The sequence below is a fragment of the Ipomoea nil genome, unplaced genomic scaffold (genome assembly GCF_001879475.1).
Source record: "Ipomoea nil cultivar Tokyo-kokei standard unplaced genomic scaffold, Asagao_1.1 scaffold0298, whole genome shotgun sequence".
NCBI lineage: Eukaryota > Viridiplantae > Streptophyta > Magnoliopsida > Solanales > Convolvulaceae > Ipomoea > Ipomoea nil.
In genome coordinates, this window is record NW_017616726.1 from 1,636,006 (window position 1) to 1,708,094 (window position 72,089).

Consider the following 72,089-nt stretch of genomic DNA (forward strand, 5'->3'; position numbering starts at 1 on the left):
GGATCCCTTGTGCACATTGAAGGTTAAGATCTGATCGGTGAGTCGATTGCGTGACTCGCAACAAATAAAAGGTGATTTTGTTGGGGGTTTTAATTTGTCAAGAGTTGGGCCTCAACAACAAGAGAGAGATGAATAAAAAATTAAAAAATAAAAAATAAAAAGGAGGGTGAGAACATTCATACATGATACATGTACATTTGTATATCATGCGAGTTTTTTTTTTTTTCCCCTCCTTAAAAATCATGCCATGTTTCAAACTAAATCATGCCAAAAATCAAATTAACATAAATACCTTCACTCCCTATCTTCTCTCTTTTCATCTCCACACATGCAGGTTTTTTCAAACACATCTCAATGGGAAGCTCCAATAAATAATGATGCTTTAATTAATTACAGTACAATTGTTTTATTTTATTTTGAATTTTGTTATATGCACTGCCATTTTAATTGTAAAATTAGGTCTATGGGTTCTAAAACCAATGACATTTTGCCAAAAGTCTAACATTATTTAGGCAGATGTGTAGGCTCTGTTTGGCAAATCTAGCTGAAAAGCTATAAGCTAGGAGCTGCAGATGTGTAGGCTCTGTTTGGCAAACCTAGCTAAAAAGCTATAAGCTAGGAGTTGAAAGCTGAAAAGCTATAAGCTCGGAGCTGAAAACTGAAGAGCTGTTATGCTAGCTGTTATGATTGAAAGTATTTGGTAAAATTAGTTTTTTAATAAGCTGATAAATGTAAAAAGACTAAAAATGATATTTTCATAAAATTTAAATTAGTTTGTTTACATATTAAAATTTAACATTTTGTCTTTAAAAACAAATTAACATTTTGAAATAAAACTATTAGCATAATCATGATCTAGTATCTCATAATGAAGTAGCAATATTGTTGCAAATCTCATAATAATAATAATAATAATAATAATAATAATAATAATAATAATAATAATAATAATAATAATAATAATAATAATAATAATAATAATAATAATAATAATAATAATAATAATAATAATAATAATAATAATAATAATAATAATAATAATAATAATAATAATTACAGTGGAAGTTGTGGATAAAGGAGGAGAGAAAAGTGGTTTAATTGGGAATGGTAATTATGTAATTTCTTTAAAATAATAAGGATAAAGATGGAAAAAAAGTTAGGAAGCTACGTCTCCGTCGCGAGCCACACTCCGCGAGACCTGGTCTGCCCGAGCGTCAAATACATCACCTCATCAAAGATGGAGGAGATGAGAAGGGAGAGAATGGAGGCATCCTGCTCCAGCCACGCCTCATACGCTGGATTTGCCGTCACGGATGCAGCGTCGTCCGAAGTCTCACTGGCGGGAACTTCCAGAACCGACGACGGACATGGGCGCGAACCGTCGATGAATCCAAGTAGGTGTTGTCCACGTAAAAACAGGATGATTTGGGTGCGCCAGTACAGATAATTGCGGTGAGTTAGTTTGAGTGACACAAAATGATGTGCACTCGGTAAAGAATTCGGAGGATTTGGGGAGGAGACGGAGGTGGTGGTGATCGTTCTCTCGGAGCTTTGCGACATTGTCGAAGGAGGAGGAGAGAGAATTGGATCCTAGGATTCCTATTGGCTAACTGATACCAGATGAGAGTGGAAACGATTAACTCAACTGAATAACAGAACAGAGATTACAAATATAATCTTAAGAGAGAAAACTAACTATCAGGCTAAAGACTAGATCTCTCACTAAGTTACAACAACAATATATAAAACCATATAATAAAAGACATAATAAATATATGGACTAACAGCTAGGAGCTTATTTTGAAACGCTACCTAAGGTAGCGTTCCAAATAAGCTCTTATTTTAAGCTAGGAGCTTATTTTGGAAACATTACCAAACAGAGCTTAGCTTATTAGTAGCTTAAAATAAGCTATAAGTTACTAAATAAGCTCGGCCAAACAGAGCCTAGTATTTTTCTTAGCAAAAAATGCTCTTAATTAGAATATGCATATTTTGTCATCAATTATATATATATATATATATATATATATATATATATATATATATATATATATATATATATATATATATATATATAATTAATTAATTAATTAATTAATTAATTTCAAGGGAGGTTCCTTGTCTTTGATGACAATTTCAAATTTAGTTCTACACTATCGTTTTTGTCCTTTAACAATCCGGACTATCATATTTTAGACATATTTGGTCCATCTGATTACTTTTCCATGGAAACCCCATTTTAGAATAAGGTATTTTCGTCTCTTCAAAATTTTTAAATAATTTAATTCCAGCAGAAGCCCATTGTCTTTGGTAGCATTTTCAAATTTAGTCTCGGATAATCGATTTTGTCATTTAGTACCCCAAACTATCATATGTTAGACAGTTTTGTCTTTCTAATGACTTTTTTTTTTTTTTTTTGCTGAAACTTTATCCTAGCTTGGAAAGGGTATTTTTCGATGTAAGAACAAAATTAAATAATCAAAACCAGGCCAAATAATTATGAAACTTTGACTCTAAGAAAACATGAAAAGAAATTCAAGGGTGTGGGGTGGGGTGGGGGCTTAATTAATAGTTTTGCCATATTAATTTGTTAAAATATTGTGACGCATATTCATTGGAAAGGAATCCTCCAAAATGATGGGGCAAACATGCATACCACTCACACAAAGGGGGTTGGTGGGAGAAGGGGCATTGCTGTGGTTGTTGGGCTATTCTGGTTGAGTTGCGTAGTTGGTTGGTGCACGAGGACGAGGAAAGCCATAAATGAAAAGGTGTTTTACAATATGCATATTCCCACATTTTTTTTAGCGATTAATTCCCTCGTTAAATTGTAGAAACTCTTTTAGATGAGACAATTAGCTTATAAATTTAAGACTCTTCCAAATATTCTCACATTTTACTCCCCTGTTTCTAATCCCTAAGGTAACAAACAATGATTGGTTATTTTCATCATGCTGGTCCACAGAAAATTAAAATATCTACATACATTAAGAACATATGAAGAAGTAAAAGTTAAAAGTATAAAATGAGAGTTCATCAAATATTTTAAAATAAAAAATGCACATTCTCAAATCTCATCATATATTTATATATAAATAAACGAGACATAGCATTTTATTGCTACCACTAAAAACCAACTCAATCATGATGGGTTAGAAATGGAAAAAAAAGGCACCATGGAATATGACCAAATAAACAATGCCTTCTTCAAATCTAATACACCTAAACCAAATCAATTTCTTGGATCCACCGCAAATTCCATCCCCTTGCAATTGGGATGTACGCCCAACGCCTTCAAAATGTTATCTTTTTTGTTTCTTTCTTTCTTTTAGAATAATCATTGAGATACACTGCACAACTATTTATGCATAACCATTATATAAATAGTTGTGCAATATATATATATATATATATATATATATATATATATATATATACTGGATCATATGCAGACAAATTTTCCTGTGTGGATATGCGGTCATGCACCATTAGTTATGCATAAATACATCACAACATGTTCAGAAATGTACAAATGCACCACAAAAATATACTACACCCTGGGACGTGCGGTCATACACCAAGAGGTATGCATAAATGCATCACGTGTTCAGAAATGCATTAGGGTGAAATGCACAAATGCACCACCCTGGTTCATTTCTAAATACATGGTGGTGCATGAGTGCATGACAGCACGTCCGCACAGGAACGTGGGAGAGAAATTACATCTGTAAATATTCAATGGATCTGATCAAATTTTACGTATATATAAAAAAAAAAAAAAAAAAAAAAAAAAAGACGCGGTGACATTTTCTTAATTATCATCAATTCCAATATGCAAACTTTATTAATACTTCAATATGTAATCTTTAACAACTAAATATGCAACCCTGGTAATTCTATAAAATCAATAAATAAATAAAAAGGTAAATTTTAAATCTAAACCATAAATGTTAGACCTTAAGCAATAAAAAGTGAACCACTAGATCAAATAAAATAAAAAAACTCAGTCATAAACTCTAAAATTGACCAAATAAAATTGAACTAAGACTATGTGATCTAATGGTACCTGAGTTGGATTTTCATTTGGAAGATTGTGAGTTCGAGCCTTAGTGGAGGCGTTATTGGTTCTTTGTGTTTTAGTAGGTTGAGAAAGTAAATGAACATATACTACAATGTAATAGAGCCAGTAATATTAAAAAAAAAAAAAAAAACTCTAAAATTGTAATGCACTTTCGCATTTTTGCAAGTGCGAACTTTTAATTATAAATATGCAAAATGTTAACACTAAATGTGCAAAATGTTAATACTAAATGTGATAACCTAGAAAAGTCTAAAAATTGCATATTTTAGTGTTCACATTTGCATAGTAAATTTGATAGTAATTACGAAAATGATAATAAATATGCAAAATGTTAACACTAAATGTGCAAAATGTTAACACTAAATGTGATAACCTAGAAAAGTCTAAAAATTGCATATTTTAGTGTTCACATTTGCATAGTAAATTTAAATAGTAATTACGAAAATGTCACTACACTTTTTTTAAATGGTTGCGTCCAATTTTTTCAGATGTAAGGTTGTGATTGGTTCTTAGTTTTCTCCTAAAAACTTGTTCTTATATGATCATATATATATATATATATATATATATATATATATATATATATATATATATATATATATATATATATATATATATATATATATATATATAGGTAATGTTCTAGTGAGACGGTATCTTCCTATGACACTGTGAGACACAACATGAATAAACACAGGGTGTATTTGGTTCACACATGGGGATTGTAATCGAAATGTGTATCAAATACTTGGCAATGGTAATGGGTTTTAGTGAATGTATTTTGCATGTTTGGTAGTAGGGTGGAATGGAATGATTATCAATGATGTTGTTTCATTATGTATGATCCTATAATGGGAATAAAGATTTTAAAAATACAAGAACACAAAATCAAGACAATTGATTCTAATATAAAGACATCCAAAACTCTAATATGAACAAAAAAAAAAAAAAACAAAACAAAAACAAAAATCTAAAAGCACAAATCAAAGGGGACGAGAAAGAATATTGGAATTAAGGGGGATGATAACCTTATTTTATTTGGGTATGGATTTTTCAATTAAGGTGGTATTTGAAACCCATAGTAGTGTTCTAAAAACTTATCAACCAAATAATACCAATCACTTTGATACACATTCCTTAGAGCTAAACCTGTCAACCAAACACATCCACAATCTACTATAGAAATGCACACACACTAAATTGTGTGCACTCATGTATGGCAAATTGCACACACTCATCTCTCTAGTAGACTGCGTACATTCATGTTGTGTCTCACAATCTCACGGGAAGATATCTCAGATATTTGGAAAATTCTCTTGTAAGACAGGTTGAGTTAGGAAAATTTGGATCTTATGATATATGGACTTAGTAATATTATTTCATGCAAATTGACTATTTCAATTTTTTTATAAATTAAAGTATTAATTTATGTGTTAAAGTATTATATACAAGGGTTAGAGTATTTATTACATATGCAATTCTACTAGTAATGACACTTTATTTCTTGCAAATTGTCTATTATAGTTTTCATCTAAAATATTACATCTTTTGCTATAAAGTATTATATTTAAATTTTAAAGTATTAATTATATTTGTAATTCTCCTATGTTCTTACTTTATCAACAATTCTTTGCTATAAACTACTACATTTATGATATAAAGTATTGATTATATTTGTAATTTTATTATAATCCATTTTTATTGGATTAAATACGTTAGTCCCACCGCTCCTATGCATGCATGTAACGCTTAAGATACATGAGATGGTTTCACAGGAGACCAACCCTATAAATTTAAATACGTTAGTCCCACTGCTCCTTCTCTGAAAAGAATTATTCTTTTTTGGAATAAGGTTTAAATTGGCCACTGAACGTAACATGAAAGTGCAATTTGGCCAATGAACAGAAAATAAAAGTTCAATTAGCCATTGAACACTTCAAATGTACGCAATTTTGCATGATATCAGGTTACCAATCATTTTATCAGGGTGCCTGTGGTGAGTTGACATTTTAAAATAATTTTTAATAATAAACTTAAAAAAAAAAACACTGGGGTGGTCGCCGGCCACCCCCTTCCCCACTACTCCATCGTCTCCGGCGGAGAGTAAGGAAGGGGGGAAGGGAGGTGGCGTGAGACAGTTCATTTGTCTCACGGCACCCCCTCCTTTGTCTCCGCCGGAGTTGAAGGGGGAAGGGGGTAAGGGAGTGGCCGGCGGTCACCCCGACGTTATTTTATTTTATTTTTTAAGTTTATTATTAAAAATTGTTTAAAATGCCAACTCACCTTCCACCTAAGCAGATAACATAGATGGTAACCTGCTATCCGGTGAAATTACATACATTTGGAGTGTTTATTGGCCTAATTGTATTTTTTTTTTTGTTCAGTGACCTAATTACATTTTCAAGTTACGTTCAGTGGCCAATTTGAACCTTATTCATTCTTTTTATCAAGTAAAATAACTCATTTCTAAAATTCAAATGTGGTAACTAATGACACAATCAGTTTAATAGACTCCCTCATTGAAAATAACTATTTTCCTATTCAACATATTGACCTGTTTGGTAAAATAGTTAACTTATTAGTTAATTTTAACTTATTTGACCACTATTAATTGTTTGACTTGGTTAAAAAATTAATATAAATGTTTGGTTAATTAGATTTTTGTAACTCTAAAATGTTAAAAAAACTCTAAAATTGAAATCCTAATTGTAATGCACTTTCGCATTTTTGCAAGTGCAAACTTTTAATAATAAATATGCAAAATGTTAATACTAAATGTGATAACCTAGAAAAGTCTAAAAATTGCATATTTTAGTGTTCACATTTGCATAGTAAATATGATAGTAATTACGAAAATGTCACTACATTTTTTTTAAAATTTGATCGGTTGCGTCCAATTTTTCCAGATGTAAGGTTGTGATTGGTTCTTAGTTTTCTCCTGAAAACTTGTTCTTATATGATCCCCTCTCTCTCTCTCTCTCTCTCTCTCTATATATATATATATATATATATATATATATATATATATATAGGTAAATGTTCTAGTGAGACAGAATCTTCTTATGGCACTGTGAGACACAACATGAATAAACACAGGGTGTATTTGGTTCACACATGTGGATTGTAATCGAAATGTGTATCAAATACTTGGCAATGGTAATGGGTTTTAGTGAATGTATTTTGCATGTTTGGTAGTAGGGTGGAATGGAATGATTATCAATGATGTTGTTTCATTATGTATGATCCTATAATGGGAATAAAGATTTTAAAAATACAAGAACACAAAATCAAGACAATTGATTCTAATATAAAGACATCCAAAACACTAATATGAACAAAAAAAAAAAAAACAAAAAAAAAATCTAAAAGCGCAAATCAAAGTGGACGAGAAAGAATAAGGGAATTAAGGGGGATGATAACCTTGTTTTATTTGGGTATGGATTTTTCAATTAAGGTGGTATTTGAAACCCATAGTAGTGTTCTAAAAACCTATCAACCAAATAATACCAATCACTTTGATACACATTCCTTAGAGCTAAACTTGTCAACCAAACACATCCACAATCTACTATAGAAATGCACACACACTAGATTGTGTGCACTCATGTCTGGCAAATTGCACACACTCAGCTCTCTAGTAGACTGCGTACATTCATGTTGTGTCTCACAATCTCACGGGAAGATATCTCATATATATGGAAAATTCTCTTGTGAGACAGGTTGAGTTAGGAAAATTTGGATCTTATGATATATGGACTTAGTAATATTATTTCATGCAAATTGACTATTTAAATTTTTTTATAAATTAAAGTATTAATTTATGTAATAAAGTATTGTATACAAGGGTTAGAGTATTTATTACATATGCAATTCTACTATTAATGACACTTTATTTCTTACAAATTGTCTATTATAGTTTTCATCTAAAATATTACATCTTTTGCTATAAAGTATTATATTTAAAGTTTAAAGTATTAATTATATTTGTAATTCTCCTATGTTCTTACTTTATCAACAATTCTTTGCTATAAACTACTACATTTATGATATAAAGTATTGATTATATTTGTAATTTTCTTATAATCCATTTTTATTGGATTAAATAAATTAGTCCCACCGCTCCTATGCATGCATGTAACGCTTAAGATACATGAGATGGTTTCACAGGAGACCAACCCTATAAATTTAAATACGTTAGTCCCACTGCTCCTTCTCTAAAAAGAATTAATCTTTTTAGGAATAAGGTTTAAATTGGCCACTGAACGTAACAGGAAAGTGCAATTAGGCCAATGAACAGAAAATAAAAGTTCAATTAGCCATTGAACACCTCAAATGTATGCAATTTTGCATGATATCAGGTTACCAATCATTTTATCAGGGTGCCTATGGTGAGTTGACATTTTAAAATAATTTTTAATAATAAACTAAAAAAAGCAACACTGTGATGGTCGCCGGCCACCCCCTTCCCCCCTCCTCCATCGTCTCCGGCGGAGAGTAAGGAAGGGAGGTGGCGTGAGACAGTTCATTTGTCTCACGCCACCCCCTCCTTTGTCTCCGCCGGAGTCAAAGGGGGAAGGGGGTAAGGGAGTGGCCGGTGGTCACCCCGACGTTATTTTGTTTTATTTTTTAAGTTTATTATTAAAAATTGTTTAAAATGTCAACTCACCTTCCACCTAAGCAGATAACATAGATGGTAAGCTGCTATCCGGTGAAATTGCATACATTTGGAGTGTTTATTGGCCTAATTGTATTTTTTTTTTGTTCAGTGACCTAATTACATTTTCAAGTTACGTTCAGTGGCCAATTTGAACCTTATTCATTCTTTTTATCAAGTAAAATAACTCATTTCTAAAATTCAAATGTGGTAACTAATGACACAATCAGTTTAATAGACTCCCTCATTGAAAATAACTATTTTCCTATTCAACATATTGACCTGTTTGGTAAAATAGTTAACTTATTAGTTAATTTTAACTTATTTGACCACTATTAATTGTTTGACTTGGTTAAAAAAATAATATAAATGTTTGGTTAATTAGTTTTTTGTAACTCTAAAATGTTAAAATTTAAGTTGAGCAACTTTTTCAATTAGCTTTTTTAAAAAAAAAAATTATACCAAACAGTTATCAGCTAACAACTAATTTACCAAACACATTTCTACAATTAGCTAATGTTATCAACTAGTTATACCATCTAGTTTATTATAATAATTCAATCTATAATGTCTACAAATATTATTATCATTAATGAATATAAGAAAATATATGGTATATGCATGTGCATGGTAACAATAACGGAAGTTATAACGGTATGGGTATTTTTGTCCAAAAAATTATATAGTACAATTCTACAAGCAGTACAAAATGATTTAGCATTAAAAACATGGACATGATGGATATAAATTTGATTGAGACTCATTATGTTTTTAGATTTTTCCTATTTTTAATGTAAGGACAAAACTAAGTAGAATTATTAAAATTTAAAAATAGAAAAAATAAAATATAAAAGGAAAAATGCACAAAAAGTCATAATGTACAAAAATTAAAGTACATTATGACATTTTGTGCATTTTTCTCTTTATGTTTTTATTTTCCAATTAAGAAGAAGAAAAGGAATAGAAAAAAAAAAAAAAAAAACAAAAAAAAAGGGGAGGGGGGTTTGTTGGGAATGCAAGGGTTCGTGCGGAGGAAGGTGGGAGGAGTATTTGGTCATTGGAGCAAGCTAAAGAAAAAGTTAGATGGAACACATGGGTAATGACATGTGATTTAAAAATAAAAATAAAAAATTGGTTATAAAAACTTTTTTTATTGTTTTATTGACAAGTGTAAAGTGATCTCTTCACAACCGCACAAGTAGGGACGGAGCCAAGCGGGACAGGGGGTCAGCTTCCCCCCTCACCCCAACCCATTCCATATATAATTTTTGTATGTATAAATGTATATATAATATATGTGTTAGTATTAGTAAAATAAAGCTATTAAATATTAACAATAGTTTATTTAGATGAGTTGGTTGAGCACATGTTGAGTTATGATAAAGGATAGGGTTTTGAATCTTGGCATTGACATATTTTTTTTATAGTTGGCTTCAACGGTTTTTTTTTACTCATTCCCATGTTGAGTTATGATAAAGGATAGGGTTTAAAAAAATTTTGAATCCTTCCCTACTTCTTCGCCACCCTCAACCGAATTTCTAGCTCCGTCCCTGCGCACAAGGCATAGTTAATAAGCCAGCCCGCCTCAGTATTGCTCACTGTCACTCATGTTCTTTATCAACCATACATGTCGTACGATCAAAAGCATGCGATCCAAACTGAAAATTTGTTTTAGTTTTTTTTTTTTTAAACAAAATTTGGTTTAGTTGATTCTTTATGTATTAAGTCATCAATAATACTTGTGGTTTTTTATGCTTTTTGTAGTGCCACATATGAATGGAAGGTAGAGAGAAAAAGGAAAAAAAATAAAAAAAATAAAAAAGAGAAAAAATGAATGAAAATAAAATTGTCAAGGAAAATTTTAAAAAGAAAACAATAATTTACGCACGCGATATTTTTACAAATGAAAATAAAATTGCGCCAAACATGCACTAGGCGAGAATATCCTTCATTTTTATAATTTATGGAATCCACAAAAAATCCACATTTGTAATTTTTTTTTTTCCTTCTCTCTCATCTCCTCTCTCTCTCTCTCCTCCAACTATGCTAAATGGCTGAAAAAAATCATGTTTGTTGAGCTATTGAATTACTGTGATTTATATCTTTCCAAATGTTCATTCAGGTAAGGGTGTGGGTCCCTTGAAGTCGGGGATTCAACCTTTTGGGGGAAGAAGCTGAAAATTTCATTAAAAGAAATCATAAACGGGATGCTCTTAGTAAAGCTCCACACAATAATATAATAATGTCTTACATAGTGCGTCAAAAGGGGATGACAATTTATCAAGTGAGTAGAGTACAATTATCATATTTGAAGGTCACACGTTCGAATTTTGCCAACGCTCTCTTTGTTTGAGCTTGTCACATAATGTGTTTACATAGTTTGCGAGCTATTATAGAGAAGAAGAAGAAGAAGAAGAAGAAGAAGAAGAAGAAGAAGCCCGCATGGGTAGCTCAACTGGTCATATAAGTAAAACTTTGAAAGAATGACCAGGGATTGAGTCTCACCAGTCGCAATAGCCTCTATGGTTTATGTTCAGTTATAAGTCGCAATAGCCTCTATGGTTTATGTTCAGTTATAAGTCACCATGATTTACATCCTCCCAAATGCTCTGTTGGGGTGTGGGGACCCTTAGGGTTGGGGCTCAACCTTTCGAAGAATAATAATAATAATAATTTCACACATGCTCTGTGTAAAAATAATAATAGAAGTGTGTTTAATTTTTCAAATATATATTATGAAAAGTTGTATGATATTGATACTATATTTAAAAATGCATTATTTAAAACGCATAAAGTGATGACATATATTCATAATTTTTCCTAAATCATGTAAATAGTTAAACATGTATAACTTTTTGTAATAGTGATATAATGCGTAAAATTTCACATAAACTATTTGTAATTTTGTCAAAAAATTCTAGAATGTGTTTCTTTTGGTCTAATGGTACCCGGGTTGGACTTTCATTGGGAAGGTTGTGAGTTCGAGACTCCACGGCGTTAGTGAATCTTTGTGTTTCATAGGTTGACAAAGTATATGAACACATACTATAATGTAATAGAGCTAGTAGCATTAAAAAAAAAAAAATAGAGTTTTTTTTTTAGTACAACTATTATAAATATAAATTAAATAGCTAGGATTTTCATGTTTGGTTAAAAAAAATTTCCCTCTAAAATCTCCCTCTCAAATCTAATCGTGGGGCGAACGTGGTGGTGGGGTGCGGCGGTTCTACGGCGGTTGCTGGGGCTGCCGAGATGCGGTTTTAGGTGTGGAAGGGGTTTAAAGATGATCTCATGTCTTCTTCTCGTTCCTGTACACTGCTAGAAATTATAGAATTTCCGATCACCTGAAAATGATCTTAGGGGGGTGTATTCAATCATGACTTTTGTAGAGTTTTAAAGACTTTTAAAATGATAGACTTTAATAAATTTTGATTGACTTTCATAGAGTCGTTCAAAACTTTTTAAAACTTTATAAGACTCTATAAAAGTTTATATAAAAAATATTCATAAACTTTTATCAACTTTTTATTTTAAAAAGTCTACAAAAGTCATTGAAATTCTAAATTGAATACATCCTTACAAACTCTCAATGATTTTGATTCTTATCATTTATAATTTTCTTACAAACCATTTATAATATATCATAAAATTTTCTTATTATATAGTTCTTCACCCACATCAACATTCTCAACATTATTATTTTTATCCATAGTATGTTGAGACTTATATGCTAATTACTTATATATATTATTAATAAACATCAAAAAAAAAAATTATTTCATTAGAAATTCATAACAATATTGAATAATAAAATTTATAATAAAAGAATTGATCAAATAAAATATTTAAAAATATAATCACAAGTTGCATTAAATAAAAAATAAAAATCTAATATTTATAATATATATATATATATATATATATATATATATATATATATATATATATATATATATATATATATATATATATATATATATATATATATATATATATATATTACAACAAGTTACTACGAATAGCGAAGTACTATTCGCAACAACAATTTGGGGTTGCAAACAGTAACATCTTATTGTTGTTCGCAGTCTCAAATTGCTATTGCAAATAATAGTTCTTTGCGTGATGCCTAGCAATATATATATATATATATATATATATATATATATATATATATATATATATATATATATTATACGTATATAAACATAAAAAGAATAAAAATTAAAATATATAAGTATTTGTATGAATATTATTAAACATATGCTAAAATTTGATGATGAAAATTTTGCTTTATTCATGTATTTAAGGAGAATTAGAGAAAGTTAGGGATAAAAAAATTTATAGAAAAAATAAAAATCAATATAAACAAGCAATAATGAAGTAAAAATAATATTATTTCAAATTTTTAGAGGAAGATTATAAAGTTTAGGGGAGAGGGAAAAATTGGTATAGTTTATGTATGAGGAAAATATAGGATAATGAAGAAAAAAATAATTTTATTAAATTTAGATAAGTTTATAAAGTTTAAATTGGGAGAAAAAAAGAGTTTAAATAGAGAGAGAAAACATTCAAAGTTGTTAGAAAGAAAATTTTGAAATCTGGGGGTTGATGGTTGGATTTCAACTATTTATATTTGAGAAGAAAAAGTCTACAAAAGTCTTAAAATTAAAAGTCTACAAAAGTTCATAACTTTTAGAATATCACGTGACTTTTAAAGACTCTCTAAAAGTCTTAATCGAATACCACACGACTTTTAAAGACTTTTTTAAAAATCTTGATTGAATACCGCTTGACTTTTAAAGACTCTCTAAAAGTTTGAATTGAATACCCCTAAACTTTTAAAGTTCGTAAAAGTCTTTAAAACTCTATGAAAGTCATGACTGAATACACCCCCCTTAAATCAAGTCGAAAGCCTTATTCCGATCACTTTTGGTATCCAGAAAAACCTTTGTTGCTATTTCTGACCACTTTTTGCTTTCGACTTGATATAAGATCACTTTCAGGTGGTCAGAAATTCCATAATTTCCAGCAGTGGTGGTGTGTTTAGTCTCTACATTTGATCTGTTTATTCCCTGTTTTCTTTTATGTGTGGAGTGCTAGTGGTATGGCGTCGTCATCTCGACCGATTGGGGAGGTTTGCGCGTCCTTGATGGTTGAGGAGGAGGCGGTTGGAGGGGTGGAGTTTGGAGAGGATGAAGTGGTGGGATAAGGGCAGAATTTAGAGTTCGCGGCGGTGGAGAAGTTGCTGTCGGACCGGCCGTTCAAATTTACAGTTGTGCGTGACACTCTGGCGGGGGTGTGGCGGCCAGGCAAAGGAGTTACTATCAAGGAGTTACAGAACAACCTATACTTGTTTCAGTTCTACCATGAAGTGGATCTACGGCGGGGTGTTGGAAGGGGGGCCGTGGGCATTTGAGCAAAACTTGCTACTGCTTAAAAGGGTGGCACAGATTCAGTGACCTATGGCAGTTGAACTGAACACTGCAAAATTCTGGATTCAGGTGCATAACCTGCCCTTGGGCTTCATGAGTGAGAGAGTGGTGAAGGCGGTGGGTAACCACGTTGGTTGCTTTGTGCAGGCCGATCAGAACAACTTTGTTGTGTAATGGAAGGTGTTCATGAGAGTGAGGGTGGAAGTGGATGTCGGAAAACCATTTAAGCGAAAGATGAGATTAAAGAAGAAAGGTGGCGAGTGGTTCTGGGTAGATTTCAAATACGAACGGTTACCCATGTTTTGTTTTATCTCTGGAATTCTGGGCCATTCGGAACACTTCTGCGGCTACCACTTTGAGAACAGAGGGGTAGTGGAGGAGAAGGTCTACGGATCGTGGCTCCGGGCATAGGGGAGGCGGTCGCCGGCGGTGTACGGTCAGCGTTGGCTTGTTAATTGTGGCCCACAAAACCAGGATCCCGGGGCAGTTAACAGCGCAAATGTCGGAGGCGTTTTTGCGCACGTAAATTCAGATGTGTACATGGTGAACGCGAACGTGGAGATGTTTAAGGATATCTAAGGTGACATAGAGAATGGAGCAAGGGGTGGTTATCTTAGAGCAAAAAAGGCGCAGAGTGGAGGGGAATGGTGAGGATGACAAGGGATCGATTGGTCTGGTAGTAGTGGGGGGACAAACCTCTGTTCTAAACAACGTGCATGAGGCGGGTGCTGCTATGCAGGCCCGCCAGAATCAATGAGTATCATAGCATGGAATTGTTGGGGGCTTGGCAACCCGTCGGCAATTCGAGTGTAGTTAGATATAATCCAACGGAAGAGGCCAAAGGTGGTGTTTCTTTGTGAAACACTGTGTGGGGCATAATAGGGTAGAGGAGGTGCGAAGGCAGCTAGGCTTTGAAGGGTGTCTAGGGGTGGACAGTGTGGGGCGTGGTGGGGCTGTCGTGTTGCTGTGGAAGACTGGGGTAGAGGTGGAGGTGTTGGGGTACTCGTTGAATTTCATTGACGCAAGGATGCGCTACGAGGGTGGAGGTGAGTGGTGGCGATTCACGGGTTTCTACGGATTTACGGACAGAGCTCGGCGTAGGGATTCTTGGGATATGTTATGTTATCTCTCTAATCTTCACTCGATGCCTTGGGTAGTAATGGGGGATTTTAACGATCTCCTAAGTATAGAGGAGAAGAAGGGGAGGGTACCTCATCTAGAGTGGTTAGCGAGGGGTTTTAGGGTGGCGGTAGTCGAAAGCGGTCTAGAGGACTTCGGGTTTGACGGATACCAGTTCACATGGGAGCAGGGTAGGGGAACGGTGGCGTGGGTAGAGGAGAAACTGGATGTAACACCCACTTTTCTTAAACTTAATTACAATTCTAAAACCAAAATCAAGATAAACTAAGCAACGGATAAACAACTTAAATAATAAACTAGTGGGAATGCCACCGCCACAACCACCTCTCCACGGTGATTGCACATGCTAAGGATGGAACTAAATCATTAAGTCAAACTAACATTTAAAATACTCAATTTAAAGTCATAAGGGTTAAAACACCCCGGTATCTATCACCAAACATAAACATCATAAGTGTACATTCCATCAAATGAACATCATAATAATAATAAGAGTTTAGACTACTACATCTACTAAGCTAGTCTAACTCGATCATATCTCAAACGCTGGGCCCACTTGAAAGGGGTTTTGCAAAACAACACATAGACAAGTAGGAAAACACCCGTTAGCACGAAGCTAAGTATAACCACACTCAACCCTGTAAAGTACTACAGTATATACTTTGGAAAAACATTTGTTCACAAACTCTAATCAAGCAATCTCAACACTTAGACAACTTTAAGATACATTACAGACTTTCTATATGCTTGCAACCTATAATATCAACAGGCATGCTTCATATATAAATAACTCATCAACATAAATACTCCAACACATATTTCTCCTAACAAAACTCACCATAACGAACTCATGTCATCAAGTAATTGCATGTTATCAATCAGTACGAAATTATCTTCATGCTTTCAAGTTCTAATCCTGTAAACTAGATATACATCAAACATCAATATGCAACTAAGGCAATCTTAGTCAATATACAATTTCGGGTAATCATTCTCAATATGCAATCTAGTGCAAACATTCTCGATATGCAATCTCGTGCAATACTATACTCAAATGCAATCTCGTGCAAACATTCTCATGATGCAAATATATGCAATAAGATATGTATACTTATACACTCGTTTGTAAAAAGAATACTTTTCTGTGGAGATTTCTTAGAGTCACAATGACTCGCTTTCTTTCTCTTGAATCTCTTGACTCGATTTCTTTCTTGCTCAAACTTTCTCATACTTCTCGTTTCTCTTCTGGTGCGAGGCAGGTACTCCGTCGCAGCGAAGCCCTAGCGTACGATGCAATATCGTGCATCCGCCACTTCCGTAACTACGGAACCTCTAACTCGTGGGGGGTAGGTTTTCACGAATCGTGAATGGACCTAACCGGCTCGGCAATCTAACCGGCCACATACTTAACTCGCCCACAGAACCAATCTCGTGATTCCAATACTCATACTCTGTGGAATCAAGTATCGTACTTTTAGTGTGCACACCCCCTAACCAGGATTCCAAGCCTGGCGGGCAGTCTCCAACCTCGTAACGTGGGAATACACCGCGTTACATGATAAATCTGTCGGATCGCAATGTTCGTTACTTTCTCTTTTACTCCGAAAGGACATAGTCCCAACGGGTCCTCCAAAACCTCACTGATATAGATAATATATATATATATATATATATATATATATATATATATATATATATATATATATATATATATATATATATATATATATCATGCACCAAACTTATGCATGTCCAACTCAACAACTTCTCAAGATAAATACTTTTCACATGCTCATGAGTTTTGATAAATAATACTTAGGCTCATGTTGGCCACTTATGCACTTTTAAAACATGATATGCTTGGGATGCAATTTACTGTACAACATACTTCCATTCTATAAATTACTGTGAACTCTCAAAGGACACATAATCATGCTCGAAATTAATAATCTGAAAAATAATAGCAAATAATTCTCATGCATCTGGAACTCAGATTTCTCAATTTAAACTCATTCCCCTAGATAAAAACATTTAAGACTAACATGCTCTGTAGACTTCAAAACTTGGAATTTGACAATAATCTCTATGAATCATAACATACACCTAAGGCATGTTTTTCTAACAAATCTTAACAAATATTGATCATATTCCATTATCTAACACTAAGACTAACATGACGGCCCCAAGGTACAAAGCCAAGAGGGCCCTTGACACCCAGTCCGAAACGACACGTAGCTGAGCCACAAGTGCCCGACCACTGCACAGACAAAACCAACGGAGCTTGCGGCAAGGCTAGAGGAGCCCCGCTGCCTGGGACCGCCTTGGCAACGGCCTAGGGCCACGGCTCTAACCTGGAGCCGTACCCTAGGGCCGCTCCTCCACGGGAATTGCCAATGGTCCCTGCCTAGGTCCGTTGGCTAGTCCCGTGTCTCATCTGGTGCATACTATTTTGTGCACCAGAGAGTTTCTCCTTCACATGTGAGACAATATCAGGCAACCAAACACACTCAAATCATCAACAACACATCATAGACAAGTAATAGATCACTTAATAGCTCAAACACTTCAAAAATCTAGCATTTTTACTCATTTCTACCTATAAAACAAGGCTTCACAGAGCCAAAACTTAAAAGTGGGAGTCCATGGGGTTATACCTTAGCTTCCTCTTCTTCTTGTGTGGATCCCTTCTCCTTTCTCCTTCAGAGATTACTAACACCCCCCCCCCCCCCCTCCCCCCACCTATTTTCCTCAATTAAACATACATGCATACTAAGCTTAAGGCAACTCAAAGATGGGAGGCAGAGAATGAACAAAGTCTGTGAAATGAAATGAAATGGATGGAGGAATGAATGGCAAAACACTTACTGTGATTTCTTCTAAGGCTTGGAATGGATCAGGAGAAACAAGGAGAATATATTCTATTTATATGGGTTCAAAACCCTAGGTAGGAGGTCAATGATTGGTGGATGACAAAAGAGGAATTTGGCTTGCTTTCTACTAAGATCAGACAAAGTAATAGGATGCTTGTGGTCCACTTTGTAACATGGACCATAGACTAGAAAGGAGAATTTAAAATAGTTTGGGGTCCAAAATACATTTTTCAAAAATACTTTCTAGACAACCACTTAATTTAGATTTCTCCCAGTTTCACTCAGATTGACTTTCGGATCAGAAACTGGGTACGCAATGTACCCGAGAATTTAGGATTTTAATAAAGTGGCGTACATACTTTTTATCCACATCATTGAAGTTATTGATTTTATTAATTTTCATTTGTTGTTGAGACAATTTTTTTGGGAGTTTGTCAATGGCAATTGCTACAATTGCTGTCAATCGCGGGTGATAATAAATAATTCGAAATATATGGTTACAATATATATTGTTATAATGATATAGTAAAAATTAACTTACAAATTTCTGTAGAAGTTTTCATAAAGATAAATTTTGTTCGCTAAAAAAATAATATTATAATATTTGTAAAGTAATGTATAATTATACTGTTATAAAAATATATACAAAAATATTAATACCATAATGACCTAAATAAATCTAATAATGCAAAATAATAATTGTAATATTGAGTTTTGTTCTAAATAATCAAAAGAAGATTAATTAAACGGAAAAAGGAAAAAAAAAAAAACTTAACCTAAATTTGTTATTTTTTTTAAAAAAAATGCAAGAAAATGATTTTCAAAGTTCATGATTTATAATCTTTGATTTTCAACTTTGAATGCTTTGTATTTCGTCGGGCTAATTATTTGAACAAAGTTTATGTTAAATTTTATATTGTATTTATTTTTATAATTTTAACATATACGTAGTATATGTTTAACATTTAAGCCAACTCTGATTGGGATGGGGTTCAAACATAAGACCTTTCTTATAGAAACTAATGAGTAAGTTAAGAATAATAAATAGTTGGTCGGAGTGTGGGGGGTTCTTAGGGTTGGGGATTCAGCCTTTGGGGTAAGAATAATAAATAGTTAACGGAATATTCCGTTACTAAAGTTTATACTAACGGAATCCATGGTTATTTAAGGGAAGAAAATAATATAATAGGGGGTAAATAAGGAAAATCATAAAAAAATTACTAAAATTTAAATAATATGAACCATTTATTTGATGAAACAATTACACCAACATTTTTTTTGTTCCAGTTAAGGGCCTAACATTATTGGCTCTTATTAGATTTGTAGATAATATAATTACATAAATCATATTATATATTAAATTTTTCAAGATAATTGCAGACAAACGAGTTATATATTATTAAACTGATTGAGTTATACTTTTGCACTAATTTTATAAACAAATAAATATACACTTTCAAATATTAAAATTGTTTATAGTTTCATATTTAGTTTTATTATCTAAAAATATAATAAATAAAATTTATCCGTACATCGCACGGGTAACTTACTAGTTCATCATAAAAGCTGATGAGTAATATTAGATTTACTCATTATTTTTTTTTTTAATTTGAAAAATTTTCACTCTTAGCCCCCTGACTATTATACATGAATCACATTTGGTCTTTGAATATTAATATTTTTTAATTATGTGCATGACTATTTAATTTGAATCACATTTAGTCCTACCGTTCAAATTTTTTGGCCAAATGCTCCTTCCGGAAGGAGTACTTCTAGAAGGAACACTACATTTGTTCCTTCCGTAAGGAGCACTTTTGGAAGAGCACTGCATTTGCATCTTCCGGAAGGAGCACTTCTGGAAGAGCACTGCATTTGCTTCTTCCGGAAGGATCATTTTCGGCAATAGTTTGCTAGAAAATTGAACAATAGGATCAAATGTGAAACAAATTATATAGTCATGCACTTAATTAGAAAATTTTAATAATCAATGATCAAATGTTATTCATGTATAACAGTCAGGAGACCAAAAGTGAAATTTTATTCTTTTAATTTTACACGTTGCTACTGTACTATACACCAATTAATTTCTTTTTAAAAAATGGCCAAATTTTATATTTCTATTTTTTTCCTCAACTAATAAAATATTAAAATGAATATATGACTAGCATAATATTACTCAAGAGCACTCTAAACTTTTATTTTTTTCTAGTTACGTACTAAAATAATTAAATTTAAGTGAAGGGGCGAATAGTATATTGTAGTATAGGTTTCCTATACCTGTCAAGATAAAAATGTAATACTTATACTGGAAAATGTAATATTTCATATTAATTAAGAATAAAGTGCACGTTTGTTATTTATAAGAGAAAATATAATATTTTTGAAGAAAAATGTAATACATGTTATTCTTGATTAGTATTACATTTTTCAATACAAGTATTTATTAAGCAGTTAGAGTTTTGGGTCCTATGAGCCTAGTCTTTGGCTTCTCCCCTATCTTTGTGCTAGTCTAATGTATATATAGGTACAATGTACTGCTCTCATTTAATACATTTTTCCAGAGATATTATATCATCAATTTGGTATCAGTTTAAGCCCTGTTGATCCTATGACCTCTAATGATAACCCGCCACATGTTTCCGATGATAACCTGCCACATGCTTCCAATGTCTCGCCGGTCACAGCCACGGATCGGGCACTCACCACTGTGCCCACACCGAACTCAGCTTCTCAAACCAGTCACCCTTCCAATATGTTGCACCAAGCCCACCACTACGCCTCAATTAAGCTGACCGCCACGAACTACTTGTTCTGGAGAGCGCAGCTTGTGCCATTTTTACGTGGCCAGAACCTGTATGGTTTTGTTGACGGCACCACCGCATGTCCGTCGGAGCTCATGGCTGCGTTTTCCTCTTATGCCCCTTCGGTTACCAACCCTTCATATGCTCAATGGATTCAACAAGATCAATCCATTCTGAGCATGCTAATCTCCTCTCTTGCTAAAGAGGTTCTTTACTTAGCCATCGGGCCCTCGACGTCGCGTTCGGTGTGGGTGGCCATAGAAACTGCACTGGGTTTCTCATCCCGAGCGCGGTCGCTAAGTCATCTAACACAACTTCAGAATCTCCGCCAAGGTGAGTCGTCTCCGTCCGAATATCTAGGACGCACCCAGGTGTTAGTCAAGTAACTCACACAAGCTGGTCGACCGGTCTCCCTTAATGAACAAAATCTCCATGTGCTCAGGGGTCTAGGGCCGGAGTACCGCGGCCTAGTTGCCTCCTTGACAACGAAAAGCACCCCGTTGACGATTCCAGAGGTGGCTGACCTTCTGGCCACCTACCAGTACCTTTTCCCCGAGGAAGCCTAATCATCGGTTCCTTCATCCCCGTCCGCGTTCTTTGCTCAGTAGCCACCTGCCGCCCACCCTTTTGAGTTCAATCGTGGTCGTGGCCGCAATCATCGGGGACAACGAGGAAGAGGGCAGCGTAGTCATGGCGGTATACGCTGCCAGATTTGTGACATCCCCAAGCACACGGCATTGACGTGCTATCGGAGATTCATTGATGTCGTCGGCAATCGTCCTCCCCAACTGTCTAGAAATCGACTTCATGCCCAACATGCGAATATCGCTTATCATCAGGAAGATCTCAACTCTGCCCCGTTTACCAATGTATATCTTCTGGACACGGGGGCGAATGCACATGCCACACCAAATCCAGACGTTTTAAATGATACAGAACCATACACAGGCACAGAACACTTAAGGGTTGGTGATAGCTCAGGTCTGTCTATTCTCAATATAAGTTCGGTATCAATTCCTACCCCATTACGGTCACTGTCTCTAAACCATATATTGCATGTCCCAAAGTTACGTGCGTCATTATTATCCGTTCAAAAATTCACACAGGATAATAACGTTTATTTTGAATTTCATCCGTCTTATTTTATTGTGAAGGACCGAGTCACCCGTCAAGCGCTTCTTAAAGGTCCCAGCGTAGGAGGGATGTATTAACTAAGTACGTCATCTCTGGTGGCTCTAGTATCAACAAAAACGTCACCTCAAGTCTGGCATAACACCTGGGGCACCCGCATAATCGGGTTATGCGTCAGGTTTTATCTGGATGTCCAGTCAATAGCCCGTTGAATTCCATGAATAATGTTTGTACCACGTGTCAAATGGAAAAGTCCACACGCTTTCCCCTATCACAAGTTAATCATTCGACTAAATCTGTTATGGAATTAATTTATACCGACATTTTGGGACCTTCATCGGTCACGTCAATTGACAGTTTTAAATACTTTGTTTTATTTGTCGATGAATTTTCTAGGTACATTTGGTTCTACCCAATGACAAATAAAATTGAAATTTATTCAATTTTTACTCGTTTTCCTTCCCTAGTTGAAAAATACTTCTCCTGTCCCATTAAAAGCATCCAATCAGACATGGGGAGTGAATTCCGCAAGTTACACTCGGTGTTCACAGCCGCAGGAATTTTACACAGACAATCGTGTCCACACACACATGAACAAAATGGCCTGGTTGAAGGCAGGCATCGTCATGTCGTGGAGACGAGCTTGATTCTGTTAGCCCACAGTCATGTTCCACATAAATACTAGTCATTTGCGTTTGAGTCGGCAATCTATTTAATTAATCGAATGCCAAGGTCAGTCTTACAAAATCAAAGTCCCTACTCATGTCTGTTCCAAAAGTTACCGAATTAAAATTTGCTACGTGTGTTTGGTTGTGAATGTGTCCCTTGTCTGCGCCGCTATAACAAACATAAAATGGAGTTTCGTTCTGTGTCGTGTGTGTTCTTGGGTTACCCCGACTCTTTCAGTGGTTACAGGTGCCTTGATAGGAATTCTAGACGAGTCTATATTGCCCATCACGTCAGGTTCAACGAGGATGTATTTCCTTACAAGTTGGCAACAGAACAATCCAGGCGGTCCTCGAAGTGTATTTCCTCTCTCCCGTGGGCATGTGCTCAGATTCTCCAACCTGTCGTCGACCGTGACACACCTCCGCCGCCCACCGGTGTCCTCTTGACTGCACCTCCGCCGGCTGTAATTCCCCCTGCCAGAAGCACTACTGCGCCGATACAGCCCACGCAGACATCGTCGAGTGAAGCAGCAACCTCCTCCTACCGACAGTCCTCTTCCTCGACCGCCACAACTAGGATCAAAAGGAAGCGGCCCCCAACTCGGAAACATAACATGCAGCTTCGAACAACGACAAACCAGCAAAGGCGTCCTCCCCGCTCCATGATCACCTCGGTGGATGACGATGAACCAACATGCCATTCTCAAGCAGTTAAGAGCCCGCATTGGCGTACCGCTATGGATGCGTAGTTCAATGCACTTCTGCAAAACCAGACATGGACTTTAGTTCCTTTTAATGATTCAATGAATGTAATAGGTAGCAAATGGGTGTATGGTATAAAGCGTAAATCGGATGGCTCCATCGAGAGGTATAAAGCCCGCTTGGTTGCCAAAGGGTTCAACCAAGTTCCGGGTTTCGACTATTCGGAAACTTATAGCCCGGTTGTCAAACCAGCGACTATTCGGCTATTGTTAACCTTTGTCATTTCAAATAAGTGGACCATGAAGCAACTAGATGTCCATAATGTGTTCCTAAACGGGCACATTACGGAGGATATCTACATGCGGCAGCCCCTTGGCTATGCCAATCTGAGCTACCCCAACCACGTCTGCAAACTTCTATGGTTGTTATATGGCCTCAAGCAGGTACCCCGTGCTTGGTTTAGAAGTCTGCATGACTTTTTGGTTCGTGTTGGGTTTCGCCCGTCGAAAATGGACGTCTCTCTGTTCATTTATGATCCTAGTCAAATCCGCATCTACATTTTAGTATACGCGGACGACATTCTTTTGCTTGGTAATGATGCCACACAGGTGGAATCCGTAATGACGCAGCTCTCTTCAACGTTCAAAATCTGAGATCTTAGACTACCTCGATTCTTCCTCGGCATTGAAGCTCTGTACACAACTGATGTTGTGTTGTTGTCCCAACGGCGTTATATGACAAAGCTTCTTCGCAAAGCAGGGATGGACTCCTGTAAACCACTTGCCACACCGATAACCTCGGCTACATCAACGCCCTCTGAAGACTCATCACCTATAGAATATCCTACACTTTATCGCCAACTAGGTGCCTCCCTAATGTACCTGCTTCTCACTCGACTAGACTTGTCGTTCGCGGTCAATCGACTGTGCCAGTTCATGCATAGCCCCAAGCAAGACAACTGGACTGTGCTAAAACGCGTCTTGAGGAATGTCAAAGGGTCACTACATCTAGGCCTTCGTCTCACTAGTTCAGCATCTCCTGTGGTTCACGCCTTTGCAGACTCCGATTGGGCTGGCGGTTCACTGGATAGAATATCTACTGCTGGGTACGCGGTGTACATTAGTCCCAACTTGGTTTCTTGGTGCTCCAGGAAACAACGAACGGTTACCCGCTCGTCAACCGAGGTTGAGTATAAAGCACTTGCTGATGTATCAACAAAGGTGGTCTGGATTCAGTCTCTTCTTCGTGATCTTGCCTTGGACTGCCTCACTACCCCGGTACTCTGGTGTGACAACCTTAGTGCCTGTAAGATATATTAAATATAATATGTATATTAAATATAATATAATATATCTATAATATATATTAAATATAATATATCTATATATTATATTTATATATATTGAGAAGAGAGAGAGAGGAATAAGAATGAATGTGCTTTTACTTGATGATATAAAATGCTTGAATAACAAAGCTATTTATACTAAATGATAATTAACTAACAAAGTCTAACAAAGCTAAAGATTAGGAAATCATGTAATCACTAATCCACGTACTGCTAATCCATAACCCACATAGTATGGATTCAACTCCACGTACTGATGGATACTAACAAACTAACTTAATACTTGGTTTAAAAATTACTAATAATAATAATAATAATAATAATAATATTATTATTATTATTATTATTATTATTATTATTATAACAGTGCCACCTATCTTTGTTCAAATCCCGTTTTTCACGCCCAGACTAAGCATGTGGAAGTAGACTACCACTTTGTCCGTGACAAGGTTGCGTCTGGGGCTCTCAAAGTGAACTTTTTTTCTACTAATGACCAGCTTGCGGATATCTGCACCAAATCCCTATCTGCCTCACGGTTTAATGACCTCCGTTTCAAGCTCGGCGTTGTCCCTTGTCCGCCTTTCGCTTAAGGGGGGTGTATTAGGCAGTTAGAGTTTTGGGTCCTGTGAGCCTAGTCTATGGCTTCTCCCCCAACTTTATGCTAGTCTGAATGTATATATAGGTACAATGTACTGCTCTCATTTAATACATTTTTCCAGAGATATTATTTCATCAATCGTATTACATTTTAATATTGATTATTTGATTTGACTCGCTTCACAGATAATTTCTATACTGTAGATTCATAATTTCTATACTATAGATTCATAAAATCTATACTGTAGATTCATAATTTCTAAACTGTAGATTCATAATTTAAATACAGTAGATTCATAATTTCTATACAGTAGATTCATAATTTTTGTACTGCAGATTCATAATATCTGTACTGTAGATTCATAATTTATGTACTGTAGATTCATAATTTCTAAACTGTATAGTTATCAAATTATGAACATATAGTTTTGTGATTTGTGAATACAAAGTTCGACAATTGGACATATGAACATCGAAAATTTTGAACATATAGCTCTATAATTATGAATATATATTTATATAAGAGTAAAAGACATTTTTGGTCCTAGAATTATAGTGGCATGGACAATTTTAGTCCTCCATAAAAAAATCAGACAATTCGTGGACACTCTCATTATAACGAAGACAATTTTAGTCCTCCGTCTGCATTCCCGTTAGATGGCTGTTTGAGAGGAGGGTATTTATATCATTTCATGCTATTGCTCCTCTTTATTCCGTCTCTTATGTCTTTATTCTGTCCACGGCGGCCACGATATCAGAGAGCTAAACGCCTTAATCCCAGAGCGCCTTGTATTCATCAACCGGAGCTATGCCGGTGGCCACACCGGTGGTGTAGCTGAGAAACGCCGGAACTATCCCTCTTCTTCTTCGATTCTGTTTTGCTGCAGAAGCTCCCCCGTCGGGTTTGGGTTCGCGGAAGCACTGAAGTCGGGTTTGGGTTCGACTCTGTTTTGCTGCAGAAGACTCTCTTCTTCTTCGACTCCGATCGCCAATCTGAACAGAGGGGATTGATCTGGACACCGTCTCAACACCAGCCACGACCTCCGATCGCTCATGCAGAGGCTCCATTGACGACAGAGCGACCAAAACATCGGAAGAAGCAGTGGGCCTCCGATCAAACCCCCGATTATTGGCGATCGATCTCAGCCCTTCCTTGACTTCAATCCCATCACCCAATTGATGATCCGCCGATGTGATTGTCGGCCGGGAGGCGAGAGACGGAGAACTGGGATTTCCACGATTCGTCGCACTAGTCCGAATTTCAGAGGGTCGATTCCGATTATCATCTGACCCCTCTCCATGATTGACAGAGCGTGCGTGAATGTGGAGGAATGTGAAATTGATGCATCTAAATCTTTGATTGAAAGAATTTGGGTGGGAATTGTGGGTTAGGAAGGTGAATCTGGAGGGTTTTGGTAGCAGATTGAATTTGAGAAACTGCCAGTGTTCATTATGGTAGGTTTGGACATTCTTTGAATGGTTGTTGGAGAAGGGATTCGCCTGAGATTGGGAAGGGCCGTAGGGTGGTGAGAATGAAGGGTCGCCGACGGCGAAGTTTTTTGGCATTGTTTCCTTTTGATCCAGAGATGAACACCGCCGAGATGTTTCCGGCGTGGAGGATCTTATGCAGCAAATAATATGCATTGTTTGTCACCTTCTAAAAAACGGCATCGTTTATGTCATAGGATCAAAAGAATAGTTAAATTGACACAAATATCCCTCATTTAGACGGTCAACTAATCAGATAATAGACAGAGGACCAAAATTTTCCTCGTCACAATAAGAGTGTCCACAAATTGTCTGATTTTTTTATGGAGGACTAAAATTGTCCATGCCACTATAAGTGTAGGATCAAAAATGTCTTTTACTCTTTATAAAATTATAAACATATAGCTCTATCACATGTTCACAAACCTAATACTGTAGATTCATAATTTTTATACTGTAGATTCATAATTTTTATACAGTAGATTCATAATTTCTAAATTGTGCGATTGCGAAGAAAGAAACGCCATTAACAGCACGTGAAAAGCAAAAAAAACAAAAAAAAAATTAATTAGAACAACGTCATTTTCAACAAAAACGACGCCATTGTGGAACTCCATAGCATAATTTGCCACAAAAAAGTCACTGTAACTTTAATTTTTTTTCCTATAAAATAAATTTAAGTGAAGGGCCGGGGCGAATAGTATAGTGTAGTATAGTTTTCGTATGGAGTGGGTGTAGGTTAGCAAAGATTCAAAGGTGTTCTCACGTGCAACACAACAACCACTACACACCAACTTCACACTTCCCCCTTCCATAAATATATGGCCAATGAAGAGCAGAAGCCACACCACAATTAAGCACCTATGTTAGCTACCTACCTAAACCTCTAGCTGTATCAAGAAAGAGAAGGTGAAATACTATTCTTCTTCTTCTTCTTCTTGCTTGTTTGATAATTAATTTGTATCATTACTTTCTTTATCGGAGATTAATTTTGACATTTTTGCTGTTTCATATTGGCAGATCGAGACAATATATATATATATATATATATATATGAGAAATTGTTGATGAAGCTAAGTAGGTAGATCCTCCGGTGAGTGGCTTCCGTGCTATGCTTGTGAAGTGAGCAGTCTTTTTGCTGTCCACCTTTCTTTCGTTGTCTGTTCGACCTTGGAAACTACACTGTGTTCCGAAGATTAAAACCCTATACTACTACTTCCTAATCTAATTACATGCAACCATCTTATAAATTACCCACTTCTGATCTCTTTCTTTCTCCAATTTCTATTTCGTTTAATTTATATGCTTAATAAATTCTATATACATACATTATACATTTATACATACAGTAACTATCTTGGCTTTAATTAGTTAATTGTGAAGGACTGGTAGTTGGTACCAAACACTCTACTTTTATCGTATCATCATCATATCATACAACTTTAATTCGTAACTTGAAACCTGATATATTTTTTGGGGTGACGAGGGAAACCCCCTTTGGCCATCACCTTAATTGGATAAACCCAGTCTTATACACTAGCCGGCAAAAGACTAAAAGAGGTAAATCAACTTAGGTAGCTTATAGTTAATAGGTTCGAACCAAGAAGACTAAGATTTGAACTTGTGACCTTGCGGTTACAAGTTTGTATCCTTACCGATCTTGGCTAGAGTTACCAAGAAACTTGATATTTTTGATTCATGGGTCTCTTTATGCTTTATGCACCACAAAAAAATAATAATAATAATAAAAATAAAAATGGTTCCATTGTTGCCGGAGGGAGGGTCCAAATTTTGGTTGCATTGCCCTCAATCATTTAGGTGATAATATCATATCATATCATTTAGGGAATATATATATATATATATATATATATATATATATATATATATATATATATATTGTTGTGTTTACTACATAACATATATTCCATGGTCATCTATCTGTGGAAGAATAATTTATTTATTAGATAATGGGGCCCTTAGGGTTGGGGTTCAGCCTTTTGGAAGAATTTATTTATTGGATAATGGAGGATGGGTATTGAAATTGTAAAATTACAACAAATTTATAGGAATTGATTGCAAAATACTCCGTATATAAGAGTATAATATAGTATAGTGAGCATATAAAGTGTTAGTGCAAAAAGGGGAACATGATTTCAAGGTCGAATTGACGACGAATGTGAGGTATAACAAGCAAGGACTGCTAATTTGCCAAGCTTTGCATGGAAACCGACACCTATGTATCAACGTAATATATTCAAATGATGCCGCACAGATATGATCCAACATATATATGTTGAATGCCTACAATTCAACAAGGTAATTCGATCTTCCCTTATTTTTCATATTATATATATATCGCCTTCATGTATTCCCATCCATTCTGCTTCTCATAAATATATCTTACCATGTGTGTGATTTTGGTTCAAATCGTTACATATAATTATTGTATATTACGGAGTATTATAATATTTGGTGACTTTAAAATGAATCAACATTGTAATTCTAATGTTTATTAAGTGTAAATACTATATTTGACTTTACATACACAAGTGTACTACTTCAACAGAAAATGTTTCTCAATCGTATTGTTGTTATGAATACAAAGGGATATACACTTATTATTATTGTTGTTGTTGTTTTTGTTGTTGTTGTTTTGTGACGAGAAAAACTCATAGTCACTATCCGAGATTTCAAGAATGTGCATATGGATAAATGTCATTCATGTGTAATAATTCGAAAAATACACAAAAAATGTAAATCGCAAAACTAAGAAAATCATATATGACGGTTTCGATTAAAAATGTATTTGACAAAAATTAAAAATAGTGTTCACGTATTTTATTCATGGATCCATCATGCTATATGGAACAGAATCTTTTTTACTAAATAAATTTTTTTTTATTTGATTTAATTTTAGATAATTAATAGATAATAAAAATGACCAATTTAATTTATATGTAAATGTGTAATTAATGAATATGAAATAATTGTGACATATATTACTCATTTACTATATACGGAGTAAAATATTTAGTGAGATTGGTCAGACGATTAACTTGGTGACCACAAAGTTATAAGTTTATGTCTTCAATGAAAGCGGTCTATTGGCATTTTTAGTTTGAATCGGTCAGTTAAGGGTAACGTAGGCTGGTTTAATTTATCTCTTTGTAATTCTTTATCACCAAGATACAAGCGATTTACTTAATGCATACCCTCAAGTAATGATTGTGGGTTTCATCATCACTCAAAACTTTAAAAAAAAAAAAAAAAATAGTGAAAATTTTTTAGAGCATTTTCCTTAATTTGTTCTGTTTCCCATCATCAATCAAGGTTTTTCTATGATACTCATTTGTCATTACATGCACCAATTAAGGGGGAAATGATTACCGACATGAGTTGATAGTATTGTCGAATCAAATAACATTGGCATGGCTGTGAACGAATAATGATTTGATTTAAATTGATTTAATTTGGGCAAAGTAACAGATTAGTTGGATCCCAAAATTGTGGTTTTTTAGACTGATGAATTGAAGTTCGGAAAAGGAAGCCAGTCAAGAATTGAAGGGTTGACATTTATGTAATTTGGGTAGTCTTTTGTTTGAATTCATATTCTTTTTATATTTTTTTGTTCTAAGAACTTTTTTTTTTTTTTTTTTTCAGTGTAAAACATAAGTCAAGTTGCTGAATACAAATGAAGTTTCTCGATTTTACTTTCTTGTATTCTTGTAGACGAAATGATCGATATAATAATCTAGTATCTACTATCTATTTACTATACTGATAAGAGCCAAAAGATCTACTATACTAATAAGAGGCAAAAGAAATTAGGTCTATAATGGGTAGAAAAAATGTCCGTAAAATTATTAAATCAAATGAATGGTTCAGATTGTTCAGATTTTAATTTTTCTTTTAAATTTCTAAATTTATCCTTAATTATATTATCTACTATCTACTATACTAATAATAGTCAAAAGAAGTTACGCCTATAATGGGTAGAAAAAATGTTCGTCAAATTATTAAATTAAATGAATTGTTCAGTTCATATTTTAATTTTTTTTCTTGAGATTTTTAAATTTATCTTTAATTATATTATCTACTATCTACTATACTATATATCTACCATACTAATAAGAGCCCAATAGAGTTAGGCCTATAATGGGTAGAAAAAATGGCGGTCAAATTTTTAATCAAATGAATGGCTCAAATTGATCCGATTTTAATTTTTCTTAAGATTTCCTAATTTATCCTTAATTAATATGATTATCCGTTAACTTTTTCGTTAAATATTATCTTTTCCGTTAATTTCTGTTAGTTCACTGTTAACTTACTCATTGATTTCAATAAGAAAGGTCTTAGGTTTGAACCTCATCCCAATCAAAGTTGGCATAATTAGTACTCTATTTTACTCTTATTAAATTAAATAATAATTTATTAGTTACAACAAAAAATAATACATATGCATTTCTTTAATTTAAAATTATGTGTCTACAATGTCTTTATTCAAAAAAAAAATTATTCATTATCAATAAATTAAATAAGAGAAATAATTTCATTAGTTATATTGTCTTTATTTTTCTCCAATATAAAAATTCTTTACATTCAAATTCACCAATTGATTATATTCGCTACATTGTCCCTACAATGTCTTTATTAAAAAAAAATCATTATAAATAAATTAATTAAGAGAAATAATTTTATTAGTTATATTGTCTTTATTTTTCTCCAATGTAAAAATTCTTTACATTCAAATTCATCAATTGATTATATTCACAATATTGTCTATTATCTTTTTTGTGCACTAATTTTTTTAATTAAATATCAAAGTTATAATACAAAATAATGATATATATTTATTTACCAAGTATTTTATTAATACCATGAAAAAATTAAAAAATTATAATTAATAAAGTCAATCATATTAACTACTTGAGGGATTTGTTGACAAAGATAGTATTCAAATCACACAACAAATTGAAGTGAGAACTATCTCGCAATGCCCTTGTTTGACAAGCAGCAGTTAGGATTAGTGTTAGCGGATTTAACCAGCGAATTATATCTACGGTTGGTAAAAAGATATTTGAAAAAATTAGTTGTTTAGATTAACATGTAAAATGACCTAAGGATATACATAATAATAATAATAATAATAATAATAATAATAATAATAATAATAATAATTGTTTAAAAAAATTTATATATATATATATATATATATATATATATATATATATATATATATATATATATATATATATATATATATATATATATATATATATATATATATATATAAAATTAAGCCAATCATATTAACTACTTGGAAGATTTATCGAGAAAAAGAATATTCAAATCACACAACAAATTGTTGTGGGAAACTACCTCGCAATGTCCTTGTTTGGCAATCAGCAGTTAGCTCTTCAATATTAGTATATATTTAATATTTTATGCTCTAATTTTTATTCGCTCTCCCTTATGTCCCGTATTTGGTTTTAACCATGCCTATACAATTATTTTATTACAATTTTAATCAATCTTGACTATATTATCTTGCATTTGTAAACTTAGAATTACATATTTAAATACGTAAATTCAACATTCAATTATCTATGCATGAGCAATTCCAATTTAATCTTGCCTTGATATACTTTAAAGTAATTATTTAAACAAAAAAAAATTTGGCATTATCTCAATCGCGCAATGCGCGTAAAATACTAATATACTAATAAGAGCCAAAAGAAGAAAGGTCTTAAATTCTAATCCCAATCAAATTAAAGTTGTCATAATTAGTACCCTATTTTACTCTTATTAAATTAAATATAATTTAGTAGCTACAACAAAAAATAATACATATGCATTTCATTAATTTAGAATTATGTGTCTACAATGCCTTTATTCAAAAAATATTATTCATTATTAATAAATTAAATAAGAGAAATAATTTCATTAGTTATATTGCCTTTATTTTTCTCCAATATAAAAATTATTTACATTCAAATTCATCAATTGATTATATTCACTACATTGTCCCTACAATGTTTTTATTTAAAAAAATTATTTATTATCAATAAATTATTTAAGAAAAATAATTTCATTAGTTATATGTCTTTATTTTTCTCCAATATAAAAATTCTTTGCGTTCAAATTCATCAATTGATTATATTCACTACATATCTTTTTTTACACTATTTTTTTAATTAAACATCAATGTTATAATACAAAATAATGCTATATATTTATCTACCAAGTATTTTATTAATACCATGAAAAAATAAAAAATATATATATATATAATTAAGTCAATCATATTAACTACTTTAGGGATTTGTTAACAAAGAGAGTATTCAAATCACACAACAAATTGAAGTGGAAACTATCTCGCAATGTCCTTGTTTGGCAATCAGCAGTTAGCGGTTAGCGTAGCGGATTGTGCTAACAGTTATTAACGGGTTTGACCAGCAATTATATCGGCAGTTGGTAAAAAGATATTTGAAAAAATTAGCTATTTAGATTAACATGTAAAATGACCTAAATGGTATAATAATAATGTTTCTATATAATAAAGCCATAACTTCTTGGTCAATCAAATTTTGCTATTTTACCGCCCAAGCAATTTAGATTTAATTTTTTTTATTTTATTTAGGGATGAAGTTACGGTTCTTGCAATGCAGTATAAATAATATGGCTTGAGGATTTGGGTTTCCAAAGCATTGGTTTTATAAAATAAGTTGGTAGAAGTTAAACAATTTAGATGAGATTGTAATCATTACTAATTTTTTGAATTCCTTTTGGTTATCGGTTGAAAGTAATTGTTATTTTAGGAATAAGGGTCAAATAGGTCATCGAACTGCACACGATAATGCAATTAGGTCACTGAACCTAAAAACCCAACAATTAGGTCCCTAAACTAATCAATTTCAAACAATTCTTCCAATTTGAAGATTTCCAACAGGTCAACAGGTCATCCTTCCAATTTAATTATTTTTTAAAAAAAAATTTAAAAAATTAATTATTTAAAAAAAAAAAAAAACTGGACTCTGGCCGGAGACGACGGTCTCCGGCCGGTTTCTTCGTCTCCAGCTATGGAGACGAAGAAACCTACTTCGTCTCCATGGCTGGAGATAAAGAGTTTCTTCGTCTCCGGCCATGGAGACGAAGAGTTTCTTTGTCTCCAGCCTGGAGACGAAGAAACCGGCTGGAGTCCTGTTTTTTTTTTTTTTTTTTAATTTAAATAATTAATTTTTAAATTTAATTTGTACAGTGTCAAAGAAGGATCTAACTATTTCAACTGGTAGGTTGTATTGGTTCATTCAAATTTCCATTAAGTGTTACCTAAATATTAAGAAAGATCTAGAGAGACTAGGGACTGACCCTATTCTCTCGTCTATCTGTCTGTACTCACTGTCTCACTCTCTCTTGTCATCACCGTCTCACTGTCAAAATCTCTACTCTCAATCTTCGTCGCTAGGTTCTCTCTCTATTACAATCAGTAATTATAGAGTTCCTGACTTCCTACTACTAATCTGGAAATTGTACTACCGTAAAGCTAATCTATATGGTCAGACGAAGAACGGTAAGTAATTTTCTTTTTTCAATTCGAAATCAACGCTTTAATTCTTTGAATCTGTGAGTGTTTATAAATGCAATTGTGATTCAGTCCTTCGTCTTTATGCTTTCCTATGTTTTTTCAATACAGGGGATCAATAATTGGTAGGCTGATATTTGAACTTGGACCAAACTATTTCAACCGGTAGGCTGCATTGGTTCATTCAATTTTTCATTAAGTGTTACCTAAATATTAGCTTAGCAAAGAAAGCACTTTGGGCATTCTATTTTGATTATATAACTGATGCAATTATTCTTTAAAAATGTGAGTAGACTGCTGATAATTAGAAAATAATTTATCTAATCTACTTCTTTCAAGTCCTTAATGTTATAGAGAACAATATAAAAGAAAAAAAATAACAAAACCTTTAGAAAAGTAGATTCATTCAAAAACATAACATTGTTGCACTAAAAAGTCCATAAGAGTACCAAATGTTAGAAATTTTTCAAACTTTTCAAAAAAAAAAAAAAAAAAAAAAAAAAAACAACCACACAGCAGTAGCATAATGTGAAAAAAGTAAACACCATTACAACATGAATTCCATAGTCATTTCTTTTCTTGTTTAAGTATCACAACCTTAGCCTTCATGAAGTCTTGACTGGATGAGAACTGATCCAACAGATATCTCTTTGTAGAACCTGGTTCAATTTGTTGAGGTGTCTCATAACTTGTAACCCTTAGAGATGGTGCCACACCTGGACTGGTGGCTTCATCTCCAGGTTCAGTACACTATATGTGAAAAATAATGAATTAACTGAATAAGTGTGCACTTTTAGAACTTTGAAAGACAATATATTAAATGAATGCAAGCTCGTTCTGTTGTGATGTTTCTGCTTTGTATGACATTACCTGCAGAGAGAATCAAGTCTTATCAGAGCTCACCCTATCAAAACCCTGTTTATCAAGAAGCCTATCAGATTAGTCCTCTATTTGTGCTCACCCTACTATCAAACAGCTTATCAGAGTAAACCTATCAGAAGCCTATCAAAGCTCAGTGCTATCATATTAGTCCTTTGCTCGTGCTCACCCTATCAAGAAGCCTATCAGAGCTCACCCTATCAAAACCCTATCTATCAAGAAGCCTATCAAATTAGTCCTCTACTCGTGCTCACCAACTATCAAGAAGCTTATCAGACCAAACCTATCAGAGCTCACCCACCCTATCAAGAAGCCTATCAGAGCTCAATGCTCACCCTATCTATCAAGAAGCCTATCAGATTAGTCCTCTTCTCGTGCTCACCCTATCAAGAAGGGTCTATCAAATTAATCCTCTGCTCGTGCTCAGAAGCTTATCAGAGCAAACTTATCAGAGCTCACCCTATCAAGAAGCCTATCAAAGTTCAGTGTTCACCCTATCTATCAAGAAGCCTATCAGATTAGTCCTCTTCTCGTGCTCACCCTATCAAGAAGGGTCTATCAAATTAATCCTCTGCTCGTGCTCAGAAGCTTATCAGAGCAAACCTATCAGAACTCCCCCTGTCAAGAAGCCTATTAGAGCTCAGTGCTCACCATATCTATCAAGAAGCCTATCAGATTAGTCCTTTGCTCAGTGCTCACCCTATCAAGAAGCCTATCAGATTAATCCTCTACTTAGTGCTCACCCTATCAGATCCCTATCAAGAAGCCTATCACATTACCCTATCAAGAAGCCTATTAGATTAGTCCTCTGCTCAAGCCTCATCCTATCAATAAGCCCATCAGATTAATCCTTTGCCCAGTGCTCACCCTATCAGATCCCTATCAAGAAGGGTATCAGATTACCCTATCAAAATGCTGATTAAAATATGATGACATGCTCAAAACATAGTCTATATTTGTCTGCTAATAGTTTGCTATGTATGTCATAAACAACAATTTTCAGAGGTTGTGGTTGTGTTATACTGTGTGAATATTCGGAAAAGGTTCAGCTATTTTACTATGTGTAAGTTATTCACCCTATGTAGTTTGTTGTTAGATATCTAATACACTAACTCTTTTCCTAAGGTTTGAAGTGTTATGGAGGAGGAACAAGGGAAAATCTCGCGCGCGCCGCTGCCCGCCCGGTTCGCACGCGCGTCGCGGTGTGGTGTGGTCAAAATTTTGCTCACGCATTATATTTTAACCCCTATTTTTATGGCTATTTTGACCCCCTTGTCCGCACACTACTCACGTTAAAAGAACGTGTTGTAGTGATCCCTCATGCTCTCCTGGTTTGTAGCACTTCTGTATGGTTGGAAAGGAAAAAGCGGTTGTAGCTCTCAGTATATAACACGCCTTTTCCACCTTTTTCAAATATACTTTTGATAATTCCTCTCGCCTGAGCTGTAGAAGCAGGTTCCGTCCTGCATATCTGTGTACCTTGTCGAAAAAAGTGATTCCCTGGTCGCAAATGTTTTTAAGGGAGTGTTTATATAACACGATGCAGATACTATCCTACTATACACATATCCTTCATCCTGCTACATAAACAGCAGCACTCCAGCGTCTGCGACATTCGAAACCCAAATATCCAACAGTTAAAAACATTTGCTTCTAACAATGTCTCAGACAACCAACTCCACCTCTGATGTTGCACCCATTGAACCACTCACGGGTGGCTTGAATTATAAGAGGTGGGCTGCTATGGTTTTGATGCTGCTAGAATTAAAGATGTGGATTATGTCATCTTTGCTGAGCCTGCAGTGCAGTCACCTGCGTAAACGACAACACTAGCAACCTCCGACGATTCGACTGATCCTAAGTCGACGACCGCTCCCTCAACATCGAAGTCAACACCTGCGCAAGTTCCTGCGATTTCCCTGACAACTCGCTCGAAATATGAGAAGGATAATAAAACAGCTCGCGCAACCATACTGCAGCGAGTTAATAATGCGATATTCGACATGTTCGCACCGCACAAATCTGCGAAATTGATCTGGGAACTACTGAAGCAAAAATATGGTGTTGACGACGTTAGAAGGTGAAAATACGCTGTGAATCGCTGGTTGCATTTCAACATGACAGACGCTAAACCAGTCACTGAACAGGTACATGACTTTGAAAATCTTGTAGCTGACATGAAAGCATAAGGGGTTGTGGTGAACGATGCCTTTCTGACTGACTCGCTGGTTGACAAATTACCTGACTCGTCGCTGGACTTCAAGAACAAACGAAGCACGAACTGAAGAACCACACTCTACAGTAGCTGATCAATACTATAAATATTGAAGAAGAAAATCGCAGGGTTCAAAAATCTGGAAATTTTTTTGACAACCTTAAAGCTAATGTGGTTGAAACAAGTGGCGGTTTTGATATGATAAAGACTGGTGAAAGTGCCAGAAACCAAAAGAAGAACTCGAAACCAAACAACAACAACCGTGCGAAAAATGGGAAAATTCAAAAAAAAGGGAGAAACATCACTGAATGCTACGTTTGTGGAAAACGAGGCCACAAAGTTAAGCAATGTTATCACCGGAAGGGTTCCACAAGCGAGACTGGTCAAAAACCAACACACAAAGGGCCAAAGAACCAAGTGAACTTGGTAGAAAACACTGAAATGGTAGCATCCGTGATAACCGAGGTCAACCGGGTGGGAGACCCAGATGAGTGGGTTGTGGACATGGGGGCATCACGCCACTTCTGCAACAACAAGGACCTGTTCAAAGTGCTCGAGCCCAACACTGAAGAAGAACAAGTCTTTATGGGGAACTCCAGCATTTCTAAGGTAAGTGGTAGAGGAAAAATAGAGTTAACGCTTTATTCTGGGAAGCTTCTGTTATTGCAAAATGTGTTTTATGTCCCTTCCCTACGTAGAAACCTTATTTCTGGAGGCCTACTCAATAAGGCTGGAATAAAAATGGTTTTTGAGTCTGACTGACTGGTTCTGACTCACTGTGGGAAATATCTAGGAAAGGGATATTTGCATGGAAGCCTTTTTGTGTTAGATGCTTCTATAGCTAGAAATCAAACTGCTTTAGTTGGTTCAAACAATTGTGATGTATTTGCAAACAATGCTAATAATAAAGCTTCCTCTTCCGCTTACATAGTTGTTTCATTAAATCTCTGGCATGATAGATTAGGACATGTTGGTACAAAATGCTTAAATAGACTAAAAAACATGAATATGTTGCCAAAATTGTCAAGTGATGCATGTACTCAAAGTGAAATTTGCGTTGAAGCTAAGTTTGCTAGAAGTTCATTCTCAACAGTGAATAATCGAACATCATCTGTTTTAGAATTAATTCACATTGATTTAGCAGACTTCAAAACCATTGAAAGTCGAGGTGGAAAACGTTACTACATTACTTTCATTGATGATTTTTCGCGTTTCACAAAACTTTACTTGTTAAGATCAAAAGACGAAGCCGAACAGAAATTTGTGGTTTTTAAAAATGAAGTAGAAAACCAGTTAGACAAAAAGATTAAAAGACTTCGATCTGATAGAGGGGGAGAATACGAATCAAAATCTCTTAAAATACTATGTGAAAACTCTGGCATTATTCATGAAGTAACAACACCATATACACCTCAACAAAATGGCATTGCTGAGAGAAAACATAGAACTCTCAAAGAGATGATCAATGCAATGCTGATCAGTTTAGGTGCTCTGGACTCTTTGTGGGGAGAAGCTGCTTTAACAGCAAACCACATTTTGAATAGAGTACCGCACAAAGGGTTTGAAAAAACCCCTTATGAACTGTGGAAAGGGCATGCCCCTAACCTTAATTACTTTAAGGTGTGGGGCTGCTTAGCCAAAGTAGGACTACCGTCCTTCAAGAGGCCAAATCTGGGATCTAAAACTCTAGATGCCATTTTTGTTGGGTATGCTGAGAACAGTGCTGCATATAGATTCATGCACTTAGAAAATCATTCAATGTGTGAATCTAGATATGCCATCTTTTTTGAAACCTTCTTTCCAATGAAAAAGGACTATACCAAAAATGATGTCAGCTTGTACCAAAATTCTCCTCCTTTACCTCCTAGTTTCACAAGTAATTCTGAGGAGCCTAGAAGAAGTAAAAGGCCTAGAATAGAGAAAAAATTTTGTTCTGATTTCATGACTTACATGACAGAGTTAAGAGACTTGAATGAAATTTGTGATCAGTTCATATGTCAATTAGTCCTAGAAGAAGAACCAAAAACCTTTCATGAAGCTATGCGCTCGGTAGATTCCACGTTGTGGAGAGAAGCTGTTAAAAGTGAGTTAGACTCTATACAGTCAAACCACACATGGGAGTTAGTAAATCTACCAAAAGGCTGTAAGCCCATTGGTTGTAAATGGATCTTTAAAAGAAAACTAAGGCCAGATGGGTCTATTGAAAGGTTCAAAGCTAGGCTACACTCAAAGATTCGGTGAGGATTACTTTTACACCTACTCACCAGTGACAAAGATAGCAATCATTCGTGTTCTATTTGCTTTGGCATCATTACACAGGTTGACAATTCACCAAATGGATGTTAAAACCACGTTTCTGAATAGTGAACTGGAAGAAGAAATCTACATGGAGTAACCTCCTGGATGCGTGGATCCAGGTCAAGAGGGGAAAGTGTGCAGACTTAAAAGATCTTTATATGGCTTGAAACAAGCTCCTAAGCAATGGTATGAGAAGTTTCATAAAATCTTAATAGACCTGGGTTATACAACGAACCGGTCAAATGCCTGCTTATATGCTAAAGAGGTAAACTCTAGCATTGTGATTATTTGTCTCTATGTAGATGATATGATAATCTTTAGCTCTAACATCGAGGCTATAAAAGAAACTAAAAGAACTCTATGTGACAACTTTGACATGAAAGATCTAGGGGAAGCCGATGTGATACTTGGGATAAAAATCACAAAAAAACTGAGAAAGGTTATCTTTTATCTCAAGGTCATTATACGTAGAAACTTCTAAAGAAGTTTGCGAGTTATGAGGTCACTCCGGCGAAGACCCCTTTTGATCCTAGTGTAAAACTGTTAAAAAACGTAGAGGCTAGTGCGTCACAAGAAGAATATGCAAAAATAATCGGAAGTCTAATGTTTCTGATGAATTATACTAGACCCGACATTGCATATGCAGTGAACAAACTCAGTCGCTACACGCACAACCCGAGTGTTCCACATTGGGATGCACTAAAACAGGTACTACGATACCTCAGAGGCACAGTGGACTGGGGCCTCGACTACAAAGGGTCGCCAGCCGTGCTAAAGGGTATTGTGATGCGAATTGGGTAAACGGCACCGATGATGCAAGCTCAACTAGTGGATATGTATTCACTATGTGTGGAGCCACTGTATCCTGGAAATCAACCAAACAATCGTGCATTGCTAGATCAACTATGGAAGCTGAGTTCATAGCTCTGGATCTAGCAAGCCAAGAAGCAGAGTGGCTAAGAAACCTACTGGCAGACGTGCCATTGTGGGGGTGTCCAGCACCTACTGTTCCTATACATTGTGATTCGCAAACTGCCATCTGTGTTGCGCAGAATAGTGTCTATAATAGCAAAAGAAGACACATAAGAGTCAGACATGAGTCTGTAAGGCAGTTGATTCTAAATGGGGTAATCACAATGGAATTTGTGAGGTCTGAAAAGAATATTGCAGACCTTTTCATAAAAGGTCTAAAAATCGGAAGACCGTCCTTGAAACTTCAAGGGAAATGGGTTTAAAACCCAATGAGGTAAGAAATTCGTGATGGACCACCTGTGTGGGAAAATAAAATCACGGAAAGACTTACACCAAATGACTGTTGAGAACAGTGCTGAATCTGTAGCCTACTATGGGTGGTTTATGCTGAGATAGACTTGACAGATTATAAGTCTATATAGAGATAGACAAAATAGGGTTTTAATACAGAGCTAATGAGTGCAATTAAGTTCAAAACTCGATTAACCGATGAGTTCAAACTCGATTAACCGATGAGTTCAAGATTCAATTCAATCTTGGGAAAAAGTTACTTAATTCCACTACGTGTCAGTTCAAGTATTACACACTGATATGGAAGTTAGCTCCCGTATTTACTCAGGTTTGGTTGGGTATAGTCGTGCCACCTTAAATGTTTGGGGGATTGTTGGGAACATTTAAAGAGGCACTCTTTAAGTTGGCTCTTTTGTCCCACATTGCTAGACTAGCTCAACTTTTCTTACCTTTTATACACCAACTCTTTTCCTAAGGTTTGAAGTGTTATGGAGAGGGAACAAGCGGAGATTTCGCGCGCGCCGCCGCCCGCCCACTCGGTTCGCACGCGCGTCGCGGTGTGGTGGGATCAAAATTTTGCTCGGCTGGAAAGGAAAAGGCGGTTGTAGCTCTCAGTATATAACACACCTCTTTCAAATATACTTTTGATAATTCCTCTCGCCTAAGCTGTAGAAGCAGGTTCCATCCTGCATATCTGTGTACCTTGTCGAAAACAAGCGATTCCCTGGTCGCAAATGTTTTTAAGGGAGTGTTTATATAACACGACGCAGATACTATCCTACTAAACACATATCCTTCATCTAGCTACATAAACAGCAACACTCCAGCGTCTGCGACATTCGAAACCCAAATATCCAACATGTATGTCATAAACAACAATTTGCAGGGGTTGTGGTTGTGTTATACTATGTGAATATTCGGAAAAGGTTCAACTATTTTACTAGGTGTAAGTTATTCACCCTATGTAGTTTGTTGTTAGATATCTAACACTCCATTTTCAATGTTTTTGTATAACAGGATGTGCAAAAAGAAAGACAAAAAGCCAATAACCTTTGAATGTAGTAGCTGCCACTGCCATTGCCAAAAGGAAAGCATGGACGAGTTGGGAGATCACCTAAAACACTGTGAGACTTTCCAAAAGAGCAAGCCAAAGCGTGCACCAAAACATGCAATTGCTCCCCGTGCGCCTCAGGGTCTGCTTCTCCTCTCTTCCCCACCCTCATTCCCTTTATATATATATATATATATATATATATATATATATATATATATATATATATATATATATATATATATATATATATATATATATATATATTGTATGTATAGGCTTGTTATATATACAGACTAAAGGTATATTAATACAAGATGTACAAATATTTAACCAAAGGATGAGTAAGATGGCTTCAATCGAATCCTATGATCCTCTACTCGTGCTCACCATATCATGAAGCCTATCAGATTAGTCCTCCCTATCAAGAAGTCTATCAGAGCTCACCCTATCAAGACCCTATCTATCAAGAAGCCTATCAGATCAGTCCTCTGCTCTTGCTCACCCTATTATCAAGAAGCTTATCAGAGCAAATCTATTAGAGCTCACCCTATCAAGACCCTATCTATAAAGAAGCCTATCAAATTAGTCCACTGCTCGTGATCACCCTACTATCAAGAAGCCTATCAAAGTTCACCCTATCAAAAAGCCTATCATAGCTCACCTTATCAAGAAGCCTATCAAAGCTCAGTGCTCACCCTATCTATCGAGAATCCTATCAGATTAGTCATCTACTCAGTGCTCACCCTATCTATCAAAAAGCCTATTAGATTAGTCCTCTACTTGAGTATATAAAATGAAACTGAATTACATTTCACGTATTTGAGTGTATATTGTACAATGAAGTTGTAATTATATCAAAATGATCATGTAATTGTGTTTTAATAAAACTATAGTGTATATAAAATAAAATTAAATTAAATAACGTTTTCACATATTTGAGTCTATAAATATCGAATGAAACTGTAGTTATATCGAAATGAAACTGTAGTTGTGTTGAATAGAAACTGTAGTGTATACAAAATGAAACTGAATAACAGAGTTACTTTTTGCGGAAGGGTGCGGAACGACGGGAAACGGATGCCGTTTTTTTTTTCATTAAACAAACGACGTCGTTTTGATGCGCGGTGCATAATCGATTATGCACATGCACCGCGGTGCACAATATAATTTGCCCCCTAATACAAAGTATGTAAAAAGTTTTACTTTAGTGGAGAATTTATAAACTCAGACATATCATGAGATTTTTTTATTTTATTTTTTTTAAAACATATCATGTGATTTACTTTTTCTATAAGACCAAAAAAAAAAAAAAAAAAAACAAAGTCCTAACTTCAGAACATCTCTAAAGAAGGCACCAAAAAACTATTTTGGTGTCAAAATTTAGTGCAACCTTCCAACCTTCCTCTAACACCAAATTTTACACCAAAATGGTGTAGATGAATAGTGTTACACCAAATATGGTGTAACACTATTCATTTACACCATTTTGGTGTAAAACTTTTTTTAAAAAAAATTGTCAATTGTTTTATTTTAAAAATTTATATTATTTAAAATAAATTATGAAGATTTAAAGATTTCATTGAGAAATTTAAAACGAAATCAATATCGACTATAAAATAATTAAAAATTAAAATACATAAAAACATAAATTTTATTTTAAATTATTATTATATCAAAATTATAGTTTATATCAAAATAATTAAAGTGTATGAATAGAATTCGGTGTAAATAGATTGAAGATGAAATAAAATTTGGTGTAAATGGGTTGGAGATACTGCCAAGTATATTCACATGTAAAATTACACTCAAGATTTGTAACTCTAAAAGTATATTTTGACAAAACTACAAGTTCATTCAATGATATGTAAAATGCACTTAAACGATTGCACTTGTAGATGTTATAAAATACATTTGGTAAACACATTTCGTGATTTACCTCCTTCGTCGATCTCTGAGGCGATAGCAAGGAACCTTTAAATTTGAAGTTCAAACTTATAAAATGCAATTAGTAAGTGTTTTATAGTACCAAATTGTCATCATATTTTTTCCTTTCTTTAGACCACATAACTTTTGCTTTTTTCCTAGGCACTAATTCTCACTTGAGAATACTCATATATATAATTTTTGTCCTTTCATTTAACAGTTGCTAGCTTCTTGAATGCTCAACTCATTAGTTAGTTTTGTCATTATATAGAGGTGATAGGGATTTACGCCAAATTGATGAAACTTTGTGATTCCTACTTTCACAATTACATTATTGTTGCTTCTTCAATTCTGGGGTGTTAAAAATTTGACTAAGGGGATGTTTGGTTCATGGAAAATGTTTTCCAATGAGTAAAGGAAAATGTTGTTTTCTAGTGTTTGGTTCATGGAATTCATTTTTTATTGGAAAATGAATTCTTCAAATTTGAGGAAAACAAAATCCTTGGTTGAACCAAGGATTTTGTTTTCCATGGAAGATGGGAAGAAAAAGTGAATAGATTGTCTATTTTACCCTTGTTTTCTTTTTTAAATATATTACTTTTATTAATTTGTAGGGGTATATAGGTCTTTATACTCATTATTCCTTACAATTCCAAATCTAACCAAACAATAGAATTAGTATTCCCAGTAATTCTTTTTTCACCAGCCAAACAATGAAATTCATCTTCCTAGTAATTGTTTTTCCATGGAATTCCAATTCCACTTCCCTTAAAATATTTTCTGCGAACCAAACGAGCCGTAAAAGTGAGAGATTGTAGTTTGCAACTTTGCTTTGCCTACGTACTATTAGCTACCAAGATCAACTTAATAACTTATGGTCAAGTGACACTGATCTCTAACTTTAGGGCCCGTTTAGAATGCAGGAAAATGACTTTTGGAAAATAGTTTCTGGAAAATGAGTCATTTTTCGGAAAACATTTTCCTTTTTCGGTGTTTGGTTGCATTTGGAAAACTGTTTTGGTGTGTTTGGTTCATTTTCTGGAAAATCAGTAGAATGGTATAATTAAACATTTTAATTATTTTATTTAGAATAAAAAATACATTTTAAATGTTTAAAACTAAGGAAAAAAAAAAGGTTTTCTGGTTTCCAGCGGAACTGGGTTCCACCAGAAACTTAAAAATAAATAAATAAATGAAATAGCAATGGCGGAAAATGACTTCCGCTGCCAAATTTTGGCGGAAGTCATTTTCCGCCAAATTGAGCACATTTTCCCCAGTCAACGGAAAATGTTTTTCGTTGACTGAAATTTCCAAGTGTAGCCAAACACCAAAAACCCATAAAATGATTTCCAGAAATCATTTTCCGGGTTTCCAAACACATCATTAAGTTAAAATGTTAAAAGATTTGATTTTAATTCTTCCAGTAAGTTAGAAAATGAATGATATAGTCTAAACTACCATACTATAATCTATAGTTAGTATAGACTGATTAATAAATTATTTATTTATTTCACCACAAGATGAGAATAAATCTTAATGAGAAGCCTTTCTCTATAATTTGTTGTCTCAAGATACCGCTACTAATGCACCTGGTCTCATCAGAACTTCAAAGTTAAACGAGTTTGGACGAAAATAGTACTAAGATGGGTAACCACCTAAAATTTACTCTCATCCTATGAGTTTGGTGGGTTAAGTATAAGTATAGATCATAGTGCAAGAAGTTTTTTTTTTTTTTTTTCATTGCAAGACAATTCTCTACCATCAGTTAGTTTAACAAATTATGCTGGTAACCACAAGGTATTTGACAAAGAAATCTACCTCAAATAAATTGGTAAGTGTATTTTGAATACCAATAATATGACTAGAAATGGTGAGAACATTTGGGTAAAAACTATAGACTAGCCTCATTCTCATATTATTTAGAGAAAGTCAACAACTATAAGGCAATAATTTTTTTTTTTTTTAAATGTGATAATATTTTTACAAATAAGTTCAAACTTTGAAGTGTATTGACCAAAACTACAAAGTATAATGATCAATAAACAAAGTACACCCAATGATATGTGAAATGCATTCTCTTGCGAACACTTATACATATAACCGGATATACTTTGTAATTTTTTAGGTGATGTAAAATATACGATACAGTACAAAATTTGAAATATTTTTTTAAATATCACCACTTTTTCATATTTAGATCACTTTGCAAGTGTATATATATATATATATATATATATATATATATATATATATATATATATATACACACACACACGATTGGCTATTTGGCTTGCCAGTAGATAAGGCGATTGCGGTTGTTCAGAAACATGATTAGTATGAACTATGAAGTAAAAATGATGAGAAATTATCCACAATATATACTCAGCACTGTACATTTCTTGCAACCAAATTCCCTATCATTTCAACAACATTCTAGTTTACAATGACACAGCAAAAATCTCAGAAGGGGGTTCTCTTGAACAGAAATAAACAAAGCCTAGCTCATGATTCCTCGAGGTCGTGCAGCACTTCAGTTCTCGATCCACGCCAAGGTTCCCACGATAAGATTCTTGCTCGGAAGTTCCCCAACACACGGTGCAAGATACGTTATTTTCTTCCTGAAAGAATGATTGTCAACTCTAAGGACCATACTTAGCTTAAAATACAGCAGGATTCTTTCAGAAGAAGAGTGAAAGCGTCAAACCTTTGTATGTCGATGTCGGTGATATAGATGAACCCAGCAACATTACTGGCATGGTAAAAGAAAAGGGTCAGAAGAGTCTGTTCATAGCTTCATATGCTTAATGGTTTATCCATGTTGTTTTGAGAAAAGTCATGACTATATATTTTGTTTTCCTTTCGGTTTATCAAATAGCTACTTTAAGGAACCAGCTTGGTTGGCGTGAGTAGCCCCTTAATTGGGCCGGCCCGGTACGAATAGGGATTAGTCTGAGTATGGTACGGGCTTAAAGGTGCCTCCTACAGTTAGGGTCTACCCAGGACACCTCATGGTCTGACCAAAAAGAAATAGCTACTTTAGGGATAATGCATGTCGGAGATTGCATTTCCTCGGACATGTGGAAGCCCGAAGATTCGGGTGCATACAGAAATTTGGATATCAAGAGAGGAAGTTACCTAGAAATGATCTGATCTGGCTCCTTGGCATAAGACACGGCAAGAACTAAATGTAGCAAGTCTCTGTTGATATTAACGGGGACTAATCTTGCTGGATCTGCAGCTGGCTCTGCACCGATTGGTAGAGCTGAACGTGGAGCCTGTGGCCCACCACCAATTCGGAAAATTGACAGATCACTGAAATTTGCTATGTTGGAGTGGGGGGAAAGATCATTTGATGGACCGTAAAAATATTCCTGGTATAAGAAAAAAAAAACATGGTTTTGTTTAGTTGCATTGATAAGCCAGCAAGAAAAAACGGGCAGGGATGAAAATACTCCGTAAATTATCATTTGGTCTAACTTCATGGAAAAATCATTTACCCGTATTCTGTAGCCCCTAGACTTCTGCCGTACTTTGGCATTCCTGGACACAACACCGCCAGATTTTTGAAGTTTCACCACATCCACATTAGGCTTACTTTTCAATGCATAATTGAGCATGCTCCAAAGTTTCTCCTGCATATCAAATATCCATTAATATATTACTCTCACGCTTTCCTTAAACATTAACCATTAATTGAACTAAAATAATGTGTGGAAATTTCTCATAGGAATTTTCTTGTGGAAAGATACCTTAAAGTACATACCTGACCCAAGACAAGAACAACAGTGGCGTTGAATGTATCAATTGCATGAAGTAGCAACTGAAACAAAAGATTAAATAATCAGAGATACGCACTGCAAATGTTAAAGACTACGGGCTTCTGAGCTAGAAGTTTAAATACCTCATAACCAACACCTTCTATCCATCCCATGGTGTTGATAACCATCCCCGCAGCTCGAGATTCAGCGTTTCCAGAAAATTGTTTTTCTAAAGTCTGGGCAAGTTCCTTTACAAGTACCTTGTAAAGATCAACATTAGCGCTGCAAATCACCAAGTTGAAAACATAATCTTTATCTCCGTCTTTTAAAACAGTCACAGTAAAACTTTGCAAACATTCAAATCATAATGCAGTAAGAAGGTTAAAAGAACTCAACAAGAGCAAAAGATTTATACCTAGGAGTAACATGGCCAAAAAAGTAGACTAGTGGCATTTCAAGAGGAATTCCATCTACCGGATCAATGGGCAATTCAATAGGCGTGGCAGCAATACAACCAGGTAAGGTTATAGAACCTTGGCCTATATCCAAATCCACGAAAGTTGGTTTCCACCCTAGTTTAGCGGCCCAACTAAGAAGCATCCTTGATAAGGTACTCTTTCCACAATCCGTAGGTCCCACAACAATAACCCTGGGACCCTGAACCAATTAGCATTGAAGAGTTATCACATAATTTATGCACATTCAAATACCGTAATTAACAACAGTTTCCGCTTGAACAATAAAGATTAGGAAACAAAACAATATAACACACTATTGGAAGTTCATTTTCATAAATGCGTATACCATAAACTTTATACAAATTTCCTCCAATTCAAGGCTGACAATTGGATTAATAAATCAGCAAGCTGGATTTTTTGTAAAGGTAATAATATACAAATCTTTGATTTGGTTCACTATCCTATGTTTTTTCTTCAATGGACATCGATTTCAAACCACAAAAGTGCATGCTTTTTTTTTTTTTTTTGAAAAAAATCTCTAAAGCTTATTTTGTCATTTTTCTAATGTTTGAGTTGATGCATGCATTTAAAGAGAAAAATTCAATAATGCATGACATGAAAAAAATCCAAAAATTGGAGATCTAACACAATTGACAAGTCGAAGGTAAAAAAGAACTAAATTTGAGACCACACACACTCAAATGCTTCTTTCCCTATACTAGATAGAAGTTCAAACATTACCTGGTAAGTATCAGAGTCACTTGCTGAAGCTTTGGCACGATGCCGTCGAGCATCAAGTACAGCGTGCACATTTACATAACTGATCATGGGTGTCTAAAACCATTGAAACAAAAAAAAAAAAAAAAAAAGGGTGTATCATTTCATTTGCAAAATTTAGTTGAAGCAAGGTTGATTATCTTAAAATGTCAAGACACATAGACAAAATGAATATGCAGGGGATGAGAGAAGGGATACCTCATCAGCCGTATACTCAGTTTCAGTTGGACCATCCATCTCAATTGTGGCCCCATACCAAGTAAAGACCTGCTTTAAAATTTTGATGTGCTAAACATAAAATACGTATATTTACAATGCAGCATTTCAATACAATAGAGTGCATTTTGCATACTAAACCGTCAGATTTCCTTTACATGTACCCCATGGCATGTTTAGTAGAAGTTAGCCAGGACTGACTTCCCAGGACCCAGGCTTGACAATGACGAGACTTCTGCCAAGCAAAAGCTCACAGCTTTATGGATCCATCAAAGTATTACATATTCTTTTACAGGGAGCTAAAAAATCAGTCTTTGCATTAACCCACAAACGAAATAATCACCCCGAAAGCCTCAACTATAACAGCCACTAGCATAGTTCCATATCATAACAAAATCTCAGCTTGCCCTATGCTACATCATACCCACAACCACATTTGCAATCCTACCATCCATTAATTCATGAGCATTCCCTATATGCAATAAGCCCGCACATCAATTGGTTCTTGTGTGGTAGATTGTGGGCAAGTATATATGCAATGCCACTTGTATTTCAAGAACGGAAATTTTCAAATCACCTCACAAATTCCAACTAATAGCCAATCTAATAAACCTAATTATCCTCATATTAAGTCCATTGACTAAAACAACCAAGCCACTAAAGAACTAACCAAAAAAGAAAAAGAGTTTACTAACTTTAATTTACAGGATTTAAGTTCGCAAACCGGAGCTCAGTTCAATGACAAAATATACCAATGAAGAAAAGAATAAAACTTTAAGATTAAAGTATGAAGAAAAGAATACATACGGCGAATTTGAGGCGAGGGGGGAAGGTGAGCCAAATTTGAGGAGGGAGTTCGGTGCCGAAGATTTCCGCGGTGCCGTTTAGGACCCGAAGCCGGAGAGGGGTGTCAGGGCTGACTTCGATTCTGAGCTCACACTCCTTGTCAACCTTCTCTTGCCGGACGTTCGAGCTGCCGCTTCCGCCATGAGTCGCCATAGCTGAACTGGACGTTTAGCGGAAACGGTACTTATGCGGTTGGCCAAAAGGGATGGAAGCTTGAAGAGTTTTAAAGGGCGTTTGGTTCATGTTATGTAAAATAACCAAGGGATTGTGACATTCCAAAGCTCACATTCTGGTGTTTGGTTCATATTATCTTAGGGAATCTAACATTTTCAAGGAATGTCACATTTTCTCCACATAGGATTTTAAAGGGAATGTGATTCCCTTCAAAATCTTAGGTAATGTAAGATAACCTTAGTTATGTTAGTTTATTATTATTATTATTATTATTATTATTATTATATATATATATATATATATATATATATATATATATAATTATTTTTGTAATTATATATATTTTTTACTTTTATTATGTTATGTTAGCATATAAAATAATTTTGTTTCTCAAGTTCAAGATTTTAGTTAATATTTTAAAATCATGTAATTATATATGATACCGTTATCTTATTTATTTATTGTAATTTTTAAATTTATTAAAATATATGAAAATATGTTAAGGATATTATAGTGTGTATAAAAGATAACCCTAAACCAAACATCATTATATTACATACCCCAATTTTAATCAAACACAGGAATCTAACATTCCCAGTAATCTAACATTCCCAGCAATCTAACATTCTCTAAGGTAATCTAACATTCCGTGAACCAAACGACCCCTAACAGGCAAATTATATCGTGCACCGCGCCATTATGCACCGAACTTCTAAACCACGTCTTTTTGTTAAATGAAAAGAAACGGCACCCGTTTTGCGTCGCTTCGCAAAAAATAACTCTGTTTTATTCAGTTTCATTTTGATATAACTACAGTTTCATTCGACATTTATACACTCAAATATGTGAAAATGTTATTTTATTTTATTTTATATACGCTATAGTTTTATTAAAACACAACTACATGATCATTTAGATATAATTACAGCTTCATTGCACAATATACACTCAAATATGTGAAATGTTATTCAGTTTCATTTTATATAAACAGCAGTTTCATTTCACCAAAACTACAATATCATTTTGATATAACTGTAGTTTCTTTTGATAATATATAAAATAATACGTGAGGCAATGTCGGTTTAGATACATTGTAGTATCAGTTTAGATACACTGTAGTTTCAGTTGGTAATTAGCACACACAAAAAATGTGTGCTCCGTTAACAGTAACGACGCGCCGTTTTTTACTTTAAAAAAAGGCACCATTTTGACCGCGGTGCACGGGGATATAATGACCGATTTTAACATGTCTTTCTATCTTCCAGATTTATTGATTCTTGTTACCAATAACTAGTTTTTCTACGCGCTTTGTGCGAATAGGATAATGCCCAATACTTATTTTTAAATAAGTATTTAAAGTATATCAATGTAATATTATATAGAAGATGTTCATGCATAGGTAAATAAATGTTGAATTTGTTTATTTAAATCGGTAATTTAAAGTATATAAATGCAAAATAATATATGAGAGATTGATTATATATAACTATCACAAAAATAAATGTTTGCAACTTTGTAATAACGTTAATCTAAGTACTAAGTCTAAAAGCGATAGTCTAAATAAATACTGTTTTCGGTTTAAATGTTTCTAAAGCTCTTTTAGGTAGCATTGTTATTGTTTTCATTTTCAGTACATGTCTTCTTCTTCTTCTTCTTCTTCTTCTTCATCATCATCATCTTCTTCTTCTTCTTCTTCTTTTTTTTTGTTATTGGTAGTGTGTCATGTGCAATTGGTTTATTGGTAGTATCATAGAGGGATTCATCATGCAATGAGATTATGGTGTTTGAAGTTTTAGATTTGTCTTGTCGTGTATATGACTGAGATCTTAGTTGTGCTATGAACTCTTTATCTTACAAGCACATGTTGATATTTGGTAGTGGTAGTTTTCCTTACATGTTTCAAGTATTGTGAGACATCTAATTCTAAATTAATTAAATGCATATATATTATTTTTTGTTGTAGCTACCAATTTATTTTTTAATTTAAGTAATAAGAGCAATAAAGTGGGAAAATTATGATGTGGAACCGTGTCCACCTTGCAAGGTGGATAAAGGTGGACACGGTTCCAAAATTGTTCAAAATTATGAATATATAGTTCAAAAATTATGAACATAAAGTTGTGAACATAATTATGAACATATTGTTCTGTAATTATGAATACAGACATTCAATAATTTTGAATATGAAGTTAACAAATTATGAATATATAGCTTTATAATTATGAACATATAGTTCTGTAATTGTAAATATAGAGTTCAATAATTATGAATATGAAGTTAAAAAATTATGAATATATAGCTTTGTAATTATGAACATATAGTTCAGTAATTATGAACATAGAACTGTGTCCACATTGCAAGGTGGACACAGTTCCACGGCATAACCTCTTTATCATAAAAGATCCGCTTGCCCCGAAATGACCTGGACCAATCGGTCTTGTCGCTCGTTCATGTCATTCTGCTGGTCAAATGAATTAATTCAATTCAAGTTTTTTCTTTGGCCCAATTATCGATTGGAAGATTTAGCTTGTATGAATCGTTATACCCCTAGAGGGGGATAAGGCTAAGCGGAGCGAAAAAGGTTGATTGAATAAAGTGGCGTACATACTTTTCATTCACAATAATGAAATCATTGATTTTTTTTTTTTTTTTAAATTTTCATTCGTTGTTGACACAAATTGTTTTGAGAGTTTGTCAATGACAATTGCTCTCAATAGATGATGATAATAAATAATTCAAAATATAAGGTTACAATAGATATTGTTATAATAATATAGTAAAAATTAACTTACAAATTTCTTTAGAAGTTTTCATACATTGATAAAAGCATAATTGAAATATTAAGAATTGAGTAATCAACTTTCAAGAGAGATTTTGCATTGATATTGGAATAGCGTACATGGTGGTTTATATACACAGAGAGTTACACATTATTAGGAATAGAGCCTAAAGAATAGCACTAACTAGCAACAGATACTAACTTCCTAATACACCCCCCCCCCCCCCCCCAAGCAGACGGGGGACATGGGACCACGCCAAGCTTGAACCGAAGAGCATCAAACCGAGCAGTAGCTAGAGACTTGGTGAAGATATCTGCCAGCTGGTCATGAGTGGACACAAAATTAACCTTGAGTGCACCTGTAGAGACCTTGTCACGAACAAAATGATAGTCAACTTCTACGTGCTTCGTCCTGGCGTGAAATACCGGGTTCGAGCAAAGGTAGGTTGCCCCGAGGTTGTCACACCAAAGGACTGGAGTAGTAGCACAATGTAGGCCAAGATCTAAGAGAAGAGATTGTACCCAAACGACCTCAGCGGCTACATCAGCTAGAGCTTTATACTCAGCCTCAGTCGAAGAATGGGCAACAGTCCGTTGCTTTCTTGAGGTCCATGAGACTAGATTGGGGCCTAGGAATACTGCATAGCCTGCAGTAGATTTGCGGTCAAGAGAACAACCAGCCCAATCTGAGTCAGAGAAGGCATGTACAACAGGTGACGACGAGATTGTAAGGCGGAGACCAAGATGAAGTGTGCCCTTGACATAGCGCATGACGCGCTTGAGGGCTACCCAATGATCCTGTGTTGGACTATGCATGAACTGGCATAGGCGATTGACAGCAAAGGATAGGTCTGGGCGAGTCATAAGCAGATACATGAGGGACACCACCATTTGACGATAAATTGTTGGATCATCTAGCGGCGGGGAGTCTTCGGGAGTGTTTGCCGTTGTATTTGTCATTGGCGTAGCAAGTGGTTTGCATGAGTCCATACCAGCCTTGCGGAGGAGTTCCATCATGTAACGTCGTTGTGACAAAACAACAGAGTCGGTGGTGTAGACTGCTTCGACACCAAGAAAGAAGCGAGGTTTTCCAAGATCCCGGATCTTAAATGTTGAAGAAAGTTTAGCAAGAATGGACTCCACCTGTGCGTCATTATTCCCGAGTATAAGTATGTCATCGACATACACGAGAATGTAAATGCGATCCTGTCCATTAGTATAAATAAACAGGGAAATATCCGTTTTGGACGGACGAAACCCTATTTTCACCAAAAAATTCTGCAGCCGTGTAAACCAAGCACGAGGGGCTTGTTTGAGGCCATACAGCGACCGTTGAAGCTTGCAGACATGATTCGGATAGGCGGGATTAATATAACCCGGAGGTTGTCGCATGTAGATGTCTTCCGAAATGTGTCCATTTAGGAACGCATTATGGACATCCAGCTGCCTCATGCACCACTTGTTAGAGACTGCAAAAGACAACAAAAGGCGAATCGTGGCAGGCTTGACCACGGGACTATATGTCTCCACAAAGTCGACGCCTGGGATCTGGTTAAACCCTTTGGCCACCAGTCGAGCTTTGTAACGATCGATGGAGCCATCTGATTTGCGCTTAATACGGTACACCCACTTACTACCTATTACATTCATTGTGTTTACAAAAGGAACAAGGGACCGAGTATTGTTCATTAGGAGAGCGTTAAATTCAGCATCCATAGCACTCCTCCAGTTCTGACACTTCACGGCCTGGGAACGGCATGATGGTTCATCATCGTCCACTGAAGCTATCAAAGCACGTGGTGGACGACGCTGTTGTGGTAGCCGGCGTTGTTGGTGCGTAGTTGTGCGGAGACGCATCCCATGTACGCGCGTTGGAGAGCGCTTCCTTCGTGTCCTCACCGTCGCAGTCGAAGAAGTGGACGGTTGATAGGACGAGGACGCATCACCGTGCGTGGACGACAATTGCGGTACATGCATGGGAAGATCACCACTCCTTGGCAGACTTGGTGGTTGCGAGAGCTCCACCGAACTGGAGGCAGGGAGGTGTTGAATTTATGCACTTGCCCATGGAAGTATGGTGGTGTTAGCAGGAATATTCACGGATGAATCTCGCACATCTTTAAAAGGGAAGACATCTTCATTAAATTTGACGTGTCGGGCAATATACATCCTCCCAGTAGACCTGTCCAAGCACCTGTAACCACTGAAACAGTCGGGGTAACCCAAGAATACACAGGAGACAGATCTGTAATCCATCTTATGACTGTTATAAGGCCGGAGATACGGAAAACACTCACAACCAAAAACCCTTAACATGTTATAATTCGGGAATTTGTGAAAGAGACGGGAATAAGGACTCTCATTTTGTAAGACTGTGGTTGGCATTCGATTGATTAAATGAACGGCCGCCTCAAAAGCAAATGGCCAATATTTTTTTAGAGTGTGACTGTGTGCTAGCAAAGTCAATCCCGTTTCCACCACATGACGGTGCCTTCGTTCAACGAGGCCATTTTGTTCATGGGTGTGTGGGCAAGATTGTCTATGCAGGATACCTGCGGTGGTGAACACAGAGTGTAGCTTTTGATATTCACCACCGAGATCTGACTGAATGCTTTTTATAGAAGTTGAGAAATATTTTTCTACAAACGTACGAAACTGAGTAAAAATAGAATAAACATCGGTTTTGGTTCTCATTGGATAATACCAAATATACCTTGAATAATCGTCAACAAATAGGACGAAATATTTAAAGCCGTCAACGGACGTGACTGAGGAAGGTCCCCAAATGTCAGTATAAATTAATTCAAGGACATTTTGGCTAGAGTGTTTTATTTGTTCCAACGGGAAGCGCGCAGACTTCCCCATTTGACACGAATTACAGACATTATTGATTGATCGTGACGAACCACTAACAGGACACCTAGACAAAACCTGACTGAGTACCCTGGAGTGTGGATGCCCGAGGCGTTTATGCCACACCTGCGGGGATGCTTTATTAGATAGAAACGCGACTGGGGCTGGGGTACTGAGCGAGTACATCCCTCCTACGCTAGGACCTTTAAGAAGTGTTTGATTGGTGACCCGGTCCTTCACAGAAAAATAAGATGGGTGAAATTCAACATATACATTATTGTGTTTTGTAAACTTGTGCACAGACAATAAGTTAGCTTGCAATTTAGGAACATGTAGAATTTTATTTAGAGACAGTGACCGAAACGGGGTAGGAATGGATACAGAACCTGTGTGTAGGATAGACAAACCTGAACCATCCCCGAACCTCAGACTTTCATTTCCTGTGTATGGCTCGGCTTCTTGTAGGACCGCTGCATTCGGCGTGGCATGGGCATTGGCCCCTGTGTCCGGGAGCCAGACATTTGAAAAAGGTGCGCTGTCGAAGTCGTCTTGCGAGTGATGATATGCCACATTTGCATGCGGAGCAGGCATCCGATATGCAGCATTGGCAGATTGCACCGGTGGACGTTGGCCTGAATTGTCTGCATAACGTCGATAGCATGTTAACGCGGTGTGACCGGGAATGTCACATATTTGACACCGGATAACACCACGTCCCCGTTGGCCACGACCACGCTGTCCTCTGTGATTCCGGCCTCGTACCTGTGCACCGGTGGGAGGACAAAACTGCTGCGGTTGTTGAGCCAGTAAGGCAGTCGGCGTAGAGAGCACCGAGGGGACTGTTTCGTCCGGAAACAGATAGTGATGTGTAGAGAGGAGGTCGGCGACTTCCGGTATCGTTAACGGAGCAGTCTTCGTTATTAGCGATGCCACAAGAGCTCGGTATTCTGGACGCAGGCCTCTGAAGACATGCAAATTTTGTTCATCTAAACCGTTCGGTCGACCGGCCTGTGTGAGCTGCTCAACGAGGACTTGAGCGCGACCAAGGTAATCGGACGGAGTCGAGTCACCCTGGCGCAAATTGTGAAGTTGTGATAGGAGGCTTAGAGACCTGGCACGCGAAGAAAATCCCAGTGCTGTTTCTATCGCAGTCCAAACCGCACGGGAGGTAGAATGTCCTATCGCAAGACAGAGCACATCTTCAGCAAGTGAAGAAATCAGCATGCTCAAAATGGATTGGTCCTGCTGAATCCATTGAGCACGCGTAATGCTGGCTGCCGGTGGCGCATCCGAAGGAGACGCTGCACAGATTTCCGGCGGGCAGAGGATGGAGCCATCAACGAACCCAAACAAGTTCTGGCCACGGAGGAAGGGGACTAGCTGCGCTCTCCAAAACAGATAGTTTGTGGCGGTCAGCTTTAAGGACACAAAGTGGTGAGCTTGATGAAGCATATTGGGAGGGGATGTAGTGGTAGCGGATGATGGAGGGATCTCGGCTAAGGCCTGTTCAGTGGAGGCCGCCGGAGAGTTTGTGGTGGGAGGGGTGGTGGTGGGTTGATTATCGGCCATAGGATCAGAAGGGCAGCTCTGATACCAAATTGAGTAATCAACTTTCAAGAGAGATTTTACATTGATATTGGAATAGCGTACCCATGGTAGTTTATATACATAGAGAGTTACACATTATTAGGAATAGAGCCTAAAGAATAGCACTAACCAGCAACAGATACTAACTTCCTAATATTAAGTTTTGTTCTCAATAATCAAAAGAAGATTAATTAAACAAAAAAAAAAAAAAAAAAAAAAAACTGAACTTAAATTTATAATTTTTTAATGAAATAAAATCAAATGATTATCAAAGTTCCTAATTTATAATCATTGAATGCTATGTATTTAGTCAGGCTAATTATTTGACCAAAGTTTATGTTAAATTTTATATTTTAATTTTTTAATATATTTTAACATATTCGTAGTATATGTTTAACAATTATGCCAATTCTAATTGGAATGGGTTCGAACCTAAGACCTTTCTTATAGAAATTAATGAGTAAGTTAAGAATAATAAATAGTTAACGGAATATTCCGTTAATAAAGTTTATACTAACGGAATTTAAGATTATTTAAAGAAAGAAAATAATATAATAAAGGGTAAATAAGGAAAATCATTAAAAATACTAAAATCAAAATACTATGAACCATTCATTTTAAGAAACAAGTAGTACCGACATTTTTTTTATTCCAATTAAGGGCCTAACATTATTGGCTCTTATTATAATTGTATATTGTATATGTAAATATGTATTTTACAATAACTTTTAAATCAAAAGAAAATCAAACCATATGTCCATATGCGTTTTTATGGATTGTCATTTCAAGTGCACATAGCTCTCAATTAAGGTATATTCTAAACCCCCTAAACCTTAGAAAATATAAACATTTCTTCTAAGCTTTTTTTTTAAAAAAAATTAATTGTCATTTGATTTTTCTCAATTACAGTTCTCAATAAATGCCCAGCTCTAAATTAAATTTATTCACAAGTCACAACAAATATATACAAATCCCTTAGCTAATGTAACAAATTGAGCATAAAGTATTAATTGATGCAAACGGTTGTAAATATTAATAGTGGTCATTATTTTGTAACGTTTGTATTAATGTCTCATTATAACTATATATATATATATATATATATATATATATATATATATATATATATATACACACATACTCCATTTGTAAGATGAGTGCTAGTGAAATGGAATGATGAACTCTCCTTGTCTCTTGTTCTACCTTTTCTTATCTCTTATTTTATATTTGCATTTATTTTTATATTAATCCAATCCTGTGATTCACCGGTTAGGAGCTAAAGGCCAACAGGCGTAAACAACAAAATTGCAACATGTTATCAGCGGACTCTTAATTTACTTCTCCGGTGAATGGTATTGCTCATATTTGAATAATTATATTTTGAAAATTTTCTGCATAATTTTATTCTGGTTATTCGATCAGTAAATCTATTTGCTATTTATATGATTTTGGATATTGTTTGATATATGATGTGTTTATACCCTATGATACATATACCATTGGGCTATATATAGATATGTTTTTTTTGTGTATTGTGTATAAATGTATATATTTGTTTATGCACTCAATGGCGGAGCCAGAATTTTTCATCAGAAGAAGTGAACGGAAAAATAAATTCAAAAATGTTCAAATACAAATAAGATTGACCAAGATTATGTGGTCCAATGGTATCCGGGTTGGATTTCCATTTGGAAGGTTGTGAGTTCAAGCCTCCGTGGAAGCGTTATTAGCTCTTAGCTCTTTGTGTTACAGAAGGTTGAGAAAGTATATGAACAGATACTACAATCTAATAGAGCTAGTAGCATTCAAAAAAAAAAATACAACATAATTAATAATCACTAATCAAGTTTTAAACAACAAATTAAATAATTACTAATTAACTAGGAATAATCCAGTAATCAGGCAAAATTCAAGAATTAGCTATCAATTGAATTAGCTAACTAGAAATTGCAGGGAATCATTCAAGAATTAACTAATTAGTAATTAGGGTAACTTCAAGAATGATTGACTTCGAACAGTCAAACATTCAGAAACTAGTAATTAGGGCAGCATTGCAGCAGACATTCAAACATTAGTAATTAGGGTAACTTCAAGAATGGTAGCTACGGAAGCATTGCAGCAACTGAGTATCAAACATTCAAAATTAGGGAAATTACGGCAAAAAAACAAAATTAGGGCAAACAAAAAATTAGAAAAATTAGACAAACAATTGAATCAATTATTGAAATTAACATTGATAGTTCAATGGGTGAGATTGTGAGAAGTTGAAGAAGAGTAGAAGACAAAACCTGAGATTGTGAGAGGTTGTGGACTTGTGGCGACTGGCGACTTCAGACTTGGCGAGGACACGGTGGCGAGGCGGTGGGAGGAGGCGGTGGCGAGGCGGTCGACTTCCAGAAACGCAGAGCCGGCAGCTTGGCGTGGTGTCACTGGTGTGGCGTCGCCGCGTCGACTTCCCCTCTTCCAGAAACGAGCCTTGCGTGTTGGTCTGTGAACAATTGACAAATGAAAAAAAAAAAATTATATATTTTTGTATACACATTGAAATATATGGACATAAATTGATATATTCTGCTTTGCACTGCCGGGAAAAAAAAAAAAAGACATTTTTTTTCACAGCAAAAATTTCGAAATTTTTTTTTAACCCAGAAAATTTTTCGATCGACGATGGGAGCCACGTTTTTCGTGCGTCGGTTATGTTTTTTTGCTGTCTGCTTCACCGCATTTTCTTTGTTTTCGTCGATTTTCCTCATAAGCTGCACCACAGAGATGACATATCGGCAATATGTTTTGAGAACAAAGAGTACAAAGAAAGGATTTTCTGTATGAGTAGGAGCCAAGGAATCGGGATACTACATGGTTCTATGTTCATAATTATTGAATTATATATTCATAATTATAAAGTTATATATTCATAATTTTTGAATTTCATGTTCATAATTATTAAATTTTATATTCATAATTATAGAACTCTATGTTTATAATTATTGAACTATATATTCATAATAATAAGTTATATATTCATAATTTTTTAACTTCATATTCACGATCATTGAATTTCTATATTCATAATTACAAAACTATATGTTCATAATTATGTTCACAACTATATGTTCATAATTATAGAACCATATGCCCATAATTTTTGAACTATATATTCATAATTATGAATAATTTTGAAATCGTGTCTAGTTTACAATTATTTTTAGGCTTTTTTGGCCTAGTTCTTTAAAAAATTTATAATATTTAATATGGGGCAAATTATGCTCTGGACCCGTGTCCACATTGAATTGTGGACACGGGCCCAAAACGACGTCGTTTTTTAAAAAAACGCGTCATTTAGTTAAAAAAAAAAAAATTTTGCGCGTGTTTTGCCGTTAACGGCGTTAAAGGCGTTATTTTTTTTTTTTTTTTGATTATGAATGTACAGTTATGCCGTTATGAATGTACAGTTATGCAATTATGAAATTATGAACACAGAGCTCTAACATTATGAACATATATAGTGATAAAATTATGACCATGGAGCTTTAAAATTGTGAATATAGAGCTTCGAAGATTATGAATGTACAGTTATAGAGTTATGAATCTACAGTTATGGAGTTATGAATCTACAGTTATGAGATTATGAATCTACAGTTATGGAATTATGAATGTACAGTTATTGATCGAATTATGAACAAAGAGCTCTAACATTATGAACTTACAATTATGAACATATAGTGATAAAATTATGAACATAGAGCTCTAAAATTGTGAACATAGAGCTTCGAAAATTATGAATGTACAATTATGGAGTTATGAATGTACAGTTATGAAGTTATGAATGTACAGTTATAGAGTTATGAATGTACAGTTATAGAGTTATGAACGTACAGTTATGGAGTTATGAATGTATAGTTATTAACATATAGTAATAAAATTATGAACATATACTTCTATAACAAAGTGATCTGAAATTAAAAAAAAAAGGAGATAACAGTGCCTAACGGCACTGTTACCCATGTCCAGCAAGCATGCTGGACACGGGTCCAAGGCATAACGATTGTTAATATGGGTTTTGGGCTTCGAATTGTTTTGGGTCCTTTATATGCTTCTTTTTTTTTTTTTTTTTAAGGTCAACCAGTGGGTTGTATTTATGGATAAGCTGAAATAGCTTCTGATGGGATATCATCCCAATACATAGCCGTATCGTACTGAAAAGCTGTAGATACTAAACTATGTGCTAAATAATTCTGCGATATAGGTAAGAAACTAACATGGCAAGATGTAAAAGTAGAAATATAGTTCCTGCATCCATCAATAGCATAATCGATATATGATCGTGACGGCTGATGCGGGGGTGTCAAATAATTTCGTAGCCTCCTTGCAAGTATATGCCTCTGCCATTAGTGGGGAGTAACAATGAGGCAACGACGCAGTGAAAGCTGAGATAAAAGAGTCGTCCTCCCCCATAAGCACTGCCCCTACCGAAGCCAAGTTGTCCACATGGCGATAGCTGGCGTCGACGTAGCATCTATTCGGACGGTGCGGCTGTCCCGGGGCTTAGGGAGCAGGCTGTCACACGGCAGTAGAAGACGGCAGTGCGTCGAGCACACCTTGGTTGGCGGCAGTGTTCATTAGGGCAGCCCCACTGGGTGAGTTCACATGGACTTGCCACCATGCATTCATGGCAACCTGGGTCGTGGCTAGTGGTCTCCTCAGGTGAGGCAAACAAGCATCCCATACTGCTCCGTTCCGGGCTCTCCATAGATGATAAAGAATTGCAGTTGCGTAGAGAATACCATCAGAGTCTAGAATATTTAACATTTTATCAAATCATTCATAAAAAATATTCGTCATAATACTCGGTAGTGGAAGGTTAGATAGTGCCCAAATGGATTTTGCATAGTCACACAAGACCAATGAATGCATAACATCCTCATTGGCAATCCCACACATGGCACACAATGGATCAACCTCTACCCTTTTAATACGCAAGTTGTTGGTAGTGGAGAGAATATCACTTATAGCCCTCCATAAGAAGGTTTTCCATTTGGGCGGGATTTTTTGTTCCATAAAGTGAGCCATTTATTAAATCCCGTATTCATACTATTCTCATAATTTCCAATAATACGCCTGTACCCATTCTTAGCCGATCCCCGAGTAGCAACCATTGGGGTCCCCATGCCAATACCATAAGTCATCATATTCCTGGGAAATTAGTATTTTTAAGATTTTAGCCACATCACTAGGCTCAAAAATACCAGTGAGCAAATGATCATCCCATGTTCCTGTCCCCTGATCAATTAAATTAATTACTTTAGCGTTAGCTAGTTGGGGCGGCATCTCTGTTTGGATCATGGGGTCTCTTCATCCTGCAACCAAGGATGTCTCCACATAGAGGTAGAATTTCCATTTCCAATCCGCCTTCTCACACCACTACACATTAAACTCTTTGCCGCCATAATACTTCGCCAGTAGTGGCTAGGATTATTTCCTAGGTCTGCATCTGTAAAAGAGTGCCTAGGATAATGCCTAGCTTTATAGACTTTTGAGACTAAGGAGTCCGTATTGGTAAGCAGTCTCCAAGCTTGTTTACCCAAAAGTGCCACATTAAAAGCTCTCAGGTCCTTAAAACCCAGGCCAGGGACGGAGGGAGAGGGTGGGCAGGGGGTGGCTGCCCCCCCCTCACCCCACCCCCACCCTATATATAGTATTTGTATGTATATATGTATATATATAGTACATGTTTTAGTATTAGTATAAAAAAATTATAAAATGTTAACAAGAAGTGAGTTAGAGTAGGTGGTAGAGCATATCTTTCATAATAATAAGGTTAAGGGTACCAATCTTAGCATCAACATAGTTTTACAATTCTTTATAAATTATTTTATTAATTATGTTTCATATTTTGTTATGAATATTTTTATAAAGTTTCGATGTGTTTTATTTTTCGTCCATATCTAACAATATTTACAATTATATTTCTTAGGTAGTTTATTTATTTATTTTTAAATTATCTCTTTTGTTTTAATGTTTCGCCTTTTCTGGAAAAATTTTCTGAATCCGTCTGTACTGTTTCGCCCCCCCCTCAACCGAATTTCTGGCTCCGTCCCTGACCCAGGCCACCATACTTCTTAGGGACACATAACTTATCCCTAGCTTTCCAGTGAATTTTCTGATCAGTCCCAGAGCCCCACCAATATCGATTCATAAGCCGCTCGATGGCAGTACAGACAGACACTGGCAATAAAAATACACTCATTGAAAAGGTAGGCATAGCTTGAGCCACACTTTTCAATAAGATCTCTTACCCGCTTGCGATAACAACTTCTTATTCCAAGACCCTATTCTCTGCCTGATCTTATCCTCAATGTAAGCAAAAGCAGCTTTTTTTATTCCTTCCAAGAAAAGATGGCAAACCAAGATACTTCCAAAAGTTAGGAGCCTGAGTTACTCCCAACACTTGCGCCACACTATCCTTCTCCTTGTCCGCGGTATTCCTGCTATAACATATACTAGACTTATGATCATTGACAGCTTGTCCAGATAAATCCTCGTATAGGGATAGACAATTCTTTATTTCACTAGCCTCTTGAACAGTTGCTTTAAAAAACAGTAAACTATCATCAGCAAAGAAAAGATGCGAGACAGAGGGGCCACCCCGTGCAAAACGTAACCCTGCATCCATGTATTAGGCTCCTATCATGTGCTTGCTATAATAATAGTGAAAGGCCTTCTGCACAAATAATAAACTGATAGGGAGATAACGGATCACCCTGGCGCAACCCCCTAGTTGGCATAATTGAATCACTGCATGTTCCATTAAATAATTTCATTTTGAAATGTAAGCAGACTAAAAAGTAATAACTGTTAAAGAAATAAAATGGGAACGAAATATAAATTATAGGTTGTTAAATTTCTCCTTATAAACTACATTAGTGGTTGAACTACATCAATTATATAAATAATCACAAATAAAAAATTTGAGACCTTTAGGATTAGTCACTCTAGATGCCGCTATATATTGTCTATGCACGAATACGGGTTTCTTGAGCAACAAACCAACATGAGATAACGTTTGTCCTTGACTCTTATTGATGGTCATTGCATATGAAAGCATTAATGGAAATCGTCTTCTTTTAAACTTGAATGACAATCTTGGATTTGAGGGTGTCATAGTCATTCGAGGAATCAACACCCTAGTACATGCATGATCTCCAGTTGATATTTTTGCTTTGAATAACTATATGCTACATTGCTACTATATAATATATTATACATAATATATTGGGTCAGATGGTAGATTAGGTCTTGATAACAATTTTATTTGTTAGACCCAAACATTGCAATCATTATTGTGTGGACTATATTTTGTATATTATAAAATAATGTATATTTAGTTCACAAATAATGTACTTTTAGTATATTAAAAATATACATTGTATTCAGGAAAAGTACATTATTCAAATACTATAAGTACATTATTTTATATAATGTACATTCAATATACAAATAATGTTACTTTTAATACATTAAGAATCTACTTTCTTTTATGGTCCATACAACACTCTATGGACCATGGTCCACACAATAATTTTCCCAAACATTGAATCCCCGCAGATAAAAAACAAATATATGAAAACCACATGTGTAGCAACCATAATATCCAGGGAAAAAAATAATGGTGGCCATTAGATAGAGTAACCTTACTAATCCGCAATTCCTCTTAATATTAACAATCAAAGTGAATTTCCACTCTCTCTTTAATTTCCATATCCCCTCACCTCTCTCTAAGTTCAACCTAGAAAGTTCACTACAAATCTGTATAGTTGAAGCCCTAATCCATTACCATTTCTTCCTTCATCTCTGTAACACAAGTATTCTAGATTCTCTCAGCTCTCTTCATTTTTCACTTTGGAAAGTTCATTTAAGCTTTCCATTTTACAGCATAAACCCATCCTTTCGTGAGCTGCAAAATCATTAAGATTGAGCATAATCAAATTGTATCGCAGTTCACCTAGCTCCTTATTCGGAATTGTCGATGGATCAAAATATACAGATAGACCTTCTCACTGTACACTCACGCTGGGTCAGTGAAATGTAGAGTAATCTCCATCCCCGGATCTACTCAGAAAGGTCGATGAATCCTCTACGGTGTTCTCCCTTCTCACTGTACCCTCTGGCTAAATCGGTGAGAAATTCATCTTAATCTCCTTCCAAGTTTGCATATCTAAGCTTAATCTTTCTCTAATAAATTCATTTTACTATTTGTATTTAGTTTTTAAACATTTGTGTTCTGTAATTTCTCTATGTACTGCTCTAAAATCAAATGTTAGCATGTTGATTTCTAAAAAAGGATATCATAGGGTATCATAGTGTAGCCTTAAACCATTACAGATCTGTTAGTGTTTCCTTTCTGATACAAAATGTTCATGCCTTTCTCATAAATTTTTCGAATTAAACATTAACTAACAATTTTTTTCTGATTTGTTTTGTTCCGAGGTGTACTCTCAAATCTGGGTGTAATCTGAGAGCACTATTTATGAAAATCACGGGATAGAAATCATGGGAATCATCTATTTTTTTTTGAAAGGTTAGTATTCTATTTTATTTATTTTTTTATATAAATTTAGAATTATCTATAGTAAGCATTTATTTTTTTCAAGGCCGCTATGTTTGGATATACATTTGATTTCACATGTTTAAATTGATGTCTACAATGAGTATGCTACTGATGTTATCTAGGGCTTAGTCTGAGTTATGATTTTAAGGATGCTTATTTGCATATATTTGTGTTCTCAATGGTTTTTTTTTTCTTACTTGCTATATTTGACAATAAATATGCTTTTGAAATTCATAAGTTTGTAGTTGAATTCTAAGTTGCTTGTGAAATACAAATTACAGATTAGTCGCACTTTGTAGTTGAATTCTAAGTTGCTAATTTAACAACTCTAAGTTGATACAACAAAGGATAATAAGAAACAATTACAAAGACTAAATACTATAAAGATGGTCTGCAGAGATATAGTTGTCAGCATTTCTTTCTCTGTACCTTCTTGACCTGAAAATTACAAAGTGAAAAGTTAAAACTAATTTTTAGAGTACAAATAAAAAAACCATTACAATGTCACAAAGAGGCTGTATATGGTCCAATACATAGTACTTTACAGTAGTAATACCTGCAATATGATAAACCCTTAACTATTTTAAGGGTTTAAAATAGTCATTATAAATAGTAGAATAAAAAGTAAGCAAAATCCTTAACTATTATAAGGATTTTAAACAGCCTCAAAGTTTCTAAAAAAGCCAAAAATTTAAAGAGTTAAATGTTAGTATTTACCTTTCCCTAAAACAATTATTTCAAAAATCTCTTCATTTATAAATAATTGAGTCGCATCATATTATGACGAAATTTTAGTTTTCTCAGCTATTGAAACAGGCAGAATAATTTGTATTAATGAAAGAATAAAAAACTACATAGGCAATAAAAGTAAGTAGAGATGTGAACTTACTATTGAAACATGTTTTAACCCTACAAAATTGCATCAAAATAATGACATGATCAGTGGCACTTTTTTTGTACCAAGAATCGACCTTATCAACATGGTTGTCCCAGACAGTGCATTTCATTTCCTCACCCGAGAAGGCTTTCCAACAATAACCTTTTCTATAAGAGAATAAATTTCAACTATCCTTCCAATCACATCTAAAAAGAATTAAATCCTATATAAATAGGAATGCAGTATCAAAAAAATTTAATGAAATAGATTATTTACCAATAAGTTCCTTGTCGTCTATCTCAGTTGATTTCAAAGATTTAAAACTTCTCAAACGAAACTTGTGCCTAGAAAATTTGAGATTTTTGTACTCCCTTACAATGATAAAATAGTTAAATTTGACCATAAATTTGTTATTGTTGGTCTTATAAGTATAAAAGTTAGTAATGACCAGAAAGTTTTTTAGACAATAAACTTTGCATTCACCAATCTATTATGGAATTTAACAACATGCTCCCATGGTATATGAGCATGTAAGACATTACCCTACAATTACATTAATCAAAAAATTATACTACTGTGATTTCGCAAATTACCCTGCAATTGATGAATGCATTTTCGCAAATTAGAAGCTTACCTGATCATGAAACACGCATTCTCGACATTTGACAACTTCATTGCCCTTACGTTCTATAACTTTATAAGAATACATCTTACCTTCAACGTAGACGTTGTTTTCATAGGTGTTATCTGACTGGCCAACATGTAGAGAGGAGACATACTTGAACTGGTATTTTCAACTGATCTGACAAAGTGTTTGTAGTTATATAGAATTACCAGGATGTATATGAACTAAAATTAGACTCCTTTTATAAGCCATGAATTAGAGTTCTATTATGAATGTATTATAATTAATGCAAACTTTCGTATTCCAAGGATTAAACATTGCAATTCGAAGACACTAAATTTGAAATCAGCCGTCCAAAATTAATATCACAATAACTCACAATTATCGCGTTAATCTGAAAAGGCATTATCTAAAATTAATTGCAATGTTTAGTCTCTTCAAATTTAGTTTTCGACGGCTGATTTCAAATTTTCAGATTAATGCCTTTTCAGATTAACGCGTTAATTGTGAGTTGTTGTGATATTACTTTTCAACGGCTGATTTCAAATTTAGTCTCTTCGAATTGCGATGTTTAATCATTGGAATACGAAAGTGTGCATAAATTATAATACATTCATAATAGAACTCTAATTCATAGCTTATAAAAGGAGTCTAATTTCAGTTCATATAGATCCCCGTAATTCTATATCACTTTGTTAGATCAGTCGAAAATATCAGTTCAAGTATGTCTCCTTACTACATTTTGGCCAGTCAAATAATGCATATAAAAACAATGTTTGCGTTGAAGGTAAGATGTATTCTTATAAAGTTAGAGAACGTAAGGGCAGTGAAGTTGTCAAATGTCAAGAATGTGTGTTCCATGATCAGGAGGTAAGCATTTAATCTAAGAAAATGCATTCATCAATTGCAGGGTAATATGCAAAATCACAACAGTATAATTTTTTTTACTAACGTAATTGCAGGGTAATGTCTTACATGCTCATATACCACACGAGCATGTTGTTAAATTCCAGAATAGATTTGTTGAAGGCAAAGTTTATTGTCTAAAAACTTTCTGGTCGTTACTAACTTTTATACTTATAAGACCAACAATAACAAATTTATGGTCAAGTTTAACTATTCTACTAGTGTTAGGGAGTACAAAAATCTCATTTTTATCCTAGGCACAAGTTTTGTTTGAGAAGTTTTAAATCTTTGAAATCAACTGAGGAGCATGTTGAGGTGTAAAGTGAAGTCTTTTAGTCTACAAAAGGTAACCCATGCTCTACAAAACCTATTTTGATTACCTATATGTGATTTCTTGGATTCTACATATGTTTTGCTATGAAATGTGAGTTTTGATGCATGATCTTGTGAAAATGCATATCTAGAGCTTGTGTTTAGGGTTCATTTGTGCCATTGCTTGGCATTTCCTTTGATTCAAGTCATTTTGTTGTGTTTGGTGAGATTTGGCATGTTTTAGACTTGAATTTGGGTTGGAGATGAAAAATCCGCGAAGTGTGGTTTTGTGGTACAGGTTGTACTCGCGGGCGGAACGACGGGTAAGAGACCCACTCGCTGCCCACCCGCGGGGTACAGTAAGTGAGAAGGCCTGTACCCGCGGGCAGGACCACGGGTAGGGGCCTACCCGTGGGCCCACCCGCGGGTACACAAGTTGGTTTTGTTGGGGATTTGTTCCCCGTGATTCTTTTGACTCGGTATTTGGTCTTTTGACTTCCCGATGTTCTTTTGTGGAACTATTTGAGCGTCTTCTTGATGTTTCGTATGTCTAGAACTATATGGTAGGAATCCATGTAGGTTTTGGTGTCTTGAATCGTGCTAAGTGTTCAACATTGTGTTTCGTTGAACCGTAATGAGTCTTGTGTGTTCTTCGGAACTACGTTTAGTTTACCCGTTTGATAAGCATACTAGTTCGATGTTTAAATGCTAGCTTGTGTGTTGTTTGTACCTTCTCATTGGTTGATGATAACTTGTGTTATTCATCGTTGTTGTTGTTGTACTGTGATCGATTCCTTGATTGAGTATAGTTTCATATCTTCGTTGTGATTCGTTGATTGATTCCTGTTGTGGTGTGATGTGTGTGTAGCTTTACCTGGATTGCATGATTGGTGGTATGGGACACTAGTCACCAAGGTATTGCAGCAGTCCTCGTGGTGGCCGTGACGTGATTATGGAATTGTGACCTTTGTGTAAGGTTCACGTGATTCTTGGGTGGCATGTGTTGCCGTGTGTGTGTATGGTACCCTCGTGTACTATGAAATTGGTGGTCTCGTTGGTGGTCGTTGGTGGGGGACGACGGTCCCAGGAAGGAAAATGTTGGACTTGGTTGTACAGGGGTTCTGGAGGTAATGGTTGGAAGAAGATACAAGGTTTGGGGTAGCCATAAGGTTGGAACCGGGCATAAGGAAGGCATATCAACTCGTGATGGGTGATGTTACGAGGGCTTGTGTAGCCATTGTTGTGAGTTCTCTTTCTTGTGACGTGTGTAGTCACAACGGCATGTGTTGTCATCGGTCTTGTCTTTATCCTTTGTGTTGTGGTTATCCTTTGTGATTTTGGGATGTGTTCCCGTATCTTTGTTGAGAGTGTTGAGTCTTATGTTGGCTATTGCTCCTAGTTTTGACTTATATACTTATGTATTCCGTTTCGAAAATGGCTTTACAACTTATATTTTATCTATGTATGATATTTCACATGTATTGGTGGGTTACCAGCTTTATTCGCTGATCGGGCGTCGTCCCATGTTTTATTGTGTTCTTTCAGGTGATGTCTAGGCGAGTGCGCAGTCTAGTGCCTGTTAGCATAGGTTTTCCCGTTGTTTTATGGCCTGTGTGTCGCTCTAGTTGTAGACTTTTGAGATCTTGGATAGTTGTAAACAATGCAGATATTGCCGTAGCGTTCATCCTTGTTGGTGAACGTGGCATAACACCCCATGACTTGGATTTATGTTTATCCAGTTATCTTTTAGTCTTCCGTTGTGTTTGTTGTTTAGTTGTGTTATTTGCATGTTTAAGGCTTTAATTTAGCATGTTTTTAGGGGGTGTTACAGGCTGCCAAAGACAAAAGCAATCGAACTGAAGCAATTTTAGCAACAGGGGAACACGTATCAGTATAATCCAAACAAAAAATCTGAGTATAGCCTTTTGCCACTAGTCGTGCCTTAAGGCGATCAATTGCACCATCAGGGCCCACCTTCACCGTATAAATCCATCTACAACCAACAACAGTTTTACGAGGAGGAAGGGGAACCAACTCCCACGTGCCACTGGACTGGAGGGCCTCCATCCCTGTTAACATGGCTTGATGCCAACCTAGATCCGAGAGAGCCTCACGAGTGGATTTGGGTATGGACACAGAAGACAGGTGAGAAAGGAATGCAAAGTAAGGGGAAGAGACATGATGATAACTCAAAAAGGTATATATAGGATGGGGGTTACGAGTAGAACATGTACCTTTTCGAACAACAATGGGTGCCTCAGTGAGATCAGTGTCAGATTGCGGTGGAAGTGGTGGAACCGCAGCTGGAGGATCGGATAGCACCGGCGAGTCACCAAGGACCTCAGGAACTACAGGGCGAGGATGGCGGTGATAGACCTGAAGACGCGGGTTAAGAGCAGTCAGATGAGATGGAGGAAAAGTGGACTGGACAAGAGGAAGAGGACCAGGATAAGGTACGGGAAACACCTCAGAAACAGGGGTCGTGTCTCCTGATGAGGGTTGAAAAAAATGAGTGGATTCAATAAAGGTGACATCTGCGGACACAAAGTGACACTTGAGTGCTGGAGAATAACACCTATAACCCTTTTGGACACGGGGATAACCCAAAAAGACACACTTGACTGCTTTAGGGTCTAATTTAGATCGACCTGGAGTTATGTCATGAACAAAAAAAACACACCCAAAAACACGAGGATGAATAGGGAAAAGATCAGAAGGATACACAATGGAATATGGGGTGTCATTGTTAAGAGCAGAAGATGGCATGCAATTGATCAAGTAACAAGCAGTAAGGATAGCATCAACCCAGAATTGTGAGTGAACATGAGAGAGTAACAGCATAGTACGGACAATTTCTACTAGATGTCTATTCTTACGCTCAGCCACCCCATTCTGCTGAGGTGTGTAAACACATGACCTTTGATGCAATATACCACGACATGTCATATACGACTAAAGAGGAATAGAGAGATATTCTTTAGCATTATCACTACTCAAAACACGAATGAGTTTACCAAATTGAGTTTGTATTTCAGCACAAAAAGTTTGAAAAATTTGAAACAATTCAGAACGATCTTTCATAAGGAAAACCCAAGTGCACCCTGAATAATCATCAATAAAGGTTACGAAATAACGAAAACCCAAAATAGAGTTGATACGACAAAGACCCCATATATCTGAATGAACT

At 35.4% G+C, this 72,089-nt stretch overlaps 2 protein-coding genes and 1 long non-coding RNA gene across 5 annotated transcripts; 1 reads left to right on the forward strand and 2 right to left on the reverse strand.

Annotated features, from left to right (window-relative positions):
- Positions 1-1,164: 1,164 nt before the first annotated feature.
- LOC109157507 lies at positions 1,165-1,560 on the reverse strand. Its single transcript, XM_019305381.1, has one exon. It carries the CDS (start codon positions 1,558-1,560, stop codon positions 1,165-1,167), a length of 396 nt encoding a protein of 131 aa, XP_019160926.1.
- Positions 1,561-14,260: 12,700 nt separating this feature from the next.
- On the forward strand, positions 14,261-28,761 carry LOC109157800. Its single transcript, XR_002050287.1, has 3 exons — positions 14,261-14,275; positions 19,129-19,133; positions 27,995-28,761. It is a non-coding gene; the product is annotated as an uncharacterized LOC109157800 (long non-coding RNA).
- A 17,680-nt stretch (positions 28,762-46,441) lies between these two features.
- Positions 46,442-50,397, reverse strand: LOC109157784 (protein CLP1 homolog). 3 transcript variants are annotated; one of them, XM_019305631.1, is made up of 11 exons: positions 50,143-50,232; positions 49,472-49,570; positions 49,318-49,386; positions 49,084-49,176; positions 48,300-48,541; positions 48,028-48,166; positions 47,890-47,946; positions 47,624-47,758; positions 47,262-47,497; positions 46,831-46,875; positions 46,442-46,744 (listed from the first exon to the last, which is right to left on the reverse strand). In XM_019305631.1, exons 3-11 carry the CDS (start codon positions 49,354-49,356, stop codon positions 46,657-46,659), a joined length of 1,074 nt encoding a protein of 357 aa, XP_019161176.1. In that variant the 5' UTR covers positions 49,357-49,386; positions 49,472-49,570; positions 50,143-50,232; the 3' UTR covers positions 46,442-46,656. The 3 variants fall into 3 exon arrangements, with proteins under 3 accessions (XP_019161176.1, XP_019161180.1, XP_019161172.1); XM_019305635.1 differs by having other exon boundaries at positions 49,472-49,567; positions 50,143-50,222; XM_019305627.1 differs by lacking the exon at positions 49,472-49,570 and having other exon boundaries at positions 50,143-50,397.
- Positions 50,398-72,089: the final 21,692 nt, after the last annotated feature.

Bases quoted from the DNA above. Each gene is read 5' to 3' on its own strand.
- LOC109157507 (XM_019305381.1), bottom strand. From the start codon at position 1,560: ATGTCGCAAAGCTCCGAGAGAACGATCACCACCACCTCCGTCTCCTCC.
- LOC109157784 (XM_019305627.1), bottom strand. From the start codon at position 50,334: ATGGCGACTCATGGCGGAAGCGGCAGCTCGAACGTCCGGCAAGAGAAG. The intron at 49,387-50,142 runs GTATGTATTCTT...ATTTTAAAGCAG, and splicing joins CCCCTCGCCTCAAATTCGCC to GTCTTTACTTGGTATGGGGC. The intron at 47,498-47,623 runs GTAAATGATTTT...TTCTTATACCAG, and splicing joins CTAGGGGCTACAGAATACGG to GAATATTTTTACGGTCCATC.